This window comes from Odontesthes bonariensis, chromosome 11 (assembly GCF_027942865.1).
Source record: "Odontesthes bonariensis isolate fOdoBon6 chromosome 11, fOdoBon6.hap1, whole genome shotgun sequence".
In the NCBI taxonomy this organism is placed as follows: Eukaryota; Metazoa; Chordata; class Actinopteri; order Atheriniformes; family Atherinopsidae; genus Odontesthes; species Odontesthes bonariensis.
Window position 1 is genome coordinate 9,818,224 of NC_134516.1, and position 71,597 is coordinate 9,889,820.

The window sequence follows — 71,597 nt, forward strand, 5'->3', positions numbered from 1 at the left end:
TGCATGGCACGCTGGGAAAAATGGATCGGGTATGCACCTTGAATAGTGTGACATTTGGCTAGGATGTATGTGTATATAGGTATGAATGTGTAAAAGAATATTTTCTGTATCACCCATGATGACCCCATGTTCCTTGTACACGTAAGTAAATAAAAAGTTTAAAAAGAAAAAGAAATGGTGTCTATGGTAGGGTGGCTGTCACGAAGCCTTTTTAAGGACTGCAGACAGGGACAAAGGACTGAGCTACGCCAAGTGGCACAAAAAGTGGACTGAAAATCAGTGGCAACAGGTCATAGAGTCCAGACCTCAACATTACTGAAGCAGTGTGGGATCATGTTGGCAGAGAACAGAACAAAAGGCAGCCCACATCCAAAGAAGAGCTTTGGGATGTCCTTCAAGAAGCCTGGAGAACTATTACTACTTAAAGAAAATTACAAAAAAAAAAAAATTGTCTGCCAGTTTAAGCTGTGTTGAAGAATATAGGCGCACACAGCAAATATTGGCTTTCAAACCTGTTCGAACTATACAAACTTAGTTTTTGTCATATTTCCTGCTTATCTTTGCACGTTTCAATAAATTGCTACTCTCATCTCCCATTTTCACGACGGGATATTAAGAAATGTGGAGCTGCTCATGACTGCGCCGACATGTGTGTGACACATCTCACTAAAAAGGTCCATCAGTAGCTGCTACACGCCAAAACTTTCACTTAAAGTTTACTTTACAAATTAAGAATTCAAACTTTTAGCATGTTCTCTCATTTTTTTTATTTCTTTTCAAAGAGATTATTTTCCTAACCCGATGCACCTTTTTGCTAAATAAAACTCTCCTGCCAGGAAAATGACACCATGTGCATCAAATATACTACTACAGGGAGAGACGAGGCGGCACTTTTTGTAAACCTTCCAATCCCAACTGCAATATTCATTTGTTTAACGAAGAGATCAAAAGTGAAAAGTTAGTTTTGAAAACCCATCCAGGTGAGTGAGCAAATTAGTCTGCAGCTGCTAACCTTCAAGAAATAATAATAGTGTAAAAAAAAAAAAAAATTAAAAAAAAAGGCTTCATTTTTAATCTTAAATTTTGTTTTAATGCTCAAAAAAAAAAAAAAAAAAAAGGCAAAATACATAGAAAAATTCATAGAAAGAAGAATTAGGGCTGTAGGCTGAAGCTGAGCGTGTGTCATTTCCTCAGATCCAGTTGAATGGTTTTCTGCAGACTGGCTATGCTGGCGTCCAGAGCTGCGAGGCCATCTCTAAACGCTGCCTCGTCTTTGGTGTCGAAGGTCGAGCCAGAGTGCATGCTCCAATTAGACCACAGAGATTCCACATCACAGTTAAACAGCTGCCTGCTCGCTCTCTCCAGCTGCCGCCCACATGACTGGATACCATCACAACTCGGCTGATGGAGATTAAGGTTTTGTTGATGAGCTAAAGTTCCTGAAGGTTCGTCGCTTTGCTGAGGACAGACCTGACGGCGGGATAAAGGGTCGCTTTGCTCTCGCATGTTTGCCTCCCGCTCTGGAGACGTACACACGTGCTCAGTGAGTGTGGGCTCCACCTGACTCAGAGACATCAGGTACTGGTCGATGCGATCAGTGGAGGGCTCTGCTGGATCCATTCTGGGATGGCGTTGACTAGAACGCGGATTTGTGACTGACGATGTGTTTTCAACAGAACTATGATCATTTGCCGAACACTGAATCTGAGAGAGCCTGCAAAGATGAAGACAAGGGTGAGGCGGGTAAGGCTTAAAGGGATAATCCGGAGTAAAATGCACTTTAGATCAATTTACGGGATGTTGGTAGTACATACGTTGAGTTGACATCAAAATCATGTCATTCGGATGTGTTTTGAGAATTTCGATTTGACCGTTTTTAGCCAAAAGTCGTTAGCCTGGAATTCAGGGGGGCATATCATGTCACCGCTACAAAACGCTATTTTTATACCTCTTCTACAGCTCCAAACAACATAACACTTACGTGGTAGTGAGTAGAGGGTCCCTAAAGCCAAACCGAAGTGTCCCGAGGTCTTCATGTGGTCGGATAGAGAGTCCAGAATTAATTTAATCAAGCCAGTACCTTTCCGGAAATGTTGCTGCTGCAGCTGCCGCTTAAAGGCGGTAGCATGGTTGCCGCGTCTGTCACGCCGGTGTCGCACCGTGACGTCAAAATGACGTTTCAGGCCTGGCGCTTCCCTTGAAAAGACGGCGCAGCGCGTTGTCGTGCACCAGTCGATTTTTGTAACTTGGCGGCGCCGAGCACAACGAACCGGATGGACCGATGTGAGACCAGGCTCAGTGAGGAGGTGCGTTTGTACAGGCAGCTGTACGAAACTGCAGTGAAACAGCACAGGGAGCACGTAAACTCCCCAAACTGATGCACAGAGATGGGCAGAACTTTTGGGAAAGAGGGAGAGTTCTGTAAGAATGTGTGGAAGAAGCTACGGGACAGATACGTAAAGGCAAAGAAGAGGGCAGAGACTCTGTTGATGCCGGGGGCTTCAAACCTTCACCTCTTTTAACTGAATTAAAAAATTAAAATGATCCGAAAACTGCAGCAGTATCATTAATTACAGTATTCTTGCTCTTGACAGCGGCATTGTTTTCTTCTCCACTTTCCTGGTTGTAGAGTAGAGGTAACCTTCACGTAGCAGCGCCACCTCTGTGACGGAGAAAATTGCAACTACTGGCGCGCAACGACTTGCGCCACTATATAGGGTCCTATGGCGGGCACGAACTCGTGACGTCATCAACACCGCTCGCGCGAGCAGACGCGGCAACCATGCTAGAGCCTTAAGACCGTGGTGAAGTTGGTTTGATATTGGATATTCGACAGATATTCACAATAAGGAAATACCGTAAGGTGTCTTTTTTTTTCAAACCAATATTTTGTCTTTATTTTTCAAACCCCCCTCACTTCCAGGCTAACGACTTTTGGCTAAAAACGGTCAAATCGAAATTCTCAAAACGCATCCGAATGACATGAGTTTGATGTCAACTCTACGTACGTACTCCCAATCATCCCGTAAATTGATCTAAAGTGCATTTTACTCCGGATTATCCCTTTAATGGTTTGTTTCACGCTACAATCCGTTACACATTCATTTCCTTAAAAAAAGCGATCGGTCTTCTCCCTTTGTTTTAAGTGCAGAATATTTCTGCTGACGGCCAAGCTTTACACTTTACACTATCATTCTGGAAAACTCACAAATTCACATAGGCTCACCTTTTAAGGTTTCCTATCTCTTCGAGTCTTTTCTGGGCAATTGAGGCCAGGTCACTCTTTTCTTTCTCACTTTCCAGCAGTCTCCTCCTAGAAGCTTCCAAATCTGCACACACACACACACAACATTTCCATATACACTGATGTCCTTCACACTGTCCTGATTAAATATAGATATACACAGATGACCTAAAGCTTCTGAGCTGGACTGATGCAACAAGTCAGTTCTCTGGAACCGACCTTCATGTATTCTTTATTTTCCAGCAGGTATCCAAAACAATATTATAACTACATAATAACATTTTTTTTTTACTTACAATGATCAATATTCTTTATGGAATCAAGAATTCTGAATCACTGAGACTGATAATAAGCCGATAACATCTTTAAATCGGTGTTAGAGCAACTGTTCAGAGAAGTTTTCCCTCAGGGCTCTTTAGAAGACAGACTAAAGGGTTTTCTGTGGAAAACGACTGTGGCCACTTTGAAATGGGCTGATTTATTTCACAGTATCAGACTTGCTCTGTAAAAGAATATGACCTGAAATATGCTCACAGCAGCAATTCTTTTCTAAATGGCTGCTTGAATTCAAATCTCACCTGCAAGAGTTCTCGGTTTTCTGTCAGTGTTTGATCGGATTTAGGCAACATCACTACTTGAATAAGATTGTGATTTGAGAGCAACAATAGGATAACAATCTAATTTTCATTTTTTTTCTTACAGCGACACAGAGCCTACAGTGGAGCCTACACATGTGACCTTCACCATTGTGAGCATTAAAGGGATAGTTCGCCTCTTTTGACATGAAGCTGTATGACATCCCATATTAGCAATATTATTTATTAACATTGACTTACCTCCTGCTGCGTCCTGTGAGCAGAGTTCCAGCCTCGTTTTGGCGTTGATGAAGGTAGTCCGGCTAGTTGGCTGGGGTCCCGAAAATTAAGCGTTTTACTTCTCAAAACAATATGCGTTCAAAAGAGTAAAACATTTGCATCACAAAATCGTCCCTCCAGAAAAAGTCAGACCTCACATCGCTTGGCGCTATTTTATCTCCCCCTTCGTATCACTCAGTGGCGGGCCGTGCATTTCGTTTCGTGCGGGTGGTCTGAGGGTCGTCCCTCAGAAAATTTTGCATTTCTTAGATGCAATTTCCTGCATTTTTACAAAATTGTGTCCCGTTTCAGCTCAATACAGAACCGTACTTTTGTTTAGATAAAGTAGTAAGATATGAAATTAAATAAAATAATAATTAAGAAAATCACAAACGTTCATTTTATTTTGTTTAAGATATTGTTTAGGCCAGCAGAGAAGGCCTTGCAGGCCCTGACGGCCCACCACTGATATCACTACGGGCTGTGTAAACCGTGCAGACCGAAGTGCAGACAGAGCAGGAAACACCGTAACAGGTGCGGCTGTCGGCAGGTGGCTGAACGCATTGATATGAAGGGAGGCAAAAATAGCGCCAAGCGATTGTGAGGTCTGACTTTTTCTGTTGAACGATTTTGTGATGCAAATGTATTACTCTTTTGAACGCATATTGTTTTGAGAAGCAAGACGCTTTATTTTTTAAACCCCAGCCAACTAGCCGGACTACCTTTGTCAACGCCAAAACTCAGCTGGAACTCGGCTCACAGGACGCAGCAGGGGGTAAGAAGATGTTCATAAATGATATTGCTAATATGGGATGTCATACAGCTTCCTGTCAAAAGAGGCGAACTATCCCTTTAATACCTTAGAGACCAAGGAGACCACGTCTCTGCATCGGTTTGCAGTTAGATCTCTAAAGGAGCAAAGTTGTATGCACTGCAAATATGGCATAAAAGGTGTACAAGTCAAAGCTCCATCATAGAGTACATGGCTACACTGTAGGCTCTGCGTCAATCTGATGTTTGCTTTTAAATGATCACTGTGTAGTGGTCTCAGCAAGAGTTTATGTTGTATGTATTTTGTATGATCTCAGTAAGTCTGAACCTGTCTTCATGAGTGCATTCTCTGCCTCCATGTCCCACAGCCGACTCTGTGAATCCTGAAGGGCTTTACGGAGCTCTGTGACATCGTCCTGGTGTTCCTGCAATCTGGACTGAACGGTGACGAGCTCCTCCCGCAGTCTTTGAACTGCAAAGAAAACAGGATTTGTACTGAGAGTTATTTCATGAGAGAAACAGAGTTATACAAGTGTGAACAACACAAACGTACAGGACAAACGTTACCTTCCGAGTTACAGAGGATCTCCGGTTTCTGACATTTTTCCAATTTCTCCCTCTCCTTTAACTGCTCATTCTGAATCGTCCCACACCTGAGACACAGACACCCTTTGACACAGTTGTCACAGGCAACAGTTTGAGTCAATCAATGGCTGTGTTCGAAACCGCATACTTCTCCTACTACTCATACTGACTTTTTTCTCGGATGCATACTAGATTCGCCGAAATGTTTGGTATGCATCATGAGGTTACTACTCGTACTCAAACTACCCAAGATGCAACGTAACGTGACGTCGCCGATTGTCATTTCCTGTCAAAACGGCAGTTTCAAGCTAGCTACAACGAGGGTAGGTTCACTTCCTGTTTTCAAAACAAAAGCACCAATGGTATCGTAATGGCTTTCCCTATGATAAAAGGCAACGGGTATTTTATTTTGTGAAAATAACAGGAAGTGCGTTGCTCACTACGGCTAGCTTTAGTAGCGCCGAATTCGTCGGAACAAAATTGTAAATAGCTGCTTTTTTGGCAGGTTTTCAACACGTTGGGGATCTAAACGACTACTTTCGCCTGAAAATGTTTCAAATGTTCTTAAAGGGACACTGTGTAAAATATTAAGTCATTTATTAGCTCAAATCAACATGTTCATTCATAAATTAGTCCTCATTGGTGTAAAATTATCTCTGTCAACAATCTCACTTATCCTCCTGAGTGAAGAATCACTTGTCTGTATCTACATAGAGCGGGCAAGCTCTATGGAGGCTGCCATGTCCTTCTGGTCTATGAAAAACGACCAAGTGCCGAGAGGGACATAAAGCACTTTGAATCGCGTTTTCCCCAACGCCAGGCCTGCAAGAGGAAATTACGTCATTTTGACGTCACGTTTGCACGCAGGTATAAACAGAGCCAGTCTACGCCGTTAGACATTCTCTGGTATAAACCAGCCTGAACGGCCTGCACTTTTGTTCGCAATGGAAGACCATAGTTATGCCACGCCACAGGAGAAGGGATCCTCGTCGCCAAAAAAGAGAATCTTGACACATACCGCTTGCCGTAGTTCAGCAAGTTGCAACGCACATTTGAAAACGCGAGGCGCTAGAGAGCAAATTCATTCGACTTTGCAAAATAAAATTGCACCTCTAGATGGGGGAAGAAATTACACAGTGTCCCTTTAAAGTTTACAGAGTTTAGAGCTTAAGCGAAATCAGCTTCAGGCCGGCTGATTTCGGCTCAGGTAGGACAATGCAAATGCATTGTGGGTAAATGCTCTGCATACTGTCTGATCGATGAGTATGCAGTATGCAAGTATGTAGTATGTAGTATGCGGTTTCGAACACAGCCCATGTCTAGAACCTTAAAGTGAAAAGACAAAAAGGTAGGAACACCGTCCTTGTGCAAGTTACCTGCAGAGTTGAGTGTGTGAAGACACAGTCTGCTCTAGGTGACTCAGCAGCCTCTCTGCTACACTGCCTACACACACACACAATATAATTTAAATGGTCGCAATCTCACAAGACTAGCTGAAAACAGCACTGTGAACACATAGAGGGCAGGAAAGGAGTGATATCAGTTGCCACTGGCATCAACTGACAATAAGATAGTTTCCCCAAATATGTTTTCTAACACTTTTTGTTTCTAGAACAAAAAAAAAAAAAATAAAAAATACATTCATTCATCTAACTTTAGTGGGGTAAAGTTAGATTTTACAGTATTTTAAGAAAAAGAAAAAAAAGGTTAATCATTCTCTCTATAAAAGTGCTTATAAAAGACTCTTTCGAGATTAGCCAGACCCAAACAGAATCAATGACTGGCAGCTGGCACTCGAGGCATGCTTGTCAGATTTGTGTTGGACGTAAGCCCCCCGACTTGCTCCAACATCTACATCCCGCATGCAACGGTAACACTGCAAGATCAAAGTGGCTGGAATTTTTGTGTCTTCTAAGAACATGATACACTGAAAAAAGAGACTTTTTTGGTGAAGTAAACTCTATTAGAGTAACTGTCATAATTTCTGCCTTGTATTTTTAAGATTCAGTAAGAACTAGAGCTTCTTAAGTAAAATTAAACATTTTATTAACGTAATACATGAATTATGGGGGAAGAGTAAGTTATACTTAGGTTTCCTCATACAATTTAAATGTTTAATAGTTGTATGAACATAAACCTAGAAACACTACATAAACTTTACTTTGAAAGTGTATCGTTAAAATCTACTAAGTTACTTCATAACAGCAAATACTACAGATATATAAAATTTACTTAAAATTTTGAGTAAAATGATGTTCCTGCCAATGAAAAACAAGTAGACTTTACTTAATTTGTTTAAAAAAATATAACTTAAAACTTAAAAAATGTTATTAAGTAAATGTTACTTAATATCTTCAAAACTGTTATGTTTTATGGTAAGTAAAATTTACTTGATACTGTAAGTGAGTGTTACTTGATATTGCAGCATTAAATATTACTTAAATCATTTGAGTGCAAATACTTACAAAGGGTTTTTTAAGTAAATCTTATGAGTATTTTTTTCAGTGTAGCAAACGTCTGGCTTTCACACAATCAATCAGCTGATTGGTTAGATACTGTCCAACAATGAAACGTGGAACAGAAACTTTTGATTTTGTCGAATTGATGAGTTTCCAATTTAGTCCAATTGTAATGGTTTGTTTTGTTTGTGAGTAAACGTTATTTTTCTCAGAAAGGATTTCATTTTAGAGATCAGAATGAAGAACAGCTTCTTCCCCAGAGCTGTCTGCCTTTTGAACTCTCCTCCCAAATCTCTCAATATACAGTAGATGTATATATTGCCACTGCACTTTAATCCGTATATTTATTTGTATTTCATTGCATCTGTAATTACTTCTCTGTAAAAATGCACTATATTATTGCTTTCACTTGCACATTACTTAATTTATTTTATTGCTGCTATTTGCACTTCTGGTGAGACGCCAAAACTACTTTTCGTTATGCTATACTTGTATATGTGTAATGACAATAAAGTTGAATCTCATCTCATAATCGACAGCAACATCGTAGCACTCTCATACTCTACATGTTGCATTGATTTTATTATTAAGCAGTCTAGTTAATGATATTAACAAAAAAAGGATCCTGTTGCCAAGTGGGATTTGAGGCATCTGCACAGATATATCAATGGTGAAAGCTGGTGTATTACTTTCCTCTGCATTTGACTTTACAACAGATCTTTGCCTCCACTCGCTGCCTGATGTTGTCTGGTTACTAAGTAAGGTGCAGTACCCTCATATGAGACTTTCATAATACCAAGTGTAAACTGCTGCACTCAGCTGTCTGCTTGTGATTGGACATGTTTGCACCAGGTGCAAGCTGCCGTGATGAGTTCATAGAATAGAAAAATACTTTATTCATCTCCCAATGGGGGAAATTCAAATTAGTAAAGAAGCTCAAAATATATATATATATATATATATATATATATATAAAAATTAATATATAAAATAAATTATAAATTATTTATTATTATTATAATTATAAATTTAATTAATTAATTAATCATAACTGTGGACTTCACTGCACTTGGCTTCAGACACAAATCTTAGTGACAAGATTTTAGGGTATCAATTAATCTGTATAACAAAAATAATTCTATTAGACTAATTCATAGAAATATAATTAGTATTGAATACAACTAGGTTATGCCAGAAGGCAAAAGCACGAGTTATGAACACATGCAACAGTATGTCAAGCTATCTTAAAGAACCTGGTCTAAATTGAGAGTAAATATTTTTTTTTAAAAGACGAAAAGCCACGAGCATCGACACCAAAATAATCTGTAAAGCTGAGTGTAATGCTTAAAGAAGTGTGAACACAGAAGTAATTAGGAGCACCGGGGCAGGCCAGAGTTAAAAGGGGAGAAACAAAACAGACACTGTACCAATGGAGTCAGATTACCTTGTCCAGCAATCAGTGCCTTGAGTTCTCCAAGCAGATGCACAGCGGTCTTTGCTTTGGCTTCCGTCTCAGCGCAGCACTCCTCCCTGCTGCGCGTGTCTGCGGGTGCTTTAGCAGCCTGACCAGGCTCCAGCTGCAGATTTGTCATCTTCAGGTTACAGGCGTTTATATGCCTGTGTCCGACAGCTGTGTGAGAGTCTGTAGCAGAGCTCTGGATGTTGACGTCTCTTACAGGTTCCAGTTCCTCTTCTCTATCACACTCTGCTATTCGGTGTGAGTGTGAAGCCTCAGAAACAGGCTGGTAGTCAGAGGGAGAGGCTGGCAGGTGCAGAGACGGAGGGAAAGACTTCTCAGGCTGGAGTGAAGCGATGGCAGTCTGGTGTGGAGGGACAGCGCTTGAGAGGTGCTCAAGATTTAGGTTGTGCATCTGCAGAGCTCGTTTTTGAGGTGGATGCAGCTTCACTCCGGAGTGTGGAGCTTGAACAGTGGATCGATGTGTTCTTGGAGTTAAACTACCTGGTCCATGCTGGTCTGCGGCTCATGATAGAAAACAGAAGTGGCAACAACAGGTAGGTGTAAGACATTGTCAGGACTTTACGCCATGGTGTCCAACACATCACTACTATTGTAGTGGCTATTCGTCCTCTTGTGTCAATAATCAAAACATGTCAAAACCATAATAAACTAAATTAAATCAAACGGCCATCGAGACACCTAGGGAGTGAATTTACGCAGGTAAAAGGAGTCCATTGTCCAGGCAAAAAAAATTAGGTTTCTTTAGGTTTATTGCTCCAATCGCAAGCAAACAAAAAGAACAATGGCCCTGGTTAAAAAAAAAACAAAAAAAACAGTAGCCCTCCCAGGTGCCTGCTCACCTGTGACTGCCTGCCCATCCAAGTAAACTCTCCCAGTGCGCCCCAGCTAACCAGTGCTTTCAAAATGAAAGCATAATTAAATACCCAAATTAACTCAAGCAATACTAAATATCATAAACAACCAAAAAAGGTGTATTCCCCAAACTAAACCCCCAAAAGATAACTAAATAATGAGTGAGCCAAATATACAAAATAACAAATAGCTCTTACAACTATTATTCATGCCGCTTCATCGTCTACATCAGCCTTCCCCCTCGACAACTCCCGCATGTTGGCTTTCAGTCTTCCTGCCTGAACCACTAAATAACCGTACATCAGTGAAGATGGCTGAATGAGGGATCAGTTGACTCCAACACTGGCATAATTGGCTCAGGCCAGTTTTATAGCAGGAACATGGTGTGTGCAGAACTCCTGCATCGCTACAGCACGTGGATCCACACCACAGACCTCCCTTTTGTGGCACTGTGGTGAAACAGCAACTGCCTGCAATTGCTACTTATGAGGCCATTAAGATGGCCAACAAATGTCTTACTGTCCATTTAATCCACATTTGCTACCATGATAGTTAGCTTGCATGTGAAAAACAGACAACAGCTCGCATCTCACCCAACCAGCGTGGATGACCCAATCCGTTAACATGGGAGCAGAAATGGTGTGAAATCATTGTCATTGCTGTGGTATTTGTACTTAAATGTAAAGTAACTGAGCAGGCAAATGTAAAAACTGTGGGTTGTAGATGAAGTATTCCAGATCTCATTCTGGCCTAACTGATGAGCCTTCATGTGATCATCATTTGGCTTTTGGTAAAACATCATCACCCCAACTATAAACATTGGGCATCTTGGTGGAAATAAATAGTGGGCTTCATTGTGCCGTTATTCGCATTTTGTAGTCGTCCATCATTTAGTGTCTTCCGTCTTGAAGGGTTTAATAAAATAATGAAGGGTTTCATGTCCCAAACAGATCAGGAGAAGCTGATTCATGCTTTCATCTCCAACAGACCTGACTACTGCAACGGTCTTCTGACTGGACTCCCCCAAAAGAGTCTCAAACAGCTGCAGCTCATTCAGAACGCTGCAGCCCGAGTTTTAACCAGAACAAAGAGATCACATCACATCACCCCAGTTCTCAAGTCTTTACATCGGCTCCCGGTCAGATACAGAATAGATTTTAAAGTTCTGCTGCTCGTCTACAAATCACGGAATGGTTTAGGTCCAGAACACATGAATGACATGCTAGCAGAGTATAAACCCAGTAGAGCTCTGAGATCTGCTGACTCAGGTCAGATAGTGGAGCCCAGAGTTCAAACTAGACACGGTGAAGCAGCTTTTAGCTGTTATGCTGCACACAACTGGAACAAACTACCAGCAGAACTGAAATCAGCCCCAACTGTAAGCACTTTTAAATCCAGGTTAAAAACATTTCTCTTTCGGTGTGCTTATGGTTGAGTTTATATCTTTCTTTTTCCCCTCTTCTTTGATTGCTTTTAACTGCGTTTTCATTTTTATTCTATTTTTTTTTTTATTCTCTTTAAATTGCTTGTTTTTATTAGCCTAGGAATTCCCACGCTGCTTTGGTCTATGACGACGTCTATGCGCGACACCGAAGCTTGTAGAGTGTTAATCCAACATGGCAGCGGACACAACGTTACCGTTCGATGCAGCCTTAGAAAGTGTTTTAAGTAGCTTAGAACGCAAGTTTACTTTTAAAAAAGAGCAACGTTTGGCGTTGAAAGATTTCATTGCCAAGAAGGATGTATTTCCTCGTCGAATTTCTGTCGTCATCTGGTATAAGTGATACAATTGGCTATGAATCGCGCGCAAAGCAGCATGGGAAGAACCTGACGTCATTTGATAGACATCCGTAGCGCCCAATAAACGGCTCTAGGCATTCGTAAACCACGCCTCAAATACGAGAAGATGCACACCTAGTTCCCAGACCACCATCTCATCGAGATGTGGACGCGTCAGCCAGGCTATGTTTCTATGCTGCTTTGTGCTGTTCTTTTAAATGCCTTGTCTTCATGTAAAGCACATTGAGCTGCCTGTGGTATGAAATGCGCTATATAAATAAAGATGCCTTGCCTTGCTTAATACAATGACGTACATCACCAACATGTTCCTAAACACACATGCACCTGTTTTTTTGGCCAGTTTATTTATGGTCATCTTTCCCTGTGAGATGGATGATCTTGATTTTGCTGCTCCACCTTTCACTGCTCTGGGAAGGCCTGCAGAGGCTTACACACACACACACACACACACACACACACATATAATCTATTGTTATTGAAGTTTACCCATTAACCATTTGCTTTTTTAAACCCAACCAAAACTTAAAAAAAAAAACACACACAATCAGATGGCCGTGATACAAATGAATGAATTGAGCCAAATGTGCCCCACTTTCCTGGTAAAATGATGGTCCTTTGATCACAGACAGCAAGCACTGTAACAGAAGTTTTGGGCTTAATTTTGCTAAATTGAAACTAAATTTAACACACATGCACCTGTTTTTGTTGGTAGCTTCTTAATAGTCTTCTTCGTCATTGAGGGGGGTGGTCTTGATTTGGTTGTTGCCCTCTTAAACGTTGTGGGATGGCCTGGTGAGACTTAAACACACAAGTATCATTACTTTCATGTCTATATTGAAATATGGAAATGTTTTGCAATCGTCATATTATCATACCCCCCAAGCTACTTAAATTTTCTCTTTACAGACCAAGGAGGAGGAGCTGCAGTTATCTTTAAATCAGGATGAAGGAAAAAAAAAAAACTGCTCCATGCATTTGTTACTTCAAAACTGGACTTCTGTAAACCTTTATTATTGGGCTGTCCCAAAAATTCTCTGAAAAGCCTCCGGTTGATCCAAAATGCTGCAGCCAGAGTTCTGGTGAGAATAATAAAAGATATATTTCTTCTCTTGATTGATTCAGAGTTAAATCCAGGCTAGAATTTTAAATTCTTCTCCTCATATATAAACCTCTTAATGACAGGTTTATCACATATTAAAGACCTGATTATTTGGGATTTTCCTAACAGAGCACTTCACTCTCAAACTGCAGGTTCACTTTTGGGTCACAGAGATTCTAACAGTAGAATGGGAGGGAGAGCCTTCAGTTATCAGGTCCTTATCTTTTGGAACCAGAAGCAAGAAGCAGACACCCTCTCTACGTTCAACATTTGGCTTTTGCTTTTTTTTTTTTTTAAATGTACAGCTCTTAAAATAGTTTTATGTCACATCTGTGCCTTGTTTATTCTTTTACCAAATAAAAAACCTGAATGAAAATTCTCCAGGTGTGGTGGTTTTTACCTAAAGCACTTTTTGTTGAATACTTTCTGAACAGCTCTAGTTTGAGTGCTGTATACCAACTTCACACCTTTGTTTTAGAGGTCAGACTCCTATTGCAGCACAGACATCTTTTCCTAAGTTCTATTGAATTTCTCGTACCACCTACCTTAACCCCATGAAATATTCCAACAATGTCACTGAAAAGAACTTAAGAAAAGACATATAGGCCTTTTTAATCTAACTATTTGACTGTAACCCATATATGTGTATATACACTTCTATGGCAGCAGCGGCAACAACAAACATATAGATTAGATGTTACGCTAACTTCACTGTGATGTTTTGGGTGACATAGCGGAGGAAGACGGAGCTTCGGCTGCAAGAAATTCGGAAACATTTGAAAGCACACATCCCAAATCCCCTTTGGATTCTACTAACCAATCAGAGAGCATGAAGTAAACACACGTGTAAAATCCCTGATAAAAAAATGTATTATTGTAGTAATACAACTAATATGAGGAACCACGATAGCTAAAGGGAAGAAAATAATCAAACCTGTCACATCTTTCAGATAGGCTGTTGATGTTTCCTCTTTTTTTTTAATTTTTTTATTATGATTTGATGTAACATGCTCTATATGGCATAAAAGAAAAAGCTTTTTTCATTCCCACAAATAGAATAAAGGTCTCACAAATCTGTGTTTTAAGGAATCAAAAAGAATATATTCTGTAGAATAATTCAATCCTGGTTTAACGGGTCTAACTAATACAATTTTTGGTCAGGAATTGGTCTACTCTAAGGTCATACATATGCTAAAAAAGCGGTCAAATTACCCTTTATACACATCTTTTTAATTTGCGAATCGCAAACCAACTTTAGCATCATATTACGAAGGTGGGCCAGTTAAGTACTGGCAGACATGTTCACAAGTAATTTTTTCCAGGTCCAAGTCAAGTCTCAAGTCTTTGTGTCCGAGTCCAAGTCAAGTCTCAAATGACTGAAATGAACGTTCTATCATTAGACACAGGCCATTTGGTCTAGATAAGACTGCATTGCTGTATGTTATGGCATGAAAGCATGTACTCTATCATCAATATATGTAATATCATTATACACTGCAGGATCAAAATTGATCAGAGCATGGTCACTTAAGAGGGCTATTTCAATGCAGTGTGAAGAAACGCCATGAAAGCTTGTTTGAAGTATATAAATGTATTTGGAAATACGTGTGCTTGCTCTGCACCACAGGATACATGAACAGACATATTAATAACTGGCTGTGTAGCCTGAACTTCTCATGCAAAACATTTTTCAGCGCAATTTCAGTGCATTTTTCAGTTTTTTACAGTGTAAACCGGGGATTTTATCAGGTGTCCCTGAAATTGTAAAAGTAGGTCATTTTAAAACAGAAATTAGATTATCCTTAAACTACATCCACGCAGACTTGGTTTAGCAATTAATTTGGTAACTGTTAACCTAGGCTACTTAACCAAAGTCCGATATCCGATACCAATACCGATACTTTTTACTACTACCATCTACTTTTGTGTAGGGGAGAGCAATGTATCATAATTTATTAAGTGAATGCATCATCAATATGTAAATTTGAATGAAAACTTGAATTTTCATGATTATTTAATTGTTTTGTAAGTTTTCCTTTAATTAATCACGTTTACGATGATAATAAAACACAGGAAAAAGTTTCAGGCAAATAAAAATACTTGTATTAAGTAACTCAGAAATGTTTATAGAAAACATGAAACTTAAATTTCACTTTTGGGGTGCAAGATTTTTTTTTTTATTTGAAATGTACAAAGTAAGTTATATTTCTTAATTTAAGAAAATACTCCTACCGGCTCTGTCTTTTGCCCTCCTGTGTCCTAGAAATGATCCCCTGAGGGTCCCATTTTGAGACCTGTCCCTTTGTTGAGAACTACAGATTTATAGGTTTTTGTTCAGAAACAATAACATGTTTACATTTTTGTTTTTGTACGCATGTTCGCGGTGTTGTACGGCCAGTCGGTCACTCTGTAAATGCCTGGAGTTGTACAGAAGAGAAACTGAAATTTAAGAATCCATCTCATCACACAAGTATCGATCAATACCCAATACCAACATTAGTATCGATACTATCGATATTTTAAAATCGATCCGTCCAGCCCTAGTTTTCAGGTGCCCGATGAAGTTGGACGTAGTTGAGCCGGCCTCATTTATCCTGATGCCACACACTTTGCAAGTGGTCGTTCGCTTGTTTGCCGTCTGCGTGAACGCTTTATAACCAAATGTGGCACAGTTCCAGATTAGCTCGACACTGCCATGGTTACAGTGGTTTTGATGTCGTGGCTGCACGCATGCATGAGGCTATGTTGCGCTCAGCCTGCCATCAGCCTTGTCATGCATCAGAATTCATTAAAAAAAGATCAGAAACAATAATTTCATGATATGAAGATTGTTTACGAGTCCCAAACCTCGAGTCCAAGTCAAGTCAAGTATCAAGCCTTTTAGGGCAAGTCTGAAGTCAAGTCTCGAGTCTTTGTTTGTGCGACTTAAGTGCAACTCGAGTTGAGTCATACGACTCGAGTCCCCATCTCTGGAAACTAGCACTGAAAGGATATTTATATATAAAAAAGACAGCTCTCTGACTTTTGAAAGGACTAAATAAAAAAGGCATTCAGACTGATCTCACTGTTCATATCTATTAATAAAAATATAGTTATGGGCAGTCTAATCTAAATCAATCTAATCCGAGATTAAATTAGATTGAGTACTTTCAGAAATTTCTACATCAAGGCCCATTTTAAGATGCATAGAGAAATTGTGATGCAAGCAAAGAGTCACGGCTCTAATGTAAATGTTGTTTCAGTCTTAATGTGCCATTTGTGATATCGTCAGGAAAAACATCGATGAAACGTTTGCGCTTTTTAACACACGATTCAATTCAAAACGCTGAACAGAAATTGCACCAGAACGCGTTATGTGCAGACACTAAGCTACCATGGGGATCTCGCTAAGTTAAAAGAGAGCTTACATTATTAAGAGACTATATCATTCACAAAGCCACATTGTAAGAGGCCAAGCAGTCTTACCTTCTGAACAGGCGCAAAAAGCAAAAACTCAAAGTCTTTTTCTTAAATAAAGCTTCAACAGTTACTTGTAATAAACTAATGGCTACTGTATAATGACTGGAAATGTTTCTCACCTTCCTTGTCCACCTGAAGGATACCACTTAGCAAGGCGGCACAGTGGTCCAGACCCTTGTGGAGAGTGGTGACCTGAGGACAGAGCATGAGTGTAATTAGTCAACAGTTTTCGGTTTCAATCAAATGTTGTAAACAAATGTGAAAAGATCTGCATGAGCATCTACTAGTGATTATAATCTGAATGAATGGCTCGTCTTTGTTGAGCCCTTTGACTTTGCTGTACTGAAACAGAATTCACAAACATAGCATCACAAATGAGGGTGAAGATGATCAAATGATAAAAGCCCAAATAGCAATAAACCACAGATATCCTTTAAAGAAATGTGGCAGCACACGGAACTAAGTCAAGATCTCATGGCATGGATTTGTGAAGAAAGGATGCAACCATACAAGGTTGTTCAAGAAAGCAGGTTCACTAGCTCTGAACTAACCGAGGAAGGGAAATAAGGAAATTCGGAGATGATCAAAGTTAGTTTAGTAACTCGATTCTTAAACGGAGTTCCGAATTTCTTATTCATAGAACCAGGCGAAAATATTATTTCCATGCTGCAAGGCCCAGCCACTTGTTGGCCCTGAGACTTCGCACTAGCGAACACTTCTCGGATATATTTAGCATTATGTCAAAGGAGGGGGTTGTTCTGACCGATCCTTTGGGTGTAAACTCCACCTTTAGATTGTTTTATAAAGAATTGTATAGCTCTGAAACCGTCAAGGATAAGCCTACATATGATAGCTACCTAAATAACATTGGTTTAGAGCAGCTCTTGGAAAAGCAATCTAAAACGTTGGATGCGCCTATTACATTGGAGGAGATTGAGCGGGCTCTAAAGGATATGCATAAGGGCAAATCACCGAGTCTGGATGAAATTCCACCGGAGTTTTACCTCGCTTTTTGGCCTCTGTTTGGTCCCTTACTTTATGATATGATTCAGTGTTCAATACAGGAGGGCTCATTTCTACGAGATGTGAACATTGCACTGATCTCCTTGCTTTTGAAAAAGGGCCGAGACCCAGTGGAATGTGCTAGCTACCGACCCCTTTCACTGCTGAATACAGACCTTAAAGTGATGGTTCGGAGTAGATTCAACCTGGGGTCATTTGAACCGTGACATCCAGCCAAGTAGCCCACCCGCAGTTTTTTCGATCTGGCTGAACATCAGCTGAGTTACCGAGTTATCCCGAATAGCTTAGTACAAGCGCTAATGGATCCTGGCAGTATCTCCAAAATTACCACACTAAAATCACATGCCATGACACCAAACTTCTACAGTAGTACAAATATGGTCTGTACTCACAAAACGATGCATTTGGAAGTTTGAAAATAGTCCAGGAGTTTATTATTATCAACACAAGCCTGATAGCTTCTCTGCAGCTAAAGCTGCGTCGACGTCACTTCCTTGATCTGGGAGCTTCAAAGTAAGATGAGGGTTGATCTACTACTGTAGACAACAAAGTATATGCTATATTCTACATGATTTTTTTATGAATTTTTATGTTGTAGAGTTGTGAATTTATTTTATCAATGGAGAAATTGAGACGCCTTGCTTTGTTGTCTACAGTAGTAGATCAACCCTCATCTTACTTTGAAGCTCCCAGATCAAGGAAGTGACGTCGACGCAAGCTTTAGCTGCAGAGAAGCTATCAGGCTTGTGTTGATAATAATAAACTCCTGAACTATGTACAAACTTCCAAATGCATCGTTTTGTGAGTACAGACCATATTTGTACTACTGTAGAAGTTTGGTGTCATGGCATGTGATTTTAGTGTGGTAATTTTGGAGATACTGCCAGGGTCCGTTAGCGCTTGTACTAAGCTATTCGGGATAACTCAGTAACTCAGCTGATGTTCAGCCAATATCGACAAAACTTCGGGTGGGCTACTTGGCTGGATGTCACGGTTCAAATGACCCCAGGTTGAATCTACTCCGAACTATCACTTTAAGATTTATGCTAAAGTGTTGGCCCGTCGCCTTCAGGGCTATATGTTGAAGTTGGTACACTGCGACCAGACAGGTTTCATAAAAACCAGACTAGCTTCGGACAATGTAAGAAGGCTTCTACATAGCCGTTCTTGTGGTGCTGTATTGTGTTTTTCGACAAGGTCCCTGAGGTAGGGGGTGGGTGGGAGGGAGGGAGGGTTTATTTATATGATTTCAGATTTAGTTTAAGTTGTTGATTATTTCATTGTTTTCTGTTTATTTGATCTTTGTGATTACTACTTCCTAATGTACTTGCTTTTCATTTTATGACATGTTCTCATTTTCTTCTCTCCTTTTGTATAAAAATTTCTTGAATAAAGAAAAATTTGATCACAAAAAAAAAGTTAGTTTAGTCAACAGTTCGTGATCAGCCCGAGTTAAACCAGTGTGTGAGTGGTGAAAAAAAAAAAAAACATCCTTGGAGCTTTAACACAATTATTAACCATGAAAATGGGTACATAAAATGCAGCAGATCAATTTCACTCCACACAAAACCTTTATCAAAAAGAAACTCAGACTTAATGAAACAAAAACCTTACAGCCAACAGGTTAGGTTCAAAGAGTAACTTACCACACTAGTTTAGAGTTTAGGTAACCCATCTTTCTGAAATTAAAAACGCAGAGTTTCCCACATCTTGCAACAAACTCAAAACCTACTTTTTGGAACAGGCAGTGTGACTTGGTGTCTTTGTGTGGTTTTCTGGAGTTGGGACAGGGGCAATTTTATCATAGCTGGTCCATGACTGATAAGCTTTTGTTAACATTGTCAGTGCTCACTTGTTTTTGAATAGTGTATGATATTGTGAAGCATGTAGTTAAAAAAAAAAAACAACTAAGCTTTGAGGGCTGAATCCAAAAGAACACTTTCAAAAGGATGTTAGAAATGATATCACTTCTGCTTTGTGGCAATGAAAGTAATTTATTTTAGGAGGATTGTGTCAAGGTTCGCAAGTTATGTCCTTCAACATTTCATACTATTCATCTTCTCATGCATCATTATCAAGCTCAAGAAACGTCATTTCATGTATTTAGTATAAACTTCAGATCAGTTCACATCATTACCTGGTCCTCAGAGTCTGTAGAGTACAATGAATACACTGGCTCAGGCCGGGCTGCTGGTCCAGGACTTGGAATCATGATAGTGCTTAGACAAGCAGAACACCACAGTTAGAATAGAATAGAAAAATACTTCATTCATCCCCCAATGGGGGAAATTCAAATTAGTCAAGTAGCTCAAAAAAATTATAAATATTTACAATGATTGTATATTATTAACAACAACAACAATAATAATAATAATAAATAAATAAATTTGAGAAGAACTCAGCAGTTTCTGTTAAAAATCTATCTCCCCTCCATCAATGCAGACTGACTGGCATGGGGTTTTAGATCTCCTGAAGTCCACCACCAGCTCTTTGGTTTTGGTGGTGTTCAGGAGCAAACAGTTCTTTTTGCTCCAGTCAGTAACGGCCTCCACAAGGTCCCTGTACTCGTTCTCCTGTCCACCGCGCACACATGCCACAACAGCCGTATCATCAGAATACTTCTGAATGTGGCAGGACTCTGAGTTGTACCTGAAGTCCGATGTGTACAGGTTGAAAAGAAAAGGAGCCAAAACAGTACCCTGAGGAGCCCCAGTACTGCATTCCAGTGTTCCAGAAACACATCTCCCCATCCTGACATACTGTGGTCTGGCAGACAAATAGTCTATAATCCATGATGTCAGGGAGGGGGCCACACCCATACCTAGAAGCTTGTCTTTCAGTATGGGAGGCCGTATGGTGTTGAAGGCACTGGAGAAGTGAAAGAACATGACTCTCACATATGAACCAGGCACATCCAGATAAGCATATGCCCGATGCAACATGTACAGAATCACATCTTCCACTCCTATGTGTTTCTGGTAGGCAAACTGCTAGGTGAGTGTATAAAAAAATAGAGTGCAATAGTAAGAAAAATGAAAAAAATACATAGTATGTGTTTATGTTAGTGTACTCACCCACTCATTTGAACTGGTCCTATTAGCCTTCCTGATGTCACCACCTGCCAGTCACAATATACACAGCTGTAGTGCTGGAGTCTTAATCATTCAGTCACACTGCTCTGTTCCAGACCATGTGATTGTGACCAAACAATGAGCTTTAAGTCACGAAATTAACCAGCAGTCCATTGCTCTGGAAAGAATTACATCTGTGGTTGTTTAGGATTTTTAAGAAAAGGATGAACGGTCATGTTTACAGTTTAAACCCCACAACTTGGTCAAATATTTTTAATTGTAGGTCACGTTTTGTGTATAACAGGGAATATTTGTTATTTCTTGCGGTCCTTAATTGTGTTTCTTCGAAACTAAAACGTGGAAATAGTGAATAACAACAACTAGGTTCACTGTTAAATCGGGCAAAGAAAGGAACCCCACAAATCGATGACTTCGTGTATACATCGTAAACAAACCAGGACAAGGTTTCTGCTCAAGTCTTCCAGGTACTCTAGTACCTGGGAATATAGTTAGTAAAGTAATCTGGAACAAAACATCTTGAATTTAGTAAGCCATTAGCCTACCTTGCTTTTAGCTCTTCCGGTCATGGTTTGCGACAGCGAATCTATTGCTCTGGAAATTAAATTAGCAATGGGTTAACCGAAACCTGCTCTATCTGTGCCGTATTGGATCAACTGTCTAAGATAAACGTGTTAGTTTCTCTCTCAGCTCAGATCTAGTGCACCATTCAGACTAGCTGCACAGTGGAAACACGCCATATCTTCAGTCTGGTTGACTTTTAAACGGGCAACATAAAACTGACCAATGAAAATTATGCTGCATTCGCAAACAACTGGGAACTCGGCCATTTCGACTTTCCACTAAGAAAAATCAAAGAAAACGCAATCTTTTGATCAGGCTCTGGGACGGACAACACAGAGGTCAGTGTTATTTTACAGCCATTTCCCTGACAGTGAGTTCACCAAATACAATTTTTTTTGTAATTGATATGATAAAACATTAGAAAATTAAGTTCACAAGTTAGCTATCTAATTTATTCATTACGCAAAAAAAAAAGCAAGCAAAGGCTAACCCAGTTGTTGTTGTTGTTGTTTATTCTGCCTCTTTGTACGTCGAACAAGAGTTAGTTCGAACATGTCGTGATGATGAGGTCAGAGTTCCCACTTCCCACGTATTGCGAATGCCACATTTGTTTCTTTCCACAGACAGAATGCTCCGCCCACAGTGGGAGGGGAGGCTCATCAACCGCCAGGTCCCGGTTCTAAAGGCGGGGTGGTGTGACCATAATTTATATTTAAAAAAAAATCAATTTCTAAAAACAAAAATCAGTTTAAAAAAAATCAACATCTAAAAAATTTTCAGTGGAAAAAAATCAACTTAAAAAAATTCAGGAAGTTTTTTACACTGATTTTTGTTTTAAGAAATTGATTTTTTTTTACACTGTTGGTTTTTCAAATTCAAAGTCTGATTTTGATGCTGTAAAAATTCAATATTAGAAATTCGTATTCAAACTGATGGCACAGAAAAACTTCCATAACAAGTTAATGACAGCAATAATGACAAATGCACATGTCATATGAGGAAATAAAAGGGGGAAAAAGAGAGCAAAGTGGGGAAAGGTGGGACATAGGAGGCCCCCACAGCAGTCTATCACACTATTTGCAACTATCGCTGTTCAGTTGTACTCAATTGTTGCATGCTAATGTTGATATGTGCCATATTTTGACTTAAAAATAAAAAACAAGAACTTGACAACACGTTTTTTTTTAAACCGTGCCCGTGTCAGCATGGTGATTATTATTTTAACATTGTCATAAAGCAGGTTTAATTCAAGTGACCGGCGTCAAAGTCACAAGTATATATCAATGTCCTTTCCTCAGCAGATCTACGCTCAGACTTTCTCTCATCGTCTTAGCCACGCCCAGCAGGAGCAGGAAGATAAGGAGAAAGGTTTTACCCTTCTGGATTTGGAAGATCTAAGTCAAAAGTCAAAGTGAAATGTATTTGTAGGCTATAGCACATTTCATGTGCAAAACAGTTCAAAGTGCTTTACATAGAATAAAAGCATTGCAGCAGGGAGTGTAAGAAGCATTAAAAATACATAAAAGAATATAAAGAGAAACAAATAAAATAATTAAAATGAATTTAAAAACAAGCAACAGTCCAGATAAATTAAAATATATCGTGTAGATTTCATGCATAGACACATGAGAAAAGAAATGTTTTTAACCTGGATTTAAAAATGTCTCCATTTGGTGAAAGTTTAATCTCCCCTGGCAGTTTGTTCCACTTGTTTGCAGCATAACAGCTAAATGCTGCTTCTCCATGTTTAGTCTGGACTCTGGACTGGACCAGCTGACCTGAGTCCTTGGATCTAAGAGCTCTGCTACCATGATTTCTGGTGATGAGCTGATTAAAATTCAGAATTAAACGTCCTCATGGCATATTATGACGTTTCATTGTAAAACCAGAAGTGGCTAATCTTCACAGATACGAAGTCCAATCTGCACCAGCCTTTACCTGTTGGACGGAAAGACAGAATGAAAGAATACTCCTGAGTAGTTGTGCAAGAAGTTAGAAGTTGCTGTGAAACAGGAAGTATTTATAGGTGACAAAAAACATGTCATCTGCTGCAAATTTCATATGGATGAACAGCTGGTAAAAATTGGCTGAGGTCTAAAAAGGTCTAAGCCCTCCCTTACTTTAAAAAGAGTTCATTTATTATTGAGACAATCAATTTGAGTAGAAAAACGCTAAATACTTCTAAATGGGTACATTTGTTTGTTTACAACCAAAACTCAGTACCACAAGTTTTCATCTATCTTTGTTTTGCCGAGCGAGTAGCAAGGGTTGTGGCACGTCCCCTTCATTTGCTGCTCATTTGAGCTAAATTTGTTCAGCCCAAAGGCAAAAGACGTTGGCCAATGTCAGGGGACGTAAAGTTAGCCGCAGTTTATGCTCCTCAGTGTAGAGGAAGAAGCATTGCAGTGGCAGGTGCTCGCTTGAAGGAGGTAGACTTTCTTCTTTCTAATCCATTTCCTTTAAGGTATTTGGAAGGAAAACTTGAAGTAAAGAGAAGGGGACATCAACCATAACACATTCAAAATGAAACACCAGAACAAAAAACTAAATCGTAGCTTTTATGGATTTTATGTGGGACAGGACTGCTTGAACGTGTTGGCTGTGCTCTCCATTGAGCAAGATTCAAGATTCAAAGTTTTATTTGTCACATGCATAGTTACACACGGTACAACATGCAGTGAAATTACCTTTGACCGCCGTCCACAAAATACAAACTATAAACTATACAATATAAACTAGGTAGCAAAGTAACATTAATAGAAAGTTAAAGTAAAATTAAATATTCCTAAATTAGAATAGTAGAATATCAAATAAAATATATTAAATATATAAGCAAGATTGAAATACAAAATAAGATTAAAAATATATACATATAGAATAAAATAGAGTACAAAATAAAGTAAAGTAAATATATGTATGTGCACAAGTTAAAGTCCGAGATATGTACACCGTGTGTGCAAAACCGCAGATTTGTGCACGTGCGGGAGTGAGGTGTGAGCGAGAGAATGTGCAAAAATGTGCAAAAGAAAAATATCGCTTGGCGCTATTTCTCTCTACCTTCGTATCACTACAGGCTGTGTAAACTGTGCAGACCGAAGTGCAGACCGAGCAGGAAACACAGTAACAGGTGCGGCTATCGCTAGGTGGCTGAACGCATTGATATGAAGGGAGGCAAAAATAGCGCCAAGCGATTGTGAGGTCTGACTTTTTCCTGGAGAACGATTTTGTGATGCAAATGTATTACTCTTTTGAACGCACGTTGTTTTGAGAAGCAAGACGCTTTATTTTTTAAGCCCCAGCCAACTAGCCGGACTACCTTCGTCAACGCCAAAACTCGGCTGGAACTCGGCTCGCAGGACGCAGCGGGGGGTAAGAAAATGTTCATAAATGATATTGCTAATATGGGATGTCATACAGCTTCATGTCAAAAGAGGCGAACTATCCCTTTAACCTGTTTGCCTCATAGAAATTGACTTTAGGAAGGCTCAGCCAGCCTACCGCCCTCCACTGATCTTCAGCGGCTCCGTGGCTGGGAGAGTCCAGAGCACCAAATTCCTGGGGATTCATCTCAGGGAAGACTTGACCTCTGTGGTCAGGAGAGCACAGCAGCGGCTTCATCTCCACCGGTGGCTGAAGAGAACAGGCCTCTCCATGTCGGCCCAGACTGCGTTTTTACCAACGGACCATCGAGAGCGCCCTAACCTACTTTATCACTTCCTGGTACGCGAACAGCAGAGCAGAAGAGAGACAGAGACTGAGCCGAGGGACAAAAACAGCGGAGAGGATCGTTGGAGTCACTATTTAGAACAAAAGATGCACACGCAGAGGGAAGCGCATCATTCAGGACCCCTCTCATCCCTCTCAGTCTCTTTTCCCTCCTGCTGTCAGGAAGGACATTCAGGAGCATCCGAACCAGGTCTTCAAAACAGTTTCTTCCCATCTGCTGTTAACACTGCTAAAAGTGGGGCGGTCGGTGGCGTGGTGGGTTGAGCAGCCGCCCCATGTACAGAGGCTACAGTCCACGCTGCAGCTGGCCCCGGTTCAAGTCCCGCACTGGATGGCCCTTTGCTGCATGTCATTCCCCCTCTCTCTTCCCCCTGCTTCCTGTCTCTCTTAACTGTCCTTTCCATTAACGGCATAAAAGCCCCCCCAAAAAACTGCTAAAAGCAAAGTGATCACTGGCTGCCTGTCCCCACTACGCACTTTCGTTTTTAAATGCTGTATTGTCTTGTTAAATTTTAATTGATAATTGCTAAGTTTGCACTGACTTTTTCAAAGTGTTTTTAACTTGCGAAATAGCATTTAGTTTTTAAGTACACATAAGAATGATAAAGTTAATCTGAAAAAAAAAAAAAGCTGTTGGTGTGAAACTCTCTTCAAGGTCTGGGCCTGAAAAAAACCCATCACATTTCCTTGTATCTTGCCATTTTTCCCGTTCATCTCTCTAATCTTACATCTATTTTTAATGCGGTTACTTGTTGCCCATGTTTGACAACACAAAGCAGTTGTGATGAAAAGAAACAGGAGTTCATATGGTACATCAACTGAAAAGCAAGTCCAAAACTACAGTTCAAACACTGGTCTGTGGTTCCTTAATGTTTCCAATGTCTCCGTTAACATAGGATTTCAGATTCTTCCCGTTAAATGACAGACCTTTATCATGAAACAGAGTGGATGTTACTCAAACGTCCTCTGTCCTACACAACTCATATTTTGCATGATTCACAACACTACAGGTCTTAGCAGGTTGGCCTATATAGACTCAAGTTTGGAGGAAGCGCCTTACGAGCCCGGGCTCGATACTGCGGCATGCTGGCTTTTATATTTAAACAGGCCAAAGCAGCGGGTGCTTTTCTCACTGGTTACAGCTTTAATTTACCTTTCTGATTAGCATTCTTCATGATCATATTTATTCTCTTATAAACACAACAACTGTCATTACTAGTAATAAAATGTACAATTCACTTAAAAATGGAATGGAAAAAAATACTCATTTTCTAAACTGTCACTATATTGGGCAAAAAAACTCCTCATTTTAACTTTTCCTACCCAACTTTATTACATTGGTCCTTAGGGAATACAGGGTCACCCATTCCTGCCCAGTGCAATAGCCTCATGACAGTTCTTGTTTCAACGAATACATTGAACAGCTAGATTGTTGGGCAACCGTGGCTTTTCAAACTTCCATTCATGGACCAGAGCATTCGTCTCCAAAAGTCAAGTTTGCCCAAAATTGTCCAGTCCTGAAACAAACTGAAGACGTCTCATTACTCACAGCTGTGTATTTCATCTTTGTGATGAACTAAATACACTGTATTTATGTGCACTATAAATATAAGGCAGTAAGTGCTTAACTAATGAATGCATCACTCAACATTAACACCAGGGTAGTAATGATATGCCGACTTTGGATCACTGAGGAAGAACTCCCTTAAAACAACTCCCATTTCAACAATTTAATAATAAATGTAGGCATTGATTTGAAAAAAATTATTTATTTCTGGTCATTTTAATCCTCACAGGATAAAATATGTGCAATATGACAATCAAGTTTTTACTTAGAGTCAAACACTGTTTTACTCAAACACATTTAATGCAATACCAAAAAAAGAAAGAAAAAATACTAAGGCATATACGCACAACCTGGTTTCTTCATTTAACATCATACTTCACAGTTTAACTTTAACCAGCATTAGACAAAATATTTCTTTACTTCAAACAAAAATGCTGTGGAACTACAACAAGTTGAACATCTTTAAAAAAAAAAAAAAACCTTAGTCAAAGCCCAAGTCAAATATTCTAACTATTCCCATTCTTCCTCCTCATCAGCTGCAGCAGGAGGAGTCTGGCTGTTCACGCCGTTGTCTTGGAATGAGCCTGCATGTGGACCCTGAGGCAAGAAGACAGTAAACAAACACCGTCATTTAAAAATAACAACAAAAGACAAACTGACAAAACTAAAAACACCCAAGTACCTTTCTGGAGTCTGTAGAGGCGAAAGTCTTCCTGGGGGCATTGAAGCCTACAGAGCCATGACCACTGAATGCCGATTCCTCCAACCACGAGGGCACCTCCTGCTGGGCCTGGTAATTCCAACAAACATATGAAATGATAAAGACTCACATCTGCAGTTGGAAGCAGTCCAATCAATCATTTTCAAGGCCCATCCTTAACTCCCTTGTTTTGCTGATGGAGACTTGATTTTCTAGTCCTTGCAGCTGTTATTCAAAACTGATGTCAACGTAAAGAACCAATCCCATCCTTTTTTTTGGATGGTCAGAAAAGGCGCATTCAACGTCAGACTACCACAAACTAAATTTAGAGCCATCTTACCTTGGATAAGACTGTGACCAGGGAGCGAGCCAACTGATTATCGGCGTCGGGATCATAGAAAGACACTGCCCTGCCAATGTTGCCACATCGGCCAGTTCTCCCAATACGGTGGACATAATCGTCAATGTTGTTGGGGAGATCGAAGTTCACCACATGCTGAACATCTGGAATATCCAGACCGCGGGCAGCCACAGAGGTTGCCACGAGGACAGGACATTTGCCAGAGCGGAAGTCTGCCAGGGCTTGCTCGCGCTCCCGCTGCTCACGGTCACTGTCAGACACAACATGTCACTCATTAGTATGAAACGAACCACACAAAAATAAGAGTCGATATAGAGTCTTTGAAATACCCATGAATGCTGGTGGTTGGAATCTTCTCCTGGCACAAAAAAGTAGCAATAAAATCAGCTTGTCTCTTGGTTTCCACAAACACCATGGTGCGCTCCATTCCTGCAAACATTCAAACCAAAATTCAGGATGTACTCTGTGTTTAAAACGGACAAAGTAATGTATTAACTTAAAAGTAGGGTAGGAGATCCTGGATTTTGAGTCCAACGAAGCTGCATTTTGAAAATACACCGGTAAAAAGTCCCAACCCTTTTCTTCACTTTCTCCCCGAAGGCACGCCTCAAGAGTACATGAACGCGCACGAAGGTGCACGAGCGCTGTTCTGACAGCAAGCATCGATCGTTGCCGTATTTAGTTTATGCTAACTATACGTTTAATAATGCTAGGTGCTAGCCAAGCTGGCTCTAGTTTAGCTTCCTGCCAAACTTCTGGACGTGTAATTCGTTCACGGAGCAGATTGCAGTTTGATAGACGGCATCAGTACTCAATCATTGTGAACGGTCCGTTCACAATGATTGGATACTGTTTTTCCTAGATTGTACGTTCTAGAGGCCACTAAAACTTTTCATTTTTGTGTCAAAACTTTTAATTCATTGGTTGCAATGGGGGTGTGAAGAGTATTTCAAGCAATATGTAAAAAAATGTTCCAGAAAAAGAACCCCTACCCCGCCTTTAAGATGAGCGGTTTTTATAAAGAAGTTTTTTCTCCATGAGAAGACTTGTTCTTATTCAATTAAATTCAGTTTTATTTATGTAGCGCCAAATACAACAAATGTCATCAAGGCACTTAAATAATAAAGTCCAATTCAAGCCAATTGGAATTCAATTCATTGTTATAATTATTTTCAAAATAATTAAATTCATTCACATCCTCTACATCCTACTTCCACTGGACAGATTATTCTAACCTTCCATCCTCGCTGCTCTGCTTCTGCCCCCAACTCCAAATATCTAAGCTTTTTCCTTTCATATGCTTCTGCTACTAATTCCTCCCAAGGAACAGTCAGCTCTATGAAATAGACTCATTCTACTCCTAGACCAAAAGACTTTATCAGGTCTTCTCAGACTGGCTACAGTGCTGAAAAGAAACCTGGGATATTTCTTATTCTCTTCTATCAATGATGAATAATAAGCAGTTCTAGCTTTACGAAGGGCTTTCTTATACGTTATTAAACTATCTTTCCAGACTAATTGAGACTCTTCTAAATTAGAGGAACGCCACTGTCTCTCCAGCTTTCTTGCAGTCTGCTTTAAAGCACGCAGCTGTGAATTATACCAAGGAGCCAGCCTCTTCTGACTGATTACCTTCCTTTTCAGAGGGGCAACATTGTCCAGTGCTGTACGCATTGAAACAATAGTGCTGTCAACAAGAGAGTCAAGTGCTGCTGGAGTAAAATTTAGGTGGTCGTCCTCTGTCATATCTGCACATGGCAGTGAAGAAAAGGATGGAATTAAGTCTTTAAATCTGGTTACAGCATCCTCTGATAGACACCTTCTATACGTAAATTTCTTCTCAGAAACTGTATAGTCAGGTAATGTAAACTCAAAGGTTATCAGAAAATGGTCAGATAAGACAGGGTTATGAGGGAACACTGTTAACTGTTCACTCTCAATGCCACAAGTCAGCACAAGATCAAGGGTGTGATTAAGGCAGTGAGTCGGTCTGTGAACACTCTGAGAAAATCCAATAGAGTCTAATATAGAATTAAAGTTCATATTCAGGCTGTCATTTTCAACATCTACATGAATATTAAAGTCACCCACTACCATGACAAAATACTAAACAGTGATGTAATTACTTATCATTATACACTTATTTGTGCTTTAAAAGGTTAACTTAAAATACCAGTGATCTTGAGGAGATCGAGAAGCTGCTCCCTCTTGGAGAACTTGGTGACTTGGACAAATGTCTGCTCCACGTCACTGCAGGCTCCACCCACAATCCCCACAGCCAAGAACAAATAGTCGGTCTTTAGAAAGTCAGCTGCCATCCTAGAAAAATAAGATTCAAAATAACCAACAATCCAGCTCAAATGTGGTTACTGATATCAACAATAAAAGCTGGCTGTGAAGCAGACCTCTGGATGTCATCAGGGTAGGTGGCACTGAACATCAGAGTCTGACGATTCTCTTTGGATGGCATTTCAGGGAAGCCAACCAGACGGCGCATGTCGGGCTCAAAACCCATATCCAACATGCGATCTGCTTCATCCAGCACCAAGTATCGCAATTTAGTCAAACCCACCTAGAACACATTTGTTTACTTTATCTTTCAGCCATTATAGGTACGCGTTTGATGAAAAATTCAAATGACAAAAAAGGCTTTAATAACATTACCTTTCCTCTTCCAATCATGTCAAGAAGACGTCCTGGAGTACCACACACCACATTGCATCCCCTTGAGATTTCCCGTATTTGGTGTCCGGTGCTGACCCCACCATAGACCACAACTGGGCGCACACATGTCCTATAACAGAAAAATAAAAACTTCATACGTGGGATCTTTAATTGGCAGGTGTATTTTCTCTGGTGTGCAATACAGTTCAACTGTTCCTCATCAATGCGACAGACTCAACGGACCCATAAGAAAACTTCCTGGCTTCCAGGAATATCTGGTTGATGAGCTCCCTGGTTGGAGCCACAATAATAGCTTCAGGCTCCTGTAGTTCACTGAACTGGCTGGCTGCCACGCCATCTGCCATCAGCTGCTGCAGAATTGGGAGCAGGAATGCTGCCTGCAAGGAGAGAGGACATATTTACACTTTGTCTAAAAGCAATTTTACTGGTTAGGTTTTGATAACTCCTCATCTCACCGTTTTACCAGATCCAGTTTGGGCACAGGCCATGAGATCTCTGCCAGCAGAAATGATTGGAATACCATGCTTCTGCACAGGGGTTGGCTTCAAGTATCCAGATTTGCTGACATTTTTTCTCAGGCTCTCACACAATGCTGCCTCATCGAAACTCTGAGGAAAACAAATGTCAGAATGTTGAAGTAGAACTACTATACACAACTGAAAAAGGTCTGAAGAAAGGAAGAGAGGCTGAATTTGTTACTGCAAGACAATTTAAGCATGAAGTTTACGTATTCAGGCATGCAAACTGGTCAGGGGTGAAAAAGGTGACAAGGGTACACGGACACACGGCACGCGCGGAAAAGTGGATTTCGTAGTTTGTGTTATAAGTGCAACTATTGAATTAATAAATACACTACAAAATAACTAACTAATACAAAGAGCATCCTCCACTCCTAAATCTCTCATCCTGAAATCAAAACATGAGACGCATTAAGTTGTAAATTATACAAAATATATATTATAAAATATACAGTATGTCCCATTTGCATTAAGTAGAGAACAGCTGTGCAGCATAAAAGATGAATTTATAGGTACAGTAGGCCTATCAATTGCATTTACTGTACTATTAGCCTATGTGTTTGACATATAACATCACAGGTCTTCAAAAGCATTTAACTGTAGTATCATACATTTAATTACATTAAATTTAACGAAAAAGTTAGTCCCATGGTCCTTAAAGGAATACTACAAGTATGTAGGATTAAAAGTTTAATTAATTACTGCCCCAAGACAGCCTATGCTTAGTAATAGCCTACCGGTATGTCATTAGTAAGTGAACGATAACTCTCCCGACCACTTTCGCGGTCCGCTGTCATTAAACCACGAAAGTGAACGTTTGCCATGCCGAGCCAAACGAGCTCCACGGGAAAAACTTATATCAGCAATTCACTTGACGTACCGCCAGAGACAAATTTGTATCGACAGCTGGCACTCTAACATGAAAAACATTCTCGCGGCAAGCTTAGTTAAACGGCATTTTTTCATGACAGTGTAAGTTTTGAGACATGCATGCCACGAGCACTACGTAATTCTACATTGTGCCCCTTTTAACTTCGATTGATGGTGCATCATACTGGATGAACACGAGTGCACCTGTAGGCTGTCATCATCAACGGGGGTGTGGGCAAACAGCGAGGGGATGGGGGTCGCACTCTCAAATACGACCTGTGGCAGAGCTCTCCGGACTCTGCATTGATAAACTCACGACGAATGAAACGACCTCCTCAAATGGGCAAAATGTTCCCTTTCCGTGATTATCGGAGGGTATTATGAAGGGGCATACCTCGTTAAAAAGCCAAGTCCGGCGACAATTAAGGTCTCCATTGACATTGGCTAAAAGTATTAGCAAAGCCCTGAACTTGTGTGGAAGGCGCTAGTTAGCCACTCTACAGTTACCTCGAGTAGCACTAACACAAACAGCGTTCTGTGAGGCGGTGAAATATCGAGGAATTGTAGACTATTTCAAGTCTGTTATCAAGACATTTAGCTGACACTTGTATTAAAGACACTATTAAAAGCACATTAATTGATCTAACGACACAATTCGTTATGAAGACTATTTCAGGACATCAGTCAAATTGTAGCATTTTAGCTTCAGAAGTTAACAACTGTAAACATTAATCCCTACCTGTCCTTGTCGCAATTTCCACCGTGTGGGGTCCGATAGGTCTAGTGTAGTTTTGAGGTTCACAGTTTCACTCGCTAGTTGACATGCTCAACCCCCCCCCCCCCCAATTTTTTTTTCTCCTCGGATCTATGCGATTCAGAACAATGACCCATTTTGATTTCAAAACGGCGAATTTCGCCGAAAGGTGGCAAGTTTGCATGCCTGGTATTTATAAAACCGCCTCAAACAAGTCTACAAACCTCATTTGAAGCATTTCAACTAAATTGACAGCAATCAAATGTTATAACCATTTACTTTCCATTCTGGTAAGTCAGAGATCTAAATGGAAAATGTAACTTGGACATTGTATTGCTCAGAAAGAATATAGATTACATTTTTCAGAAGATCCAAGTTTATTTTGCTGCATCATTTTATGGCAGGTAGAGGAGTGGTGTACATCAACAATTTTATAATTTATAGCCTCTGTCACTTTAATTCCTCTGACATGGCATTGTACACTGTAGCTTTGTTTTGCTTAACAGTATGTAATATGACTAAGAACCCACCAGCTGATCCTTTGGAATTAGTTTTGTTTCCGTCTTGCTTAGTTGACATGTTAACAAACTGTACATACATTGGCAATCCTCAACTAACAGTAACTCGCCACTGTTAACCTGCAAGTTGCACTTCAACAATTCATTGCTGCAGTATATGCAGAAAAGTAAGTAATTATTTCTATCCAACTCTGCTTAATTCATTATAAATAATTCATCAAGTGTGCAAGTTACGTAAAAACATCTCTCTGCTCTCTGTTTTGCCTTCATGTCAGAAAAGACCAACAAGAAAACATGAACCCATTTAACCAACAACTGTTTTATTTTATATATAAATATATATGAGAATTTTTGAAGTGCTTCTTACCACAATAGCCTGAGGTGGGTTGGTGCCACTGACATCCACCAAGATATCATCATACTTGTCAAAGTTGATTCCCGATTCATAGTGGGAAAAAATGGAGCCTTCGTCGTCAGGAAGGGTCGGGGGAACATACGTGATTCTCGGTCCTGTAGTTCAGAGCAGAAACTGTATGTGTAACAGAGTCGATCACACTGCAGGACTGTGATTGTATCTGAGAGTTTCACTTACTTTCACCTTCACTTGTGTCCTTGTCTGGATCTCGATCTCCCCCTGCATTACATACAGACATCCCCATTAATGTGAATCACTTCAACTTCATATTAAAAATCACACAGTTAATCATCAAAGATGGCTTTTCTAACCTTGAGCAAAGACCTCTTCATCTTTGCCACGATAGCCTGCAACAGCACACGACAGAATTAATCAGCAGTACAGATGATAGATAATGACTCTTCACAGGCTTGAACTGTTCTGCTGCTCATTTACCTCCTCCAAAGCCACCTCCTCCATCCTGGTCATCACCTTCAACATAACAAATAATCATCCGTTTTTTACACTTCAATGCAAATGTAACCTACATTTATACCTTCCACTGCAATTAAAACTTTTCGCAAAGTCTTTCCAAACAGCACCCAATTTACCGATACCTTGTCTAAAACTTCCTCCTCTGCCACCTCTTCCCCCTCGGCCTCTTCCTCTAAATCCTGTAAAGCACCATATATTGAAATTAAGCTTCTCGTACGGGACATGAGAGATATGCGTCTGTAACTCGTGTGTCTGTCATAGGGATGCCTACCATTTTCACACACTCCGTTGTCATCTTCTGCAGTCCAAGGAAAGAGAATAAATGTCTTAAGGTAAGTCGCACTCAGAATATATTGTTTTTAAATTGGAACCACAACTTTGTAAATATTACCATTCCGATCCATTCTGCCAAATCCTCTGCTGCGTCCTGATAAAATAAACAAAAGTGTTTGAAACAGAGCTCAGTATTTGATCATAGTAGGCATTTATCAGACTAATTGATCAGAATCAGTATTTGCACTATTCTTCAGATTACTCAGATAGTCACATGTAGGACTGGGTGAAATGGCAAAATAATAAAATCTCTTTTTATCGTCATATTTTCAGAGAGAATGACATTTCTTTGTAGTTTCTATGAATATGTAAGACACATCCCTGTCACTTACAGCAATGAACATCACACTTTAACAGGACTCTGGTTGGGTTTTGGAGCTCAAAATTGAAAAATGATTCAGTGTGTGCATTATAACTCTCAGGGTCATCAAATGCAGTTCTAAGTTGTTCCCAGAATTAAACCCAAATCTACCAAGGCTGCTTTCAGTAATGTGGTCAAGATATCTAGAACAAACTACCTTCAAATCATTTCAACTGTTTATTTTCAAAGCATTCCTGTTCCCACAAGCCTAATATTAAAAACTGTGTGATTGAGTCTATGTGAACCTGGACTGTCAGATTGGATTTACATGTATGGAAATGTGCCATATAAATTAAACTGCCATTGCCGTTAATAGTGTGCGTGAGATGGAGCGGCTGAAACACTAAGCTGCACGCATTTCGAAAGTCACTAGTACCATTTTACAGGAAATGCTGATATCTTTGACATCTTAAGTAAAACATTACATTTTGTGTATGTGTGGGTGACTTGAACACAGTTCTTATCCTACCTCTGCTGCCTCTTCCACTGAAACTGCCTTTTTCATCACCTCCATTATTCCAGTTGTCCCCATCTGTAAAGAAGAAAGTTAAAGGCTCAGAGGAAGCAAGGACTTTACTCTAAATAAGTAAACTGCTGCTGAATGCAGTGCTCAACATTTGCATCGTCATTCCTAAACAAAGTCAAAAGCACTAATAAGTTCCCTTATGCTGTGCAGTTCAACTTCCTTCCTCACTTTAAACCACAAAGGTCAACTTTTACTCTGATCCGACTTTGAATACACACTACATTCCATTTCCCCGAGTGTTCAATCAACATGGTGAACAATAAAAATGCTTTAAAAGACGACAATTGAGACAAACAGCCATGCACTCATTTCACTCTCACTAGGGTCATCTTAGAATCACCAACTAACCTGTCATGCATGTTCTCAGATGGTGGGAGGAAGCCAGGTTTAATTGTACTATGTCAATTCATAAAGCAAAGGAAACCAACTACTGAAATCTCTCATAAATGCCCCGTCCGCCTGGCAGGCACAGAGCTGCAAGTGACAGTAGAGAAGAAAGCTCCAGCAGAACCAGACTCAAAACGGGCTGCTACCTGCCGTCTTAAAGCTATAATGTGTAATATTTCACTGACAATGAATGTCTCCATGTCGCTCCGCCATTTTAAAACTACGGGATTTGTAGAAGGACATGTCATCAGCTTCGCATTTTCCGTTTCCAATGTGGAAGTTTATTCATTCGTCTGGTAAGTGTGCAAAACTCCAGACATTTTTTTTGCCCCCCCTCAGAATTTCCCAGCATGTTGAAAAAGTAAATAAGCTGTGCTGCAGCAGCGCGTGTCGATAGTCATCCCAGTAGACGTGTGTAGAAAACTCCCTTAAGCCCCGGATAACAACATGGCAGCTATGAGCTAACAGTGCAATAGTACGCATTCATTCGTTCGTTCGTCAAAAGTATTGGTGAAATAAAGACAAATAATGCCTTATTTAACGGCTATATTGTCTATGCCCTGTTCTCTCCCGTTATCTGGATATACGTGGATCTCGAGTGATCTAAATATCTTCCGAAGGACGCCGACTTTCACCAAACTGTTATCGGTGAGTAGATGGACGTATTTTACGCCAGAAATAAGATCCAGGATTAAAAAAATAAATAAACTAACTTCTCCTTTAAGCTTGGTGAGTTGTGATAACACCCTTCAAGCTTTCTGTTCCATTTTCTTTTTTAAATGGATCCATTCTTCATTGGATACAAATCTTCCCGTATTAAACCAGAGCTTTCATAATGAAAAATGTGCATGCATGCCATTAGAAAAAGCTCTCCAAATTCAAAGACCATGGTTCGGAATGAAGGACAAACGGCCAATTTGATAAATACTCAGTTCAGTTAAACGGAATGATTACTTCACTGAACTTTCTCTTAGAATTAATGACCAGTAGCTTGGCTTACTACTATAAAGCAAACGATTACATAACATGCGATGAATGGGCACCTGACTGGAATGAGTTAAATCCTCCTCTTCTGCCTCCACCTCTTCCACCACGACCTGGATGAAAACATAAACTCATTCAGTGGCCTTTAAAGCGAGGACACTCACTGATCCTACTTTTCACACAAATTCACCATGATCCCCTTTCAATGTGCCTGAAAATAAAGCATCGATTTCAAGCATCAGCAATGTCGTCAAAGAAAATCAAAAGTAAAACTTACAGCAATGTTTAATAGTCAAAAGAAGAGCATTTCCATACACGCAGTGCAACCAGAACTCAAGGCATTAAAACAGCTGTGTAGCCTTAACAAAACCACTTATCAGAGTGGCTAATAAAAGAAAAAGGCTGAAATTGAGCAGAAAAACAGGACTGTGGAGCAATGAAAAAGAGTCTTGTGGAATGATGGGTCCAAATTCCCCCCGTTGAGGGGCAAATGAAAGGCTGCTCCCATCATGCCCAGTGTTTACTGTACAACCTTTGGGACGAGCATGGTGATTCTTCTTAGAGTGATGGAAAAATCAAATTACAAAGGCATTGAAATGCCAAGGAGTTGCATTCATATTCAGTTAGAGCTAAGATACAACCTCCACTCTTAAAGATATTTTAATCGATAAAGCAATCCAAACATTCTACAAGACCAAAACTGAAGTCATGGAATCATTTCAGAAAGAAGGTAGGATAGCTCTAACATATCATGTGTGATACACTGCCACAGAATCTTATATCACTTGTACACTTCATTGTAGATAACTGGCGAAATAGTTTATCATGTTCTCCAAACAAGAGAAATTAATGAGTGATTATATTGCTCAAAAGAGGACGACGTTGTTTAGAAATTCTATAATTTTTTTAATGCGATTTTGAATATGACAACACTTATTCATTTAAAACAAATATGCCATAAAGGTCACATTTGTTTTTCCCTTGGTTCAGTGATGGAACTATGGTGGCAATATAATCTTCCAGTTAAGTGGCCACATATATTAACTGTCCTCTTATCAAATGATATTAAATGTACGAAGTTGCCACATCTTGAGTAAAAATCAAGAAGTTCCACATAGAACAAAAGATGCACGAGGAATTATTTTGCATTCATGTAACAGCACTGAGTCATAATCAAATTGAAAGGTGCCAAGAGATTCCCACCTGTAGTTGCTTCAGTTAGTTTGGTCAAGGCTCAGCAATGTTATGTGCCCAAAAACATTAGGTCAGGGGACCACCTGATTATACAGAATAACCAGGTTTTCCCACATGAATAGAGTTCATCAATACAACATTTTGGTTAAAAAAGAGAAAGAAAAAATGATGCAAATGTCTACAGAAATTAGTGTTGTGACTTTACATAAGCTTATCGAAACAATGCCATGATGAATGCATGCGGTTGTCAAAGCTCAAGGAGGTCTGACAAAATGTCAATGTGTGACACTTGTTTTTTTGGCCAGACGGTGTAGATTTTCACCACAAATATGCATCTACCCTTCAAACAGTGACAAAAAACGAAATTCAGAACATACCTTCATTTGGGGTGTGGCTGGTTGATGCAATAGTACTTGTAGTTCCCTGTAAACATTGGTAAATTCGAGTCAGGTGTTAACTGTCTACTCCATGGCAGGAACGGCGATGCTGTAAATAAATAAATAACTTAAAATGGTTAATTTGAGAGTATCGTACCTCTTCCTCCCACTCGTCCATTTTTGATCTAAAAAAAAAAAAAAAAAGTAAAAGTGAGACATTGAACTATCAGCAAAAAAGCAACTAGTAAAACTAATTTGGACATGGGACCAAAGCAAATCAGCAGATAGCACTACTGAGTATTCAAACTGGTGATGGGATACTCCTTTTACTGACTCAAGTTTGTATGAGTCACTCACTAAAGTGAATCGGGTTTTCGAGTCACTTGAATCAATCACCCAGAGTGTGCGCCACGGAAAGTACAAACAAGTTCCAAACCACGTCCCAAATCATTGTGAAAAAGGCTAAAAATCAAGACGTCTCCAAGGGGAAAAATTCATTTTTCTTGCTCTCTAAATAAATTCAAATAACCCAAACAGCCAATAAATTAACAATCAGTGTGAAACAGTGCAAAATGATAATAAAATGTATGAAACTGTGCACAAATAGAACATTTAAATAACCTAAATAGTGCAAAAATAATATTCTAACATTCAACACTGCACCATTAGAATAAATAATTATGTGTAAAGTGGTACTAAATTATATAATGAACTCCCGCTTCCTTCCAAAATAAAGCCGGGAGGGAGGGAGCGAGTGAGCCGGAGCAGAGCCGTTGCTTCAGCCATGGAGCTAATACAGCAATTAGCTTTAAACATTTACGCAATTGCAGTTAAGAGTAACAGTTGTGTGGCATGTCTCCTCTTTGCAGTTAGCTGGCAGCAGCAGCAGCGGTGAACGAGTTAATGGAGACAATGACTCGTAACTCCCGAGTCAGTGAAAAGAATCTCGAGTTTTGAACGATTGACTCACGAATCGCACATCACTATTTCAAACCTAATTAAAGTTAATTAACCATTTGTCATCCCAATTGGCTGGAGAACTTTGGGCCCCTCAGCAAAACTTATAGGACCAAATAATATATGAATTATCTGAATAAATTACATATGTATATTGAATAGAATTTAAGTAAACTTGAGTAGAACTTGCAGTAGGTCTTTGCTGAAAGCACCGTCTTTTCATTCTTTAAAGCCATAATGTGTAATATTTCACGTTGTCTATTAACAAATTTGAGTCTTATCATTCACAAGTATTACCTCAATCGTTATTAATTACCTCCATCACAAAAGTGCAGTGTTCTTATATTCTTTATATTCAGCATGCGAATGTACATAAGAGTGTTACACCCCAATGGATGTCGCCATGTTTCTCCGCCATTTTTAAACTATGGGATTTGTAGAAGGACATGTCATCAGCTTCGCATTTTCCGTTTACACATTGGAAACGGAAAATGCGAAGCTGATGACATGTCCTTCTACAAATCCCGTAGTTTTAAAATGGCGGAGAAACATGGAGACATTCATTGTCCGTGAAATATTACACATTATAGCTTTAACCTAACAGAAATGCTACCAACATGTGGTAAACGCTAATGTGATTAACCCTATAGAACAAAGCTATTAGAGCGAACATCAACTCAGTGCCACAAACACAAATTATTAGTAGTTTATCAGATAAAGTATTTGGCTGTCCAATATTCAGCGATTTAATGGTCCTTAAACCCATCCCCCATAAAACTGAACCCCACACTGCCACAATTCCAGGCGAGCGCAGGAGAACCGCCGCCATTGCTGTGCGGCCTTGTAGCCAGTCGTAAAGCCTTCTGTAATAATTAGGAGGTTCTAAGTGTACACATTTACTAATAAACAATTAAAAATATATATCAACCTACATTTTCAGCGTTAGAATTAGCCTAGAAATTAGTCTGAGCTTCTTCTAGCTAAACGTTGATGAAAAAACTTTTTTTTTTTTGGGTTGGTCCGCTTCCCACGACTTGAAAGAGTACTTGATATCAATTGAAAAAAATACACCTTTCAAACAATAGTTTGTACTGATATCATACAACCAAGTTTCTAAAAGTAAAGACCACGTACGAACATTAACTTAAAAAAAAGTGTGTCGTGACCACCGCTAAAACTCGCTATGTTGGCATTAATAGTAAAGTAAAATATATTTTGCTGGAAAATGTATAATTTTCTTTCATAAGTGGTCTGTTAATAGACAATAGTAACAGCAACCTAAATGACGCTACAAAAACCATACTTTATCTTGGTCTTCTCTCGAAGAAAGCCCGTTCGTGGTCCGCGTGGCACAACTCTGCTCCCTTTGCTAGCTTCTGTCACGTGCCACGCTGCAAACCGACCAGCCTGAAGGGCAGCAGGGTTCAAGAGAGTCTGGCTGCAGACCTGCAGGACCCTTCGTTACGCACCTGCAACCGGAAGTTGATTCGAAGCCTTTCAAAATAAAAGCGAGTGTACCGGAAGCACGTATTTTTAAACGTTTTAAACGTTACATTTTTAAACATTACGACACTTATAGGGTTATTCTAAAAATAATAAATGGAGACTAGATGTTAAAACATTATTGGCCGACTCAAAACATGCATTACTTTACTCCAGTATTTTTAATTTAATTTAATTCGCAAAAACAACAGCTGTTAGTTTAGTTTGCATTACAAATTCATTTTGAAACAATAAATCTCTGTAAATACACCTTAAAGGTGGGGTATGAGATCTTGGAAAAACGGTTCCTGCAAGCTAAATTTTTGAAAATACACAACCTTGCCTCTCCCTTCAGCCCACCCCTCGAAACCACGCCTTCAAAACACATGAACGAATCACGAGTCTGTGAACGTGCAGGGGGGAGGGGTCTTGCTACACCCTCTACAATGGACTAAAATTTTTTATTTTTTTTCCCAAACATTCTATTTTAGTGGGTGCAATGGGGTCGTGAGGAGGTTTTCAGACAATATGATAAAAAATGCTCCAGAAAACATCTCATACCCCACCTTTAATGTATGATGGCATAATGCTTCTACGCTCCAACCTGTTCTTTGCTTCTATACCATTATTTATCATTGAAAATGTGGCCCCCTGCACTGTTGGACCCATTTACTTATTGATTTACTCAATTCTTTTATATAGGCATATCTGTGTGTTTACAAGTCTAATATTATATTATATATTCTAATAACATTCTATTAATATTGTGAAGTATAATAAGTGAATTATTGAATACCTTGTTACATGACCCAGATAGCCAATAACCTCTGTTACAGGAGAAAACAGTAGACACAAAACAAACTTTCAAATGTCTTTTTATTTTATTTTTGTAAGTATTTTATTGCACAAAAACCTTTCTCCACACTTGATGCACAGTGATGCACCGCTCGGACCACCGCACTGGTCTAATGAAAAAAAAAAGTGTCAGCTTTTTTGTCAGAGCATGAAAGGTCATCAAACACAGACAAATACATTATGCTTACCTTTAAATAAAATGCCACCTTTCCTATGTGCCTCTAAGTTTACCTGACTCCCGCCCTCTGGTATTCGCATACGTTGTGTGAGGAAAGGGAACGCCCCCGCGTGTAGTTGGTGAACGCAGCCAGATGACATGAGTCAGGTTACCTCTAAGTGGCTCTGCAACCAATTTTGTTGGTTTAAATGTTAGGCACAGAGGGCAGTGAAACAGGCTGCAACAAGATGTGCAGCATTCAATTTTGGGCGTAGTGCCGGTGTTATGCCGAGAAATGCATCCCCATTCGCTGGAGCGTGCGTAAACCGGTTCAGGTGTGGATTATTACATTTGTCCAATAAAGTTACAGTGATAATATTGATATTAATATCTGTAAGGGACAAATAATGTTGTAATAAGTAAAACAAAATTATATGATATAACTCAGTTTTCTTGGTCTTGGAAAATGAGAGGCACCTGGCTGCAGACCTCCACTGTCAGGCCCGGAAGTGAGGACCTTTTTTGGGAGGTGGGGAGGACATTTTGGGAGGGTCATTTTCACCTGCCGTTTAAATTCGAGAGAGACCGGCGAGAGTGCATATGTACGAAAAGAAGAAGGAAAATGAGCTTATTTTACGATTAGCGGTGAGTTTCTGATTTTTATTGTCCATAGAAAGTACATGCATGCTTTCTTGTGTTCTTCGTTAATATAGATGCCGTTTTAATAGTTGTTGTAGAAGTCATTAATGGCACAAATTACCGAATGTTACACGTCGGTTTGGGTTGTCGTTTTGAAGCTAAGTTAGATGACTTCAAAGTTTACTTTCACAAATGGTGGTTAGCATCAACACCTAAGGATTGTTAACTTTTTAGTGCATAATGTAAAGTAATTGTTCGCAAATTTGTTTGTATGTATGAAACTTATGAAACTTTTTTGTAAACTCTCCGTGCATTAGTTGGGCATGGTCACAAAGTTGCAAACAAAAAATTTGCTTGATCAAGGGACCAGCCCAGCAGGAGTTACAGGTTGGGCCCAGACGTACACTACTTGGCTTCAAGTTTTCTAAATGTCATGTCAGGATGTATTTTCTTCATCATAACATAACGTATTAAATTACTTAAGTGTCTTGTTTTATCCACTTTCACTTTAAGTTAGCACAACATGCTGCAGTCAGGTCCACAGCCCCCTGTGTCCCAAACACCTCTTTAAACCAACCAAACCAGGCAGAGTTCGGCAGCATTTGGAGATCCACATAAAAAAACGCCATTACATTTGAAGGTAATGCCATTGCATTTTAGATTAAAGATATACGTGCACACACACACACACACACAAATGTGTATCCTTATGTATGTTCATGTGACTTGTTTGTCATTGTCTAACATAAACATTTTCTTGACTTGCTCTTAGATAAGAAGATCTGCCGCTGCAATTTGACTTGCAAGAATGGGGGACATTATCATTGTCCCATCTGTGACACAACTGTCATTAGAAGGACAGACATGGAAGCGCATGTAAAGTATTGTTCCATACAACAAACATCCACCTCAGTTCCTGCCCAGTCCAATCCGAGTCAGGATTCATCCTTCCTCTCCCTGCAACCAAGTCCATCTGCATCCCCATCTCCAGACCTTCTCGTGCAACAATCAATTCAAATATCTTCTATCATCCACTCCTCAGCAGACACACAATTGTCATCTCCTTTGATTTCCTCTTCTGTTGAAACTGAAAAAGGTTGAATGTCCCCTCTGTTCACTAACTTGCCATCTGAAAAACTTGGCCAAACATATGAAGAGGAAGCACCCCCCAAAAAATCAAATGATGTAACCCAAACCAACCATTTAGAGAGTGTCTGTGTGGATGCCAAAAATGGCATTTCTGCAGTCCAAAAAGGAGGGCTTGGCTTTTCAGTCCCTATACATGTACAGGACATTGACGACATGTTGAGATTTTGTGAAGAAGTTAGTAGACAAAAACAATTTTTTTTTTGCCTATTGTGAATGTCTCACTGAGTAAAGGTCTACAGTATTCTGGCTGACGCGTCCACAATCTCGATGAAATGGTGGTCTGGGAACTAGGTGTGCATTTTCTCGTATTTGAGGCGTGGTTTACGAATGCCTAGAGCCGTTTATTGGGCGCTACGAATGTCTATCAAATGGCGTCTGGTTCTTCCCATGCTGCTTTGCGCACGATTCATAGCCAATTGTATCACTTATACCAGATGACGACAGAAATTCGACGAGGAAGAAGAAGAAAAAAAAGTCAAATAAAAGTAAACTTGCGCTCTAAGCTACTTAAAACACTTCATAAGGCTGCATCGAACGGTAACGTTGTGTCCGCTGCCATGTTGGATTAACACTCTACAAGCTTCGGTGTAGCGCATAGACGTCGTCATCGTCTTGCTGCGCGCCCCCCCCCCCCCCCCCCCCCCCCCCCCTTCAGTGATTGGTTCCCAAACTCTGGCAAAAATAAGGGCGGTGGTTTCCAGGCTTTGAGAATGAAATCGCGCGCAAAGCAGCATGGGAATTCCCAGGCTAGGTCTACAGAGCATTTGATCATGTTGTGACTTGGTGTGTTTTTTATGTTTTCTCATTGATCACTTAATAATTTGACTTGGATTATACTGTAGATATCAAGAGTTAGGGTAGTATTTAGTGGTACTAAGGTGTTCCAGCAGCACATCAACATAATTAGCATGGACGAAGAACCAAACATGAAATTTATGGTGGTTAGGAATAAATTTACAGAAAAATACAACAGAAAAACTAATTGAAACAAATTTATAGAAAAAGAGCAGTCCAATAAAGTCAAAATTAAATGATAATGAAACGGCAGTGACGTACTCTATAGTACACAATAAAATGTATAGGCCTATGGCATCTTATGAGATGTTGGCTTATGAATATGAGTAATAGCTTAAGAGAAAATGTGCACTGACCAAACAAAAGTTTACCATACAAATAAAAACAATATATACAATAGACTGGGAATTGATAGATTTTATGTCATACTGTTTACTAATTAATTAATTTGTAATCTGCAAAGTGCATTTGCGATTTTATTTTGAAATATACGTCGTGCATTTCCGGGCCCTGACAGTGGAGGTCTGCACCCAGGACCTCTTGTGGAAAATGGCACATTTAAGTGAGCACTATCAATACGATAACAACGCTAAAGACTACCCAAAAGTAAAACACCTGACTCTTTAAAATGAATACAACTTTACAGTATATAGTGAGCAACGTAACGTTCTAGTGAATAAAGACTGTTTCTGTTTCTTCGTATGACGAAAAGTTGTTGTCACTCGACTTTTACTCACCTCGTCGTCTCGACATTTCAAATGGGGAACGAAAAATACTCGCTTCCGGTCCTCACAGTGCAGGTCTGCAACCAGACCCCTCTCAGCAGGGTTGCCAGTTCTGCTGCTTTCCCATGCGACTAATGTATAAATGAACAAATGCTTGTTTATTTCCTGAAAGTTGCTGTTCTGTTTTGTCCTGGCGTTTCCTAGCGCTTTACAATTGCTATTAAGGTGAGAACTGACATTCCACAACATCAACTCTTTCTTGTTAATCTCATTCAAAAGTTTCCAGCCCTTGAAGATAAAAAAAAAAATCTTAACCAATTTTGACATTCGCATATTTATGTAATTAATTACAGTACAACGCAAAGGTCTTGAGCTGCTATTACTTACTCGATATTTTGTTTCCAAACTGTCAGTCTCTCTTAATCTGTTAACGTTGTCTCAAGTATTGGCTGTAAACACTTTTCTAAAGGTCTTTTAACATTTTATCTTTAACTTTGGCAGTTTTTCAATTCTTTTCAGTGCTAGCACCTGACAGTTTTTGGAGGAATGTTTTTTCATTCATTCTTTAGTTTTGTTTTGTTTTATTAAGCCAATTAACACTAGCCTATGAATAATTCAAGTATAACAAAGCATCTAATTCAAGGCATGATGATAAATTGTATCAAATTCCTTGTTTGTTTAGTCAAACCTGGCCAATAAAGCTGATTCTGATTCTGATCTTTAGCCACATTGTTACAGCATAAGGACGCATAATTTGTTCCCATCTCTTTAGTTGGATCTATAAAAATGCCAGAGATATACATAAAAGTGTACTTGTGCACCAAAAAGATGCCTCCCACAGAGCTGTAAGCTGAGAAACTTGGCAAACAGTAGATGGATCAAGTGAAGTTCCAGATCAATCAGGTCATGTGTCAGGTCTTTTCTAGATTTTGTTCCTACTTCTTAAGGAGATTGCTCAAAGATACTATACATCTGTTGTAAATAGTTATTGTAAACCCGCTAACTCTTCTTTTGTCCTTATTGTATTCAGTTTCCTCAAATCTTTTTTAAGCAGAAACAGAAAGCAAAGATATCCAGAGATATGCTAAATGGTCAGTTACAAGTACTGGACTATACATTTGAGAAAAAGCTGCTCAAAGAAAAATTCAAAGACCAATTTAAAATATTAAGAGAATGTCTGGCTCCTCTGAAGCAAAACACAAAGAAATAAGGTGTGGATTAAGACTTTTGCAAAGTGCTTTATATTAACAGGATGTTTATGTGCACAGGCTGGTGTTTCTGCTGTCCGATCCATGTATGCCAGTGTTTGTTTGCAGTACGGGCTGCACGGTGGTGTAGCGGTTAGCACCAGCCTCACATCGCTGGTTCAAATCCTGTGATGGACTGGTGATAAAAGATAACTTAAAATTGCTATTCAAACCTGAGTTTTTATAAACATTTGTTATGTCACCTGTGCACAAAACAAAAGTCTGTGTCTCTCTTTTTGTCCCTCTGTCTTGGTTTGTAAAATCGTGCGTAGACGGCCACTGATGGCAAATAGTGTAAAACCAAAGCATAGACTACTGGTGTTTTTGAGTAAAATATCACATTCACACTATTATTTGTGTGGTTTTGTATTTCTTCTTCTTCTTCTTCTTCTTTTTTTTTTTTAAATCTGGGGCTATTCAGAAAATGTTTGGGGCAACAGCTCCAAATGCACAGGCCTAACATGCCTATCCTAACATGTCCACATTTCTTTCCACATTGCCTACATGATAGATTATTGCTGACGGCAGTGTGAATGGATTGTTTCTAGTAAACTATGGATGTCTTGAAGAATTTTATAATTGCTACACAGTTCTGGAACACATGTTCATTTTCTCCTGTTACTCTAACAACTTGTCTTTATTCTCCTTCATGTTGTCCTGGAGCTTCTGGTTAGGTGTAGCCTCAAGTGAGAAGTGAAATCATTGTTGCCTGAAACATATATGTGTGAATTCAGCGAGAGCTGAGTAATTAAGTCTCTGAGTTCTAGCAGTTTCCATGACAAGGGACAAAACAGACACTTTCCCAGACGTGATGTTACAAGATCCACTCAGATCTACCCCAGATCCAGTACAAAGCCCACTACTGTTCATGTGAACACGAAGCCTACTACTTTGCCTGAGTTAACACCCCACCCCTACTGTCTGCACATGAGGACCTGTACGAAAAGTAAAATATCATAATAATGACATTACTGTAGAATACAATCATTGCAAATCTAGAAAAAAAAAAACAACACTCGCATTGATTCATATATTAATTTAATTTATTTTTCAAATTGGGTTATAGCATTATCAGATCAGCCAGTTCTGGAACCACCTCCCAAATCTTGTGTACTTCATTAATGTCATTTTCAAATGTCAAATGTCAAAATCCCGGTTTAGATCTGGAGTTGACATGCATTCTGGGTGATCCAGGGACAGATGGACAGCACTCAAGGCAGGTACTAAGGACATATTCAGATCAAAAACGAATGCCACGTGGTCTGGATAATTTTGTCTGCACTCACGTAGCAAGCTGATCGCAGTCTATCCTAAGCCACACTGAAAGACCACCTACGCAAATTAAATCCACTGCCTAAAAGGGAACAGGTTTTTAAAGTGAGGCTGGCGAGTGCTGAATACAAAGTGGTTTCAGAACTAGGAAAGGAAGAAAATTAGATGAACAAGTAAAAAAATAAATTCCACTGACAGCAGTTCCAGTGGAAAATGAAACATTTTTTTTTTTATGTTTTTGTCTAAAACGTATTCAACCAATTACTCCAATCCTGCAGTTTCTGGGTTAACAACGATTACTGCATTCAATTTATGTCAGACAGAGTTTTGAGGTGGCCTCTTAACTGTGTGCTCATTCACAAGTATGTGGGTATTGGAATTAACTATAGTTAAATAAATCAGTAGATTGAGTAAACAAAAACTTGTCGCATCCACCATTAAATAGAGTCAACATGATCAGCTTCTATGTAAACAGCTTAGCAGAAAGGTGGTTGTAACTCAATGTAAAATATGACTGATTTAATTTGCTTTTGCCAGTTTCACTTTGTGGTGTCACTGTGCTGCATTGTCTCTTTCCGCCAGCTACATAACAAAGAATTGATAAATAAAATCTTTAACTTGTTTAGATCTTCTAGATGCGCATTCATGGTCACAAACAGCATAGTTGTAGGCCTCCTCCATATCATTGTGGAGTCCTATTTATTACTGGGGAAATGAGCTTATTCCCTTGGCTCATCTAATGATGTAACACAAACTGTAAAAACTTTAAACCTGTTGTGGAAAACAACATAAAATAACAATACTGTAGGTATGCAAAATGAATTAATAAGAGCATCAACTACGTATCATATATTACAGTTCCCCGCAATGCTTTTCATGATGCATCGGTGGTACCAGAGGTGCCCGGTTCCTTGTAGTACCCAGATCCACACCAGCAGGTTTTGAAGCTTAAGCGCAAAGCATTGTGGGATGTTGGCTCCTGGTGAAGTCAACATGGCTGCAAATCTCAGACGGAGGATAGAGGCTGCAGTAAGAAGGCCTTGAATGAAGTTTGGCAAAGACATAGCGTTGGCGCCTCTAAACTAGTCTTAAATAATCGTGCTTTTAAAGTTGTATGTAGCCTGTAGAGGACTAAAACATTCATAAACAGCAACAGATAACAAAACAACTGAGGATAAAGTCTCGTATGAATTCCGACGAGAAGGAGGACTGTGAGTGTGCGACACCACAGGCCGAGACTAGCCCCGCAAGAGGACCTGATAGGTGGGGACGCCAAGAGGAAAGAGTCGGGGATGCCGGGGGGTGTTAGGAGAAACACGTAAAGATGCAGCTAGCTAACTAGCTAGCTAGCTAGCTGTGGTTATAGATCTATGAATACTAATGTTCTCGTGTTTTAATCTCTGTTCTAGTCAAAGTTCTCACAAAGCACTGGTTGATTAATACGAATTTTGCTTGTACGTTACATTGGAAACGTAACTTCTGCATGAAAAACAGCTGAAATTCGTCTAGTAGGCTAGATGTTTGCTATATTAGCTTGTTAAGGACCGTCAGAATCTCCAGGTTCGTGACAGTTCGTTTGCCTAACTAGCCACGTTGCCCCTCTGAAAATGTAGTTAATATATTTGGAAGTTAAAACCGGAATATGCTTATTAACCAAGGCTATATCTTGAACATGATTTAGTTACTGTGACGCTAGTTCCCGCACAGCTAACCTGGTGGTCGCTCCTAGCTGCAAGTGACCGACTCTGGTGTTGCTTTTCACAAGGTTGTCATTTTCTTATCATTCTTGAGGAGGATTAGAGTTCTCGATTAGAATATGTTGAACTATTCTATCTGAATTCCCAATGTACCTAATACAAAGTCAACGGGGATTGCTTAAATTAGTGCAGCATATCTTGACCCCTGTTTTCATTGTCGTTTGTTCCTTTAGAGAAAACGAGGAGCCTGACATAGAAAACCCAGAAGCAAGCCGAATGTAAGTTTAACTACTTTTTATTTGTGCATTTATAATCCTCTAAGCTTATGTTTAGATATCCCCTCTAAGGGGTTTGCATAACTATTTCTTTGTCTTTTATTATTCCCCCCCTCTTTATACACTTATTGATGGTGATTATATTATTAAAACATCTAGACATTATACTGACAAGCACTCTTTAAGGCCATCGTGTTTACTGTTTTGAAACTGTAAAAGTATAATTTTTATACTTTCAAAGTCATTCATTGAAATGATCCATTTAGTTCCTTTTTTGTGTTCGCAAATTATTTACATAATGGACTTTAAGATCAAGCCTCAACATTTAATTTACATGTATTTTCTGTTTAAGTTGGTTAAAAAAAAAAAAAGACGAGTAAGAAGAAGTTGACATAGATCTGTTGGTATTGACTACAGGTATTTTTTTTTTCTATTGTATTTTCTATTCTGTACTTTGCAGAATTGATGTTGTCATGATAGCCGCTTAATGTCCAGTATCAGACTTGATAAAGTTGTCAACAATGAAGGTGGAATATCTTGTCTGAAGTTTTCGAAAGTTTCTGTTAATCTCATTTGTCTCTTACTGCTTTGGATGGGCCTGAAAATTCAAAAACATGAGTGCTTCATGTCAACAGAAGTACCAACAGTCAAACTGAAGAAAGTCAAATTTAATGGATGTTGGTAGTGCTGTGTATTTGACATCGCAGTATTGAGTTTGAGTTCAAGAAACTAATTCTCAATGATTTTTGTTATCATTGTCATCTTCTTCATCATCCTATATTGCAGTTAGTATTGTTACAGTAGATGCATTGAATTTAAAAAGTATTATAACTCGTTGTGCTTTATATCTGAACACAGGAAGCGAGCAGCTGCTAAACATCTAATAGAGCGCTATTACCACCAGTTAACAGAGGGCTGTGGGAATGAGTCTTGCTCCAACTCATGGTGTGCCTCATCAGTGGGATTCAGCCGCATGGATAATAATACAGCAGCGGTCAAAGCTCTGGAGCTCTACAAGGGAAATGCCAAACTATGTGACCCACACCCCTCAAAGAAAGGCACTGCTTCCACTTACCTGGAGAGCAGCGCTCACAGCAACTCAGGCTGCACTAATAGGAGGATGAACCATAAAGATGTCAATGCTGTACGAGACAATTTCAAAGGTGAGAACTTAAGCAATGTTGATGATTGAGGTAGAGCTGTGCTTATTCATATAGTTTAGTTTAATATGGACAGTTTGATCTGTTTTCTATGTTTTCTTGAACTGCACTTGAACATAACTGACTTGTTTCTGTGTGTAGATGTAAATTACCTGACAGAGGAGAAAGTGTATGAGATCTTAGACATCTGCGGCGAGAAAGAGGACTACTCCCCTCTGATCCGGGTAATAGGTCGAGTTTTCTCCAGTTCTGAGGGTCTGGTGCAGAGCTTCCGGAGGTCCAAACCTCATACCAAGGAAGAGCTGAAATCCCTCCAAGGTAAAGATGAGGACAAGGATGAGGATGAGAAGGAGGCAGCTGCGTGCTCTGCTACAGCTATGGAGGAAGACTCCCCCACCTCCTCTTCATCATCGAGGCTTGGGGAGGGTTCCTCAGGGGAAAACGATGTCCAAAAGCTGGCCCCTGATGAGGTGTCAGTGGACATTGAAGCTGTGCGGCGGGTCTACGAGCGCCTCCTGTCCAATGAGAAGATAGAGGCTGCCTTTTTGAATGCTTTGGTCTACCTCTCACCTAATGTAGAGTGTGACCTGACTTACCACAATGTCTATTCAAGAGACGCAAACTATCTAAACTTGTTTGTTATAGTGATGGAAAACAGCAACCTTCACAGCCCAGAGTACCTAGAGATTGCTCTGCCACAATTCTGTAAGGCCATGAGCAAACTCCCACTTGCAGCTCAGGCTAAGCTGGCACGCTTGTGGTCTCACTATAGCGCTGAGCAAATCCGACGTATGATGGAGACCTTCCAGCAGCTTATTACCTATAAGGTGATCAGTAATGAGTTTAACAGTCGAAACCTGGTGAATGATGATGACGCAGTTGTGGCGGCTACCAAGTGCTTGAAGATCGTTTACTATGCAAACGTGCTAGGGGGTGACCTTGACATGGAGCACAACGAAGAAGAGGACGACGAGCCTATTCCAGAGTCGAGTGAACTCACTTTGCAAGAGCTGCTGGGTGAGGAACGCCGGAACAAGAAGGGCCCTCGAGTGGACCCACTGGAGACGGAGTTGGGAATCCGCACTAGTGATTGCCGGCGGCCACTCATTCCCTTTGAAGAGTTTGTCAATGAGCCTCTGAATGAGGTTTTGGAAATGGACAAAGATTACACTTTCTTCAAGGTGGAGACTGAAAATAAGTTCTCGTTCATGACCTGCCCCTTCATCCTAAACGCCGTCACCAAAAACCTGGGTCTGTACTACGACAACCGCATTCGCATGTACAGCGAGCGGCGAATCACAGTACTGTACAGCTTAGTGCAGGGTCAGCAGCTCAACCCTTACCTGAGGCTGAAAGTGCGCAGAGACCACATCATTGATGACGCTCTGGTTCGGGTATGTTTGGGCAAGTTTAATACATACAGTTTTTAATTGCCGTCCCTTTTTGATTCATTTGGTGTAGTTGGCACTGATGCGATTCATTTGTTTGTATTCTTGTAGCTGGAAATGATAGCAATGGAAAATCCTGCAGACTTGAAGAAGCAGCTGTATGTGGAGTTTGAAGGAGAGCAAGGTGTTGATGAAGGAGGCGTTTCCAAAGAATTCTTTCAGCTTGTGGTTGAGGAGATCTTCAACCCTGATATTGGTAAGAAAGCACATCAACTAGGATTTATGCTTCGGATCCCAGTTTAAGTACAGTTGCCTCAAAGAGTAAGAATACACTCGGAAAAACCATCATGGTTTTGAATATTTTTTATTTTACATACAATACTGTCAGGAAATCCAAAACACCAGTTACGAAACGAACAATGCAGGTACGGGGGAAGTTACAGCATATATTTTAAAGAGATAGTTCGCCTCTTTTGACATGAAGCTTTATGACATCCCATATTAGCAATATCATTTATGAACATCTTCTTACCCCCTGCTGCGTCCTGTGAGCAGAGTTCCAGCCTCGTTTTGGCGTTGACGAAGGTAGTCCGGCTAGTTGGCTGGGGTTGCGAAAATAAAGCGTCTTGCTTCTCAAAACAATATACGTTCAAAAGAGTAATACATTTGCATCACAAAATCTTTCACCCAGAAAAAGTCAGACCTCACAATCGCTTGGCGCTGTTTCTCTCTCCCTTCGTATCACTACGGCTGTGTAAACCGTGCAGACCGAGCAGGAAACACCATAACAGGTGCAGCTATCGGCAGGTGGCAATCCCGGAGTGATACAAGGGAGAGAAAATAGCGCCAAGCGATTGTGAGGTCTGACTTTTTCCTGCACAACGATTTTGTGATGCAAATGTATTACTCTTTTGAACGCATATTATTTTGAGAAGCAAGACGCTTTATTTTTTAAGCCCCAGCCAACTAGTCGGACTACCTTCATCAACGCCAAAACGAGGCTGGAACTCGGCTCACAGGACGCAGCGGGGGGTAAGAACATGTTCATAAATGATATTGCTAATATGGGATGTCATACAGCTTCATGTCAAAAGAGACGAACTAACCCTTCAATCAGAATGTGAACTGGTATTTTTTTTAAATTTGTAATTAATAGTCAATAGTAATTAACCATAAGCGGTTTTGAATTGCAATTGCTGCTGGCTAAAAAAGATCTCCTGTTCCAATCATTGCTGCAGTGGAGGCCTCTTACTGAACATGCTGCTGTTTCACCCCTGCGTTGAGTGGAAGGTTTGCATATTGCCCATTGCGTTTGTCAACTTGTGCCGCATTCTTCTTTGCATAGTCAGCTCCAGGGGCTCCAGAGCAGTCCCCAGCATTGAGCCAACAGATGGCTGCAGAGCAGATAACACTCTCCACCGCACAGTGAAAGCTGGACTGCAACATCTTGTCTTATTTCCCCTGGAAGTTAATGTCCTAATGTGGCCTTGATGTATTTGTTGCCGCTTTTGCGAGCTGTCTGTGTTTTCAATTCCCTTTTCAAGGCTGACCGGCTTTTCCTTGTGTTGACTGCTATTTATGATTGCAGGCTCAATGTTATTTATAAACACAGCAACACATACAGATGCTTATGCTCATATTATGCACACACATGCAAACGTTACGGCAAGTCACTCCCTTCTCACAAAGCTTATTTATTTTGCAATACGATAATTAATATCGTGCAAAATAAGTCATACATTGTCATTCTTGTCACAAACTGTTTGATACATCTGTTTAAAAAAAAAAAAAAGTTCACTGTGTGCTTTGCTCTCAAATGACAGTGCTTAGTCCTGGTGAACTTATGACAGGTCAGGCAGCTGGTGGTGATGTGTTACTGCCACCACAAGAATGCAGTAATGCACCAAGCTAATGCACAACTGTTCTGAAGAACAACAGAGGAGTGTTCCACTACAGCCAGGGTTTGGAACTTTGTATCTAGATGCTAAACGTGCAAAGGAAAAGACTGCAGCCAATAAACACTTCTGTGTGGAACTTCTACAAAAAAAATGCAAACAAGACTGACATCCAGAATAATTCAGCTTATTCCAGGTTATTAAAGCATTTCAAAACTTTAAAAAGTGAAGCATTGGGATGAGGGTACTGGCCAAGCATGTCTGTCTCTGTAACGGAGGCAATTGGGGTTATTAGTCAAAAAATAATTAAACCATTTCCCTGTGATTTCGAACAGTATTTTCACTTGAAATGTACATCCCTACCAAATAAAAGGAACCTCTTAAGGAAAGCCTGTTTCACTCTTAAAGACATTTGAGATTAGCATGGGGGCTTGCCTTCAAGCATACAGCTGAAACAAGACTTAAGTGGTTTAAGGGGGAACATTTTAATGTGTTGGAATGGCCTAGTCAAAGCCCATGCCTCCATCCAGTTAAGAATCTGTGGCATGAATATAAAAGTTTGCTGTACACCAGCAGAGAGCTGGAACAGTTTTGCTTTGAAGAAGGGGCAAAAAAAAAAATCCGTGTCTAGATATGGCAACGTACATATCTAGACGTACAGTAAGAGACTTGCAACTTTAATTGCTGCTGTACGAAGTACTGGCTTTGTGAGGGTGAATAGTTTCGCAATACTTTTGGAACCATGTCAGTCAACAACGGGTAAAAGTGTCTGTTAGCAAAACCGTGGTTACCAAGTAGGGAAATTCTTTAGGATTCAAGTTGTCTATGTTAAGATGACAAATCCAGCTACCTCTCATTCATTTGTTTGTTCTCCTGTAGGCATGTTCACATACGACGAGCGCACCAAACTGTTTTGGTTCAACCCTTCATCATTTGAAAATGACGGCCAGTACACTCTCATTGGCATTGTTCTCGGTTTGGCCATCTATAACAACTGTATCCTGGATGTGCACTTCCCCATGGTGGTGTATAGGAAGTTGATGGGCAAGAAAGGAACTTTCAGGGATTTGGCTGATGCTAACCCAGTAAGTGTTACCACAAATGTTTCAATTTCTTTTTTTTTTAATGTGGAGGGTTTATCACTTTATTGAGCGTTTGCAGTTAGAAGTAACTTTTTAAATGGCAGTGCTATATAACAACTCACGGTTAACTGTGTTTAAAAGGTTTTGCACCAGAGTCTGAAGGAGTTGCTGGAGTATGAGGGCAGTGTGGAGGAGGACATGATGATCACGTTCCAGATCTCCCAGACAGACTTGTTTGGTAACCCACTTATGCACGATTTAAGGGAAAATGGGGACAAGATTCCAGTCACAAATGAAAACAGAAAGGTGAGCCTGACAGAAAACATGACACATTTATTTTGAAACTCTCCATCACTGCATTTTCCTGACTGCAGCATATTCCATAGCTGCAATTTATACATTGACTAAATTTTGTGGCAGATCTTAAAGATATGTGATCTAATGGGCTGGAAGGAGTAAGACTGCATGTTCAGGCTGCATCCAAAGCGATAAATGAGCCAAAAGATATCTTGCGAAAGATAGTCAAGCCATTTTGAATTAAAAGCCTCTTGCAAGCTCATTCAGGGCAAAAACTACTCGATAATCACCTATACGTCTCACTTGTAAGTCGCTCTGGGTAAAAACATCTGCTAAATCAATGTATTTTAATAAACACGCACACAACAAAGTTGTGTGTCTTATCCGTGTTGTCGCAGTTTCACACATGCTGCAATGATGAATAGCTTCATTTCATTCCACTAAGAATCCTTCTCTCTTTTCAGTCAGCAGCTTCTAACATCTTCTGCCGTTTCATAAGCTGTAAAGCTACAGAAATAACTGGATCCGATCTGTGACTTTGACAGTGGCAAAAAAATTGAAGCAAATAGATTAGACTATTTACAACAACAAACAATACAATAAAATAATTTCACATCTATTTTGACATTAATTTGTAACTGCATCAATGCCAGTCCCATTGTCTTTATCTCCTGCAGCTGACAACTTCGACCAGCTTGGCCACAGACGAAAACACACTCATCTTTTCCCCTCACTACACATGAACACTAGCTGAGGTTCAACACCTGTTTGGCTGCTTTATAAACTAACTCAGTGATACTCACTATTTTTTTCACAAGAGCCACATTGGCAGAGCAAAATCAAGGGAAGAGCCACTTTTACGACAACATACTAAAGTCCCCTTTTGCAAATATGCATTTCTACATATAAAACATCCCACAAAAAAAAGAAACAACACAGCCAATACATGTTAGATTAAGACCATATTTACCTTAATACTGGGATGAGCGGAAGCTGGCATGCATGTCCTTGACTTTCTTCATGTTGTATTGGTAGTTTGTTGTTTTAATCATGGTGAGACATTTAAGATGAGCATGGTTTTTGTGCTGGTTTTTGCCCTTTTTTAATTAAAAACCGATTCATTGTGCCTGCATCTTGCGCTGGCTAAAGGAGCTAGCGTGCTCTGCGGTCAAGTGTGAGGTGGTTTAAGCGGGCTGCGTTGCCAGGTTTAACAGTGTGCCCCCTTTAGGAAACACCATTAAGCCTGAATTAATACTTAATAAAAATACTTAATACTACAAAAACACAAAATTAATAAAAATACATAATACTGTGCCATATTCGCTGTATGTTATTTGAAAAAATGTATTGTTATTGTTACAATATTGTTACAAGCTACTATGCGAGTGCGAGCCACCAATTAAAGCTTGAGGAGCCGCATGTGGCTCGCGAGCTGCGCAATGAGTATCTCTGAACTAACTTAACATAGTTTTTAGTTGATCTAAGCGCGCCTCCATTTTGCAACTGCTTAGTCATATTTTGCAACATTTTTGGAGGCAGTGTGACAGTATTTTACAGCTTGTTGCACCATGCATCCATCCATCCATAACCCTGGACAGGTCGCGCTCGTTGCACCAATACAACTAAAATACTAAACTAAAATAGATATGCTATGCCCCATTTGTTATTTTATTTGATCTACTTATTTTAAATTGTCATGTGCAGGGCTCGAAATTAACTTTTTTTCTTTGTGTACCCCAGTGGTCCCGAATTCTGTGTTGTATTGTCCCGAATGCAAGCAATAGTGTCCCCATTTTTCTCTTGTCTGAAATTGAGCGGAGTGGTTAAGAATCATCTGAATATTGTATTAGGCCTATATTTGTAACTGCAATGTTACAATAAAAGTTACAAAACGCAAATGACATGTCCTGTCATATACAATATCTTCTTCAAAATAAGACTTATTCCATTTCCAGTTTTTTTAACTTTGGCGACCGCACTGAATAGACACCTGTTTATTTAAAGGAGCCAAACAGCTCATTTAGAAAATGTTTCATCTCACAGCATCTGCACTACACTATAGTTGAAAACAACACCCCTTTCATGTTCATTTCATCTACTTGTACCTTCAATATTTGATGCTACTAAAGCTAGCCGCAGGCAAAACGGTTTTGCCGTTTTGCCTGCTCTCGTCCCGTTAACGGAAAAGAGCTACTGTAAAGCAGATATCAGAAATGCACTGCTGATAAAGAGTTGTGTTGCATGAATTGTGACAACGACAAACCCAAGCGACAACCACACAGTAGTGCAGACTCAGTACTACTGAGTTTTCCCATCAAAAGAACTTCACTCAAATGCTTAGCCAACTTTACACCACATATGCCATACAATACGTGCCTTAACACAGTACTTAACAGAACAAACAGATAGGTGGGAAGTCTTTAAAAGCAGCTTCAGAGCGGCGTTCTGAGAGGTTATTCAATTTCAGCTTTCAGAATTCGGCGCTACTAAAGCTAGCCGCAGTGAGTAACGCACTTCCGGTTTTGCCGTTTTGACAGCTCGTCACGGCCCGTTTTAACCACCTTAACATTTTCAGTCTTCAGCTCTTGTCACGCATGTGAGAATGATTTGATTCTGTAAACTGTGTCTTGCACGTAGTAGACCTAGTACTAGCGTTAGTTTTAACTCTAGCAAGTGAGGGCAGACTTGGGCCAAAGATTCTAGAACATTCTAGAATGCGCTGCTCTGTACTGATGGACCGACATGCATGAACATCAATGTATTTTTCGCTGTTAGCTTTTTAAACAATTAAAATGGACAGAGGGGGCTTATAATAAGTAACTAATAATAATAACTTTTTTTTTTTTTAAGTTTTTTTCTCATTGTCCCACGATTGTCCCAGATATGATAATGTTGTGTCCCTGTGTAATTTTTTATGGTCCCCGGGACGTCGGGACACCGTTAATTTCGAGCGCTGGTCATGTGTCTTATGAAACACCAGTAAGGAGTGAGAATCTGGGGTGTGTGTGTTCATACTTGTGCATCTGTGTTTAGAGACTGTAGAGTTAATAGAACCGTGCCCCAAAGTCATACCCACAACAGATGGAGGCAAAACTGCACAGGTTGTCATCTGTCTGTGTCCTGCCAGTTAGCAGCTTATTGTCCTCTGGCTTCACACACAGCACGAAGCAGGCTCTAAGACCTGTGACCCGATATTCCCAAATTAACGATGAGGATGGAAGATGTTGAATCAGAAGGTGCAATCAGCAGGCTAAGATCTACTTGGTCTGACACGAAACAGTCATGCAGGTTATAAGGTAGCAATGTTGCAAAGGAGTGTCTCGTGTACCACTGTGTCTGGAGTCCAGCTTGTGGTGGAGATGACTTATTTCCTGAGACGACCCCAAACTTTCAAGATGAAACACTCTTGAAGTGCAAAAACAAAGGCATGCCAGATAATCTCTGCAGAAACGGATACACTGACTCTGATGCGTCTGTCTGCAGCAGTTAAAAAATAAATCGCCTAATCAGTGAATCATGAAATGATAAAAGTACAATAGTAGATATCCTGCTATTGTACTTGGACTTTGTTAGGAGTTCCACAAATTTGAAGCTTAAAAGCAGATTTTCCAAACTTAAAAACCCATAGATCTGGTTGGACATGACCCGAGGCACTGCTGCTAAATCATATTGTAGTTATCCAATAAGAACTTTTTAGATGAATGATGTATTGCATCTCGCAGCCAAGTTAAAAAAAAAAAAAACCCAGAGTAAAATAGAATTGGATAGCTGGCAGTGTTTTTGATCCGAAGCAGGTGTTTCAGTGGAGAATGTACCAACAACACAGTCGTAAAAGCTAGTTACATCAGAAAAAGTGCGAAAGTAGTAGTGTTTATCAAGATGAATTTGATTGGAAAAAAAACATCGGCTCATGTTATTGTGTTTTTGCAGGAGTTTGTTGCACAGTATTCCGAATATATTTTGAACAAAAGTGTGGAGAAACAGTTCAAAGCATTCAGGAGAGGCTTCCACATGGTCACCAACGAGTCACCGCTTAAATACCTCTTCAGACCAGAGGAAATTGAGCTCCTAATCTGTGGAAGCAGGGTGAGATGTGTTGCCAGACTTTTGATTATGCTTAAATTAATCTATGTTTGGCTACTTAATGCTGAATTTAAAATCTTTTTCCCTTTGTTCCATCCTGCAGAACCTGGATTTCCTAGCACTGGAGGAAACGACAGAATATGATGGCGGTTATAACAAAGATTCTCGGATCATCAAGTAAGAAACCATGAGTTTTTATCAGCAACTCCACCCTGACGGTGCATAAATAAAGTGGTGTGTGCTTACGTATTCACCCTTTTTGCCCTCTGAGGAGTGGCCAGAAAAAAAGCCATTGCCTACAAAAGTTTTCACCAAAAGGCATTTGGGAGACTCGACTAACCTGTAAGTCGATCCTCAGATGAGCCAAGCATTGAACTTTTTGACAATCCAGGAAAATGCTATGTCAAGCATCATCATCTCTAAAAAAAAACAAAAAAAAAAACAACAAATCTAAAACACCATTCCCACAGTGAAGCATGATGCTTTGGGGAGTTTCATCGACTGAGACAGAGGTTCAGCTTCCAGGACAATGATCCTCAGCATCATGCTAAAACAACACTTGAGTGGTTTAAGGGGAAAGGATCTAATGGGTCGGAAATTGGCAAAGTAAAAGCCCAGGCTGCAATTCGGTAGATTGAACTAGAACTTATTCATCTTAATAGCTGGAGCAGTTTTGCTTTGAAGAATGGGCAAAAACCCCAGCGGCTCGATGTGGCAAGCTCACAGAGATGTACAGTAAAGCCTCGTTTCCACTATGCAGTACGGTACGGGTCGGGTCGCTTTGGGGTCAGCTTGCGTTCCCACTGTACAAAGGGGACCCTCAGGGGTGGGCGGAGTGCGTGCCGAAGCGTAAATAGCAAACAACAGCAAATGACAAATAACATCCATAATTTCGAACCACCTCCAAGCTTCTTCAGCTTAATGCGACACTGGCTCGCGGTCCGATTGAAACCACTCTGCAATTTCTGCGGCTATCAGCTGGAAAACTTTTTCGTTTTGCACAGCGCCATCGAGCTCCCGCTGCACAGCCTCCTCACCAACACCGGAGAGCAGAGCCTGGAACCGGTCCTGTGTGCTCGGTACCCCAAGCACAAGGGTTACAAAAATGGTAACGGGTTCCATGGGACCGGTACGCTTTTGTGGTAGTGGAAACACTGAAATAAGCGAACTGTTCTGAACCGACCCGTACTGGACTGCATAGTGGGAACACGCCATTAGAGACTAGCAGCTTTAATTGCTGCAAAAGGTGCCTGTACAAAGTGCTGAATTTGGGCGATTGACTACATATGTACGCACCTCTTCCCGTTAATCACTTTTAAATAATTTTGTAAACCACTATATGTTAGGTGACACTTTCTCCATCAGTTCATTGTTAACTAAATGCTTCTTATAACGCATTTTGTAATGTACCAGTCAAGAGTTATGACAGCTACAAATGAATGGGTTTGTTCATGAGGATTGGAGTCGTTATCATTCTGCTGCATTTGTCTTTTTTATGTCAACATAGACACATTCTGACATTTTGAACTTTTTTTTTTTTTGCACTGCAGGGAGTTTTGGGAAACATTGCACTCATTTGGTGAGGAGCAGAAGCGCTTCTTCCTGCAGTTCACCACTGGCACTGACAGGGCACCTGTGGGGGGGCTGGGCAAGCTGAAGATGATCATTGCCAAGAATGGCCCTGACACAGACAGGTGAGCGGGGTCATTCCATCATCCTGCACCTTAGCGCCGACTTCAGAAAGTGTTCAGAGTCCTTCACATGTCAGCACTCCAAATTGTGTCGTGTTTCTTTACGTCAACAGCAAAATGAGAAGTAAAGGAGAGGAGGTTGTTTCGACCCTACACTTTTTTGAAGAGGTTCATTTAATTCTCTAATTAAACACTTATTAGTGATAAAGTAAGCTATGGTTATTAAAAAAAGACACATTTTAATTTTGCTTTTAAATGCTGGGTGTTGAGGGCTTTCTAAGCATAATTGCAGCATTTTAGAATAGAAACCTTTTGTTTCAAACATTTTTTTAATGCGTCAGATCTTCTTCCATAGTTCCATATCAGGATATCTCAGGACAATTGAGTTATTTGTTTTCATTAAAATGTTGTCTTGTTGTCATCATGCTTCCATTTGAGTGCTTAAATGGGTGCAGCGTCAACAAAAGAATTCCCCCCTGGTGATCAATAAAGGATTCTGATTCTGATAAACAGTTAAAGCAACAATGGTGGCCCATGAGGTCACTTTAGTTTTTTCTTTTTTCATTTCGGTTTTCAAGGTTAATGACAAAAAAGGTTGTTTCATGTATTGGGTAGGTCTTTACTGTATAACTTTGCTTCTGCTCAAAACTGAAGCACAGACCAAACCATGAGTTTTGTGTACTGGGCCTTTTGCTTTTTTGCCATGTTTCTCGAGTTGTAACTTTAATGGTATGGCGGGCAACATTGTACCTGCTACTGCTGTCAGGCTCCCTATGAGAATCCATCCATCATGCGGTCCCATCACACAACAGTTCCTCCATCATATTTAATCAAATGATGTTGAAAGCTGTGGATCACATGCACCTCCCTTCCTTTGCCATGTTTTTACCACAACTGACTTTTTTACGGTCACGAGCTCTGGTGACCCTAAGTGCTTGAATTTGAAGGCAGCTGGTCTTGGTTTTTCAACACGTTTCGCCTCTCATTCAGAAGGCCTCTTCAGTCTTAATTAACTGCTGGGGAGTCTCAGACTTATAAGCTGTTGTTGGGACTTTTGCACTTTTTTTTAAGTCACGTGTGTTGCTGACCAACTCACCCATTCAGTGGCACATATAGGTCATTGTAATTTGAATTGTATACCTACCTGGTTTTGTGTGTGTGAGAGAATTTTTTATTTATCTTTTTTTTTTTTTAATCCCTTACTGATCTCTGCCTTCATCAGCCAAAGCACACAACATTGCACTGTGATATTAGCATTACATTAGTCCCTCAATACAATGCAAGAGAACTACCTAATGTAACTTCCTCCTCTGTTGAACTTTTACAGCTGCTGAGCGCATTGTTACAACATAACTTAATTGCTCAGTTTAAACTGGATAAAAAAAATCCCCTTTGGAAATTATATATCCTATAATTTGACCTGCTGTGTGTTGTTTTGTCTCGGCAGGTTACCGACGTCTCACACTTGCTTTAATGTACTGCTTCTTCCCGAGTACTGCAGCAAGGAAAAGCTGAGAGAGAGACTGCTGAAAGCCATCACCTATGCCAAAGGGTTTGGCATGCTCTGAGCCCCTGCTACAAACGGACTCCTTCTCAGAAAGCCCATCGAGCCCTGCCCTTCCTTTATACGACACAAAGGTGACAAAAGACAGACCAGGGTATGTTTAGCAGAAAAAAAAAAGTCAACAATGAAAGGACAAGTGGTTCTTATTGAGCGCTCTAGTAGTTCTGCTGCTGTGCCTGCATCATCCTACATCAGTAGAAGTATCCACTTCCATATCCACTTTGTGTGAGTGTGTGACAGCCTCCCCTCCTTTTTCCATGTACAGAGAGGATCATTTTCCTTATTATTTATTTTAAGGTTAAAAAGGTTATTTTCATGCCTGTCTGTTGTAATGGCTTCCTTACTACGGGAAAGGGGGAGGGTTACACTTAATCAATATAAATTTGGGACAGTGTCAAGTCGATATAAACCCAGTTAATTACAAAAAAAAAAGACCATGCTAAAGTAACCCCGATCTATCCGATCATTGAAACTTCATCCAGTTTTAGATTAGTCTTGACTACACGCTATTGTATTCCCCACTGACCATTCCACTCACTATTACTGCTTTTTCTGTTCACAACGGCATTTTTAATCAAGGTAAGCATTACTGTCCCCTGGTCCGAAATGGCACATTGTCAAAATGCTGTTTTTCATTGATGTTCTTGGGCCTTTTTCCATTTCTTTGGGGTGGGGTGGGGTGGGGGGGTCTCCGCAGGTTAGGTTAGGTTAAAATCTTGTCAGAGCTGTGTAAGTGCACTTAGACATTTTCAGAATGTTTGTTTTTTGGCCACGGGTTGCCATGATTGTTTGAAGCGTTTTATTTCCTGGTCTTCCTGTGTCGACAGTTCCAAATAAGAAAACAGTGTTTATTTATCAGTGCAGTTGGAACTACAATACCATGTTGTCCAACAATGATGTGATCTACACATGTAGACTGGCCACTGAAGATACTCTCAGATACAGCCATGGAGTTTTTCTTGTGCCAACGTATACAGCCATTAGACAAGTAATAACCTCGGTAAGCACCTTGTGTTTTGGTTTTGATGGCGCAGCCTTGCAGGGGTAAGCTCAGCTCACACTGCAGAGGCTCTTATTTGGTAGAACCCCAGTTTATCTGGAACATTTGGAGTGATCTTTTCATTGTCACTGGTTAAGTTTTGGTACTCTGTAGTTTTAAGTTTATTGGACCTTAGTCCCTAAGTGTGGTTACACCTGTCGATTAACAACCCAGCAGCCTGACAGGTCAAGAGTTCGAACTAACAACACCATCCTAGTTCCTGGTGTGGACACTTGTTGGACTGAGAATTTACTACCATGTCAAACCTAATCTATGCTCAGTTAATCTGTTGCTAATATGTGGAGAGAAAACTCATCTAACGAAACTGAGAAATGAGCCCATTTACTACCTTACCAACAATCAAAGAATACTATGAATGTAAATGTCATTTTGTGTGCATACAGACCTGGCAGAAACAATAAATCTACTTTTGCTTTTTTAAATAAAAAAAACAAAAAAAAAACCTGTCACCTTGTATCATCTAGTTTAACACGTAACATTGTGCCCTCGCAGTAAGTTATTTTGTTTTGTAAGTTAGCCAGACCTGTCACGGCCCGATGTACTTTATACTGATAACACTGATGTCGTCCTCTGAAGCTAAAGGGGAGATGGTACTGTATGGACAAATAACTGTGATCATAATTGGTCCTGGATCCGTTGCGTTCAATAAACATGAAAACAAATTCCTGTCAGTCGAGGCAAACCGAAATGCCTGAATTGGTGATAGTTGTTTTGTTTTTTTTGTTTATTATTGATATGAATATTGATTGTGAAATAATCCAACCACAGAACAGACAGACCTGGTAGGTACAATAACCTTTGATAAGCTGAATATTAAGTAAGCCATTTTTTGTGAGCAGATTCAGATAATTGGTGTAAATGATTTTCTGTTTTGTTTTTTTTTAAACAAACAATCTGGCTCTAGTTTTATGGTCTTGGACATTGTTTATTTTTTTCTTTGATTACGCGCCAATTTCATACTTAGACACTGTCTGTAGAGTACAACATACTAAACGGCACAAGTCCAGGCAGGTTTAGAAATAAAGCTGCAGTTTACCCCAATATTTAAACCATGTAACCATGTGAAAGTGAAGACAAAATAAACACAATAAATATCATACCTATTTTCCACTGTATATGAAAACTAAACGAATTGAATTCAATGGCTATCATGAGCAGTGAAAAATACCTGCGGCATAGACTAGCGCAAATGCTAGAAATGTGTTGTATGTATCAACATAGTATGTGTTGAAATTCTGCTCCCAAATTAAGAAGATTTGGGTAAACGAGACAAAAACATCATAATAAGACTTGGGTGTTAACTCCTATAAGGTTTATATCGACCGCATCTGATGGCTCAGAAATGAGGAAGCCTTAGGTTTCATCATTTGATCTACATGTCACTACAGTCTTGTCTTTGTTCAGGGATGGTTTCTGGCATGTAGTGACTGTGTTTCCTGATGTTGCTACAGCAATGAGTGAGCAGGTGGAGTGAGCACTGGGAAAACACAGCATCCATTTTGCAAGGAGTCTGAATTCTCACGGCAGACGTTCACACCTGACCATGTTTGTACAGACATGGGTTACCGTCTATGGTCTGATAAAGTTTCTTTGGTCGGGTGATGAAATCTAAGGCAGCTACAACAGTTTGCGAATGGGTAATGCTTGTGCTTTTATGTAAGCTTAAAGAAGAACTTGGTATTTTGAAAAATATAAGTAGTCAAAGACTGACTGCCTCCTTCAACATCGAATTAAAAAAAAAAAAGTTTAGGCTCTGATTAGGCTTCTTCTTGTGCTTTTATGCAATTTGCAAAAATCCACCAGGCCCGAGAACGTGTCAGAGCTACAAGTCTAACCAGTGTCGGTCTCTGCTTCCCCTACAGTTGCCGTGTTTACTAGACTGCGTGCACACAACAACCTCTTCTGCTTGGTGTGGTGTCTTTGGAGCCAAAGCTGCATCGTAGATAGGAATCTCTTCTCTAGGTTACCAAGTTCTGCTTTAAGGGGTGGTTGTTGGTAGGAGATTGAACTTGTGGCCTTTTACACAGATCTTAAGATTCCTGCTTTCTTTGTAAGTTATTGATTAGCGGGCCGTCTCATTTATTGAAATGCTGCTTAGCCTTTGAGCTCGATGGAGGGCACACAACAACCTTCAGCCTCTTTCTGTTCCATTCTCTCATTTCTCTCCTCATCACGGGTTCAGCCAGACATGAGAATGTGGACACACTTTGTGTTGTAAAGTCACTTACTGCATTCGTGTTTATATGATCAACAAACCAGCTGGCATGGTGATATTGCAGCAAACGGAAGTCTGGAATCTGGAAGATTAAGGTTACTTGTACCTCTGTTTCGTAATGCCGAACATGCTGCTCAACCTGGACGTGTGAAAGGGCCCCGAACGCCATCTGAAGATGAAGAATGAAGTCAAGCAATTCTTGGAAAAGGAATCGGTTTTCATCAATTGGTGTGACGCAACAGTTACAATTCTACAAACCGATGAAAGGCTAAAGGTGTTCAGTGTTGTGAAAACATGCTCAATAAAGATGACTGCTTTTTTTTCCCAACATGTTTTGCCTCGTAATCCTGATTTGAGACCACAGGTCTTTTGGTGTCATGTCGGTGAACTTTATTATGACCTGCTGTTTGCACAAATTCCCACTTAAAGGCATAGTTCGCCTCTTTTGACATGAAGCTGTATGGCATCCCATATTAGCAATATCATTTATGAACATTGACTTACCCCCTGCTGCGTCCTGTGAGCCGAGTTCCAGCCTCGTTTTGGAGTTGACGAAGGTAGATAGATAGATAGATAGATACTTTATTGATCCCGAAGGAAATTCAAGCATCCAGCAAGACATAATAAAACGATAAAAATGTTTATACAATTATAAACACTTTAAAAACAATCTAAGAATTTAAAAAACAGTTTAAAAATATAAAGTGACCAGTGAAATAAGAGGAAAGTGAAATATAAAGTGACCAGTGAAATTCAGAAGTGCCATCACTGAGAGCTGTTGTACAGCCCGATGGCCAGAGGAACAAAAGAGTTTTTGAGTCTGTTGGTGGAGCAGGATTGAGACAGCAGCCTGCCACTGAACACACTCCTCTGCCTGATGAAGGTGTTGTGCAGAGGGTGGTGGGCGTTGTCCAGTATGGACAGCAGTTTGTCCAGGGTCCTTCTCTCTGCCACTGTCACCAGAGAGTCCAGCTCTGTGCACATCCACTGAGCCAGCTCTCCTCACCAGTCGGGCAGAGTCCCTCTTCCTGCTGCTACCTCCCCAGCAAACCACAGCGTAGAAGAGGAGGCTGGCCACCACAGACTGGTAGAACAGCTGCAGCAGCTTTCTGCAGATGTTGAAGGACCCCAGCCTTCTCAGGAAGTACAGGCGGCTCTGTCCTTTCCTGTGTAGTCCGGCTAGTTGGCTGGGGTTGCGAAAATAAAGCGTCTTGCTTCTCAAAACAATATGCGTTCAAAAGAGTAATACATTTGCATCACAAAATCGTTAGCCAGAAAAAGTCAGACCTCACAATCGCTTGGCGCTATTTTCTCTCCCTTCGTATCACTGCCTGCTGTGTAAACCGTGCAGACCGAGCAGCAAACACCGTAACAGGCGCGGCTGTCGGCAGCACGCAGTGATACGAAGGGGGAGAAAATAGCGCCAAGCGATTTTGAGGTCTGACTTTTTCCTGGACAACGATTTTGTGATGCAAATGTATTACTCTTTTGAACGCATATTGTTTTGAGAAGCAAAACGCTTTATTTTTTAAACCCCAGCCAACTTGCCGGACTACCTTCATCAAAGCCAAAACTCAGCTGGAACTCGGCTCACAGGACGCAGCAGGGGGTAAGAAAATGTTCATAAATGATATTGCTAATATGGGATGTCATACAGCTTCCTGTCAAAAGAGGCGAACTATCCCTTTAATATAGCTTTGACCGGAGATATTTTCCACTTAGAAAAGCCATTTCGTGCAACTTCTGCGATTAACATATTTTTGCCGAATACATTTAAGAACATTCCATGTAACTTGGACTGAATTTTCAGGTAAAGCAAATAACTCTGAAAACATCCTGAGCAGCAAGGGTGAGTCGTGTTTTTTTTTTTTCACACAGTTTTTATTATTGCAGTATACAAAAATATACAATACCAATCAAAAGACTGCCTAAAGTCCAGATAACGCAGACGTAACCAAATAATGGGTTTCTACCTTTGTGATGCTTTGGCCAGCCTTTAGTACAAGTTATATGAAATGAAAAAATAATTTGTTTCTATTCTAAAGGGAAATAATCTAACAATTATATATACAATAGGTGAAGTGTTCATTAATGAGGTTGAGATCGAGAGACTTGATTATTCAGATTCTTAATTTCCTCAGATAAAGAAGTAAATATTCTGCAGGTGCTTTCACAGGTAGTTTTTCACCTTTGTCCATCTTTACTGTCCAACACTGTCAAATAGAATTTGCTGTATTGGCTGCATCTGTAGTGTGGTGGGTTCATTGAAATCCCACTAGATGACAGTACAAATTATGTCTAGTTAATCTTTGAGTAGATTTAAAATAAAACATAATAGAATTTGGGGTAAAAAAAAAAAAAAGAAGGTAATAGACTTATGAATCAATGAAAATACAACACAATTATGTATTTACAGTTTTAGGGGTGTCATAATCTTAAATAATTGTAATCTGTTAAGTTGTGGTGCAGGTGTATACTTGCAGCCTTTAGGGCTATTTTAGCCTTGTTCTGTATCTGCTACACTGGCGACATTTTAAGTCTTTTTGAAAGCGTTGTGAAACTTGTGAGCATGCATCAGGAAAAAAATTCAAGCGGACATACTTTCATATCACAGTTCATTGTCTGCTATGCGATTATGTATGCCCACAAAAGTAGATCTCCAGTAGATTGCTTGACTGAAAAACCTTTTGTTTTCTTAAAATATTTTCATTTGATCATAAGAGTCTGAAGGAAAACATTTGCAGAGCTCTGATTATCTGCAATATGCTAAATGCATATGAGATGCGTAAATGTTTGTCATCACCGGTTCTATAATACACCAGATTTAATACATCGCCATTAAGAGGCCTTTGCTGTGTGATTAATATGTTAGCAGAGTACGCCATGCCCTTTTCGACAAAAGATTTCTCTTTAAAGAAAAAAACCTATTTCAACAAATTGTTATTATTACTTTTTTATTCTTAATTGTGAAATTTAGTTTTTGCTTTTCTTCTCAGTTTTCTGTGCAGAGGTTTAAATTCAAGGGAAAAAAGGGCCAATGTGATTGCTGGTTTTATTTCTGATTGTTGTCACTGTTTTGTTTATGCAAAACAACCTTTCCATGGATGCTAATTGAGACAAGTATTGCTCAACTTTCAAGGCAACCTAGTTATTTTATTATATATGGTAATAATAAAAGTACACACTGTTTAATTGCTGAGCATGTTACTTTTGAAGTCTGACAGTTGTAATGCCAGGCAAGTTTTACTCATTATCAGATCTGAGGCTTCTGACCTCATTTGATAAATTACTGAGCCGCTGTTTGAGTTTACGCTCGGACGATTCATACTGATTTGTCAGCTTACGAAATTTAAGCATCATGACCTCCAAACTTGCTTCAATCTGATCGGCTTTATTCTCCAAGTCCTTTGCATCAGTAGCAGCAACAAGTGACTCGTCGATGAGATTATCTTTCATAAGTATGGCCCTTCCCTTATCCTCAAGAGCATATTTAGCCTCAGGATACTCTGTGAGTGCCTCCATTAGATCATCTTTGGACAGGGCAAATAGATCAGAGTAGCCAACGCTTCGGATGTTGGCTGTTCTTCTGTTTCCTGCCTTGCTACCCTTGATGCCTAGAATGCTGATTTCTCCAAAATATGCCCCATCACCGAGGACCACAAACTGGGTTACCCCATCATCTGCAACCACAGCAAGCTTTCCTTCTTTGATTATATACATTTCCCTGCCAATGTCCCCCTTCTTACAGATATAGTCACCAGGACTGAAAACTTGAGGCTGAAGCTTTAGGACCAACTCAATAAGCAAACCTGCTTCACAGTCTTGAAAAATACGCACTTTTCTTAGCGTCTCTAGATGCACGTTAATGGCTATCTCAGCCTTTAGCTTGTCAGGCAAATTCTTTAGCACCAATTTCTCATCACAGGATTTCCCCTCTGTCCATAGGTAGTCAAACCACTTCACCACCCTTGCCTCTAGATCTTTGGTGACCTTCCGAAATTGCATGTATTGCTTAATAGAGTCAATTTTGGCCTGGAACTCTACACGTGCAGCATTCATGTTGGAAATCATAGCACCAACATTGCCTACAATTGTGGCAAAGATCAGAACCCCAGTGAGAAAGTCACATACCACAAAAAAGTATTCAATGTCTCTGACTGGAGGTGGTGTCTCACCAATAGTTGTCAAAGTAAGGGTGGACCAGTAAAGACAGTAGACGTACTGTCTGGATAGTTCAGAATACAGAGGATTGGTTAAGCTCGGATATACCCAAGTGTCTGAGCCAAAGCCAAGCGTCTTGGAGATGGCAAAGTAGAGGCAGCCATTCCAATGTATGATGATGATTATGTAAAGTACAAGATTACCAATTCGGAAGATGTTAGGAAAATTGGTTCGAGTTTCAGTCCGGTCAAAGAACTCAAACAATCGGCCTAACTTTAAAAGACGGTTGAACCTCCACTCGGGGTTGTTGATTCCAAGTACCAGAAACATAATGTCAGTCGGAAAAATTGATAGGATGTCTAATTTGAACTGCAGTGTCTTCGTGTACTTTTCCTTCAGAACCTTTTCATCCTTCACAAGCAATCCTTGTTCCAGAAAGCCTGTTGATACATTAGAATATCATTAGCATTGTAATACTTTAAATATTAAATGATTTCTGAAATGACAAATTTGACAAATGCCATTACTCACCTGTCCTGGCTCTAACAAAGGTGTCAATGTAGTAGAAGACATCTGAAGTGTAGTCCAAAACCATCCACAGAGTTGTGTTTTTAGACTGAAGTTCATTAAAACAAGCCCTACATGGAGACAAAACCACAGTTAAATAAGCTGAAACAAGAGTATAGTGATAATGTGAAATGTGAGAAAATGTATAAATGTATATACAACTTCCATAAATTCAGACCTGGCCACCAGAAACATCAGGTTGTAGAACACTGGGATAGAAATTGTGGACAACCAGTTGTAGTACATGTCTGTGGCAGGATCCATGATCCACACTTCCTTTCTGAATAAAGATATGTTTTGTTGTTGTTTTTCATTCACAGCAAAGATATACTGCACAAAATAAATTACTGTTCAAGATTGTTGGTATTAGTACTGAAGTTTGAGAATTCGTGGTAAGAATTACCAGTGCCCTGTAATGTCAAGTACAGACTGCTGTGTAAAGTATCTGCTGGGATTATATCAAATCTAATTTTAAGGTTATTGGACGGGATAAAAACAAAAAAAGTGATCAAATTAAAAAAACTTAGATATCACTGAAATAATACAAATAAAGATGCTCTTACATTCATAGAACCTTTTGTGATAATGACGTTCTCTAAAGGTTTCTTGCAGCTACCTAGAAGCAGATCATCTAATCTTCCATTGCTATTAGTTAAAACTTTATCAAGTTTGCAGGAGTTCTTTTTAAAATAACAGATTTCAGTCTCCAAACCATTACTACTTAGTGGAAGTGGATGTGTAATTGGGCTAATTACTCAAGACCTTCATTTCAGAGAAGCATTTGAATAGTTTTTCATACCGTAAAACCATCATTCATTGGTTAATTAAGGTCATGTTAACTGTACTTATTAAGGAAAGATGAGTCTTATTTGTATTTAATCATGATACGTATAATGGTAAATACTGTGAAAATCCATTGAAAAGCCTTTTTCTAGTATAGGCAGGGGTTTGGATATATCATTTAATTCAATGAATGAAAACGTTTCTGTAAGGGCTTATGTTCTGATTATACATTACTGGTTTGTTCATATTCATTTATGAAGATATTCTGTAGTCTATAGTTATAAGTCACGTCATAATTATTTGACTATATTGTTGTTAATACTGAAAAGTAAGAGCTATATTTAAATGTAAATGTATTCAAATGAGGGCTGG

The 71,597-nt window shown here is 39.9% G+C and overlaps 4 protein-coding genes across 7 annotated transcripts in view; 1 reads left to right on the plus strand and 3 right to left on the minus strand.

Annotated features, from left to right (window-relative positions):
• Window positions 1-1,121: 1,121 nt before the first annotated feature.
• ccdc14 (coiled-coil domain containing 14) lies at window positions 1,122-23,071 on the minus strand. 4 transcript variants are annotated; one of them, XM_075477453.1, is made up of 13 exons: window positions 22,928-23,071; window positions 21,261-21,309; window positions 20,701-20,744; window positions 19,764-19,845; window positions 16,723-16,795; window positions 12,742-12,843; window positions 12,370-12,471; window positions 9,358-9,894; window positions 6,831-6,897; window positions 5,437-5,522; window positions 5,198-5,341; window positions 3,227-3,329; window positions 1,122-1,714 (listed from the first exon to the last, which is right to left on the minus strand). In XM_075477453.1, exons 2-13 carry the CDS (start codon window positions 21,282-21,284, stop codon window positions 1,183-1,185), a joined length of 1,896 nt encoding a protein of 631 aa, XP_075333568.1. In that variant the 5' UTR covers window positions 21,285-21,309; window positions 22,928-23,071; the 3' UTR covers window positions 1,122-1,182. The 4 variants fall into 4 exon arrangements, with proteins under 4 accessions (XP_075333568.1, XP_075333565.1, XP_075333567.1 ...); XM_075477450.1 differs by lacking the exon at window positions 22,928-23,071 and adding an exon at window positions 21,770-21,818; XM_075477452.1 differs by lacking the exon at window positions 22,928-23,071 and having other exon boundaries at window positions 12,370-12,462; window positions 21,261-21,505.
• A 3,997-nt stretch (window positions 23,072-27,068) lies between these two features.
• On the minus strand, window positions 27,069-35,077 carry ddx4 (DEAD (Asp-Glu-Ala-Asp) box polypeptide 4). Its single transcript, XM_075477454.1, has 17 exons — window positions 35,031-35,077; window positions 34,259-34,294; window positions 34,139-34,165; window positions 33,990-34,046; window positions 33,829-33,864; window positions 33,705-33,740; window positions 33,571-33,612; window positions 33,346-33,488; window positions 30,774-30,926; window positions 30,541-30,695; window positions 30,298-30,427; window positions 30,039-30,205; window positions 29,807-29,952; window positions 27,963-28,062; window positions 27,613-27,883; window positions 27,255-27,362; window positions 27,069-27,169 (listed from the first exon to the last, which is right to left on the minus strand). Exons 2-17 carry the CDS (start codon window positions 34,269-34,271, stop codon window positions 27,083-27,085), a joined length of 1,671 nt encoding a protein of 556 aa, XP_075333569.1. The 5' UTR covers window positions 34,272-34,294; window positions 35,031-35,077; the 3' UTR covers window positions 27,069-27,082.
• A 13,200-nt stretch (window positions 35,078-48,277) lies between these two features.
• Window positions 48,278-66,042, plus strand: LOC142391598 (ubiquitin-protein ligase E3A-like). Its single transcript, XM_075477455.1, has 11 exons — window positions 48,278-48,570; window positions 49,238-49,282; window positions 50,138-50,442; window positions 50,581-51,833; window positions 51,939-52,083; window positions 54,602-54,807; window positions 54,946-55,110; window positions 59,032-59,187; window positions 59,288-59,361; window positions 60,735-60,878; window positions 62,323-66,042. The coding sequence occupies exons 1-11, from the start codon at window positions 48,494-48,496 to the stop codon at window positions 62,441-62,443; spliced, it is 2,691 nt and encodes an 896-aa protein (XP_075333570.1). The 5' UTR covers window positions 48,278-48,493; the 3' UTR covers window positions 62,444-66,042.
• A 1,555-nt stretch (window positions 66,043-67,597) lies between these two features.
• Window positions 67,598-71,597, minus strand: part of LOC142391337 (cyclic nucleotide-gated channel alpha-3-like) — a 9,778-nt gene continuing 5,778 nt past the window's right edge. The window contains exons 6-8 of the mRNA XM_075477103.1: window positions 70,621-70,722; window positions 70,407-70,513; window positions 67,598-70,315 (exon numbers count right to left, since the gene is read on the minus strand). Coding sequence (XP_075333218.1) covers window positions 68,958-70,315; window positions 70,407-70,513; window positions 70,621-70,722 — 1,567 coding nt within the window. The 3' untranslated portion in view covers window positions 67,598-68,957. The remainder of the gene's footprint in view (window positions 70,316-70,406; window positions 70,514-70,620; window positions 70,723-71,597) is intronic.

Bases quoted from the DNA above. Each gene is read 5' to 3' on its own strand.
- ccdc14 (XM_075477453.1), bottom strand. From the start codon at position 21,284: ATGACCGGAAGAGCTAAAAGCAAG. The intron at 12,844-16,722 runs GTGAGAAACATT...TGTGTGTTTAAG, and splicing joins CCTTCAGGTGGACAAGGAAG to TCTCACCAGGCCATCCCACA. The intron at 1,715-3,226 runs GTGAGCCTATGT...TCATCTTTGCAG, and splicing joins GAGATAGGAAACCTTAAAAG to GCTCTCTCAGATTCAGTGTT.
- ddx4 (XM_075477454.1), bottom strand. The intron at 33,489-33,570 runs GTAAGTGAAACT...TCTGAACTACAG, and splicing joins GGACACAAGTGAAGGTGAAA to GACCGAGAATCACGTATGTT. The intron at 30,206-30,297 runs GTAATGTTATTA...AATGTGTTCTAG, and splicing joins ACATGATTGGAAGAGGAAAG to GTGGGTTTGACTAAATTGCG.
- LOC142391598 (XM_075477455.1), top strand. From the start codon at position 48,494: ATGAATTCCGACGAGAAGGAGGACTGTGAGTGTGCGACACCACAGGCC. The intron at 52,084-54,601 runs GTAAGAAAGCAC...GTTCTCCTGTAG, and splicing joins GATCTTCAACCCTGATATTG to GCATGTTCACATACGACGAG. The intron at 59,188-59,287 runs GTGAGATGTGTT...TCCATCCTGCAG, and splicing joins TCCTAATCTGTGGAAGCAGG to AACCTGGATTTCCTAGCACT.